Source organism: Tasmannia lanceolata, unplaced genomic scaffold (genome assembly GCF_043159265.1).
Source record: "Tasmannia lanceolata isolate RefF3 unplaced genomic scaffold, GAP_Taslan_0.1 ptg000036l, whole genome shotgun sequence".
NCBI lineage: Eukaryota > Viridiplantae > Streptophyta > Magnoliopsida > Canellales > Winteraceae > Tasmannia > Tasmannia lanceolata.
The window spans coordinates 6,460,774-6,532,862 of NW_027518713.1; positions in this window are offsets into that span (position 1 = coordinate 6,460,774).

The following is a 72,089-nucleotide window of genomic DNA, read 5'->3' on the forward strand; positions in this document are numbered from 1 at the left end:
AAATGGACTACAACTCTCTCATCCCAACAAATTTTGAAATGAGATTTCTTTCCCAAGAAAAAGAATCTTAGGACCTCCGATTGGTAGAAATTTCCCCACTTTTGGGCTTAAAGTGAGAGAGTTATAGAGGTTTTAATTTTGGGTGATGTTTCGCATACTCTTTGAAAAACGGACAACTACTCTCTCACCCCAATGATTTTTAAAACAAGATTTCTTTTCCCGGAAAGAGAATTTGAAGATTGGTAGAAATTTCTCCACTTTTGAACTTAAAGTCAGAGAGTTACACAGGTTTTAATTTTGGATGACGTCTCGCACACTCTTTATAAAACGGACTACAACTCTCTCAATCTAACAATATTTGAAATGAGATTTCTTTCCGAAGAAAAAGAATCTTAGGACATCTGATTGGTAGAAATTTCACAACTTTTTGACTTCAAATGAGAGAGTTATGGAAGTTTTAATTTTGGGTGACGTTTCACACACTCTTTATAAAATGGACCAAAACTCTCTCATCCCACCAAATTTTTAAATGAGATTTTTTTTCCTGAAAGAGAATTTGAAGACATCTAATTGATAGAAATTTCTCCAGTTTTCGACTTAAAATAAGTGAGTTATGAAAGTTTTAATTTTGGGTGACGTTTCGCATACTCTTTATAAGACTGACAACAACTCTCTCACCCCAACGATTTTTAAAACAAGATTTCTTTCCCCGGAAAGAGAATTTGAAGACTGGTAGAAATTTCACCCCTTTTGAACTTAAAGTCAGAGAGTTGCAGAGGTTTTAATTTTGGATGACGTTTTGCACACTCTTTATAAAACGGACTACAACTCTCTCATCCCAACAAATTTTGAAATGAGATTTCTTTCCCAAGAAAAAGAATCTTAGGACCTCCGATTGGTAGAAATTTCCCCACTTTTGGGCTTAAAGTGAGAGAGTTATAGAGGTTTTAATTTTGGGTGACGTTTCGCACACTGTTTCTAAAACGGACAACAACTCTCTCACCCCAACGATTTTTAAAAGAAGATTTCTTTTTCCGGAAAGAGAATTTGAAGATTGGTAGAAATTTCACCCCTTTTGAACTTAAAGTCAGAGAGTTACAGAGGTTTTAATTTTGGATGACGTTTCGCACACTCTTTATAAAATGGACTACAACTCTCTCATCCCAACAAATTTTTAAAAGAAGATTTCTTTTTCCGGAAAGAGAATTTGAAGATTGGTAGAAATTTCACCCCTTTTGAACTTAAAGTCAGAGAGTTACAGAGGTTTTAATTTTGGATGACGTTTCGCACACTCTTTATAAAATGGACTACAACTCTCTCATCCCAACAAATTTTGAAATGAGATTTCTTTCACAAGAAAAAGAATCTTAGGACCTCCGATTGGTAGAAATTTCCCCACTTTTGGGCTTAAAGTGAGAGAGTTATAGAGGTTTTAATTTTGGGTGATGTTTCGCATACTCTTTGAAAAACGGACAACTACTCTCTCACCCCAATGATTTTTAAAACAAGATTTCTTTTCCCGGAAAGAGAATTTGAAGATTGGTAGAAATTTCTCCACTTTTGAACTTAAAGTCAGAGAGTTACACAGGTTTTAATTTTGGATGACGTCTCGCACACTCTTTATAAAACGGACTACAACTCTCTCAATCTAACAATATTTGAAATGAGATTTCTTTCCGAAGAAAAAGAATCTTAGGACATCTGATTGGTAGAAATTTCACAACTTTTTGACTTCAAATGAGAGAGTTATGGAAGTTTTAATTTTGGGTGACGTTTCACACACTCTTTATAAAATGGACCAAAACTCTCTCATCCCACCAAATTTTTAAATGAGATTTTTTTTCCTGAAAGAGAATTTGAAGACATCTAATTGATAGAAATTTCTCCAGTTTTCGACTTAAAATAAGTGAGTTATGAAAGTTTTAATTTTGGGTGACGTTTCGCATACTCTTTATAAGACTGACAACAACTCTCTCACCCCAACGATTTTTAAAACAAGATTTCTTTCCCCGGAAAGAGAATTTGAAGACTGGTAGAAATTTCACCCCTTTTGAACTTAAAGTCAGAGAGTTGCAGAGGTTTTAATTTTGGATGACGTTTTGCACACTCTTTATAAAACGGACTACAACTCTCTCATCCCAACAAATTTTGAAATGAGATTTCTTTCCCAAGAAAAAGAATCTTAGGACCTCCGATTGGTAGAAATTTCCCCACTTTTGGGCTTAAAGTGAGAGAGTTATAGAGGTTTTAATTTTGGGTGACGTTTCGCACACTGTTTCTAAAACGGACAACAACTCTCTCACCCCAACGATTTTTAAAAGAAGATTTCTTTTTCCGGAAAGAGAATTTGAAGATTGGTAGAAATTTCACCCCTTTTGAACTTAAAGTCAGAGAGTTACAGAGGTTTTAATTTTGGATGACGTTTCGCACACTCTTTATAAAATGGACTACAACTCTCTCATCCCAACAAATTTTTAAAAGAAGATTTCTTTTTCCGGAAAGAGAATTTGAAGATTGGTAGAAATTTCACCCCTTTTGAACTTAAAGTCAGAGAGTTACAGAGGTTTTAATTTTGGATGACGTTTCGCACACTCTTTATAAAATGGACTACAACTCTCTCATCCCAACAAATTTTGAAATGAGATTTCTTTCCCAAGAAAAAGAATCTTAGGACCTCCGATTGGTAGAAATTTCCCCACTTTTGGGCTTAAAGTGAGAGAGTTATAGAGGTTTTAATTTTGGGTGATGTTTCGCATACTCTTTGAAAAACGGACAACTACTCTCTCACCCCAATGATTTTTAAAACAAGATTTCTTTTCCCGGAAAGAGAATTTGAAGATTGGTAGAAATTTCTCCACTTTTGAACTTAAAGTCAGAGAGTTACACAGGTTTTAATTTTGGATGACGTCTCGCACACTCTTTAAAAAACGGACTACAACTCTCTCAATCTAACAATATTTGAAATGAGATTTCTTTCCGAAGAAAAAGAATCTTAGGACATCTGATTGGTAGAAATTTCACAACTTTTTGACTTCAAATGAGAGAGTTATGGAAGTTTTAATTTTGGGTGACGTTTCACACACTCTTTATAAAATGGACCAAAACTCTCTCATCCCACCAAATTTTTAAATGAGATTTTTTTTCCTGAAAGAGAATTTGAAGACATCTAATTGATAGAAATTTCTCCAGTTTTCGACTTAAAATAAGTGAGTTATGAAAGTTTTAATTTTGGGTGACGTTTCGCATACTCTTTATAAGACGGACAACAACTCTCTCACCCCAACGATTTTTAAAACAAGATTTCTTTCCCCGGAAAGAGAATTTGAAGACTGGTAGAAATTTCACCCCTTTTGAACTTAAAGTCAGAGAGTTGCAGAGGTTTTAATTTTGGATGACGTTTTGCACACTCTTTATAAAACGGACTACAACTCTCTCATTCCAACAAATTTTGAAATGAGATTTCTTTCCCAAGAAAAAGAATCTTAGGACCTCCGATTGGTAGAAATTTCCCCACTTTTGGGCTTAAAGTGTGAGAGTTATAGAGGTTTTAATTTTGGGTGACGTTTCGCACACTGTTTCTAAAACGGACAACAACTCTCTCACCCCAACGATTTTTAAAAGAAGATTTCTTTTTCCGGAAAGAGAATTTGAAGATTAGTAGAAATTTCACCCCTTTTGAACTTAAAGTCAGAGAGTTACAGAGGTTTTAATTTTGGATGACGTTTCGCACACTCTTTATAAAACGGACTACAACTCTCTCATCCCAACAAATTTTGAAATGAGATTTCTTTCCCAAGAAAAAGAATCTTAGGACCTCCGATTGGTAGAAATTTCCTCACTTTTTGACTTAAAATGAGAGAGTTATGGAGGTTTTACTTTGGGTGACGTTTAACACACTCTTTATGAAACGGACTATAACTCTGTCACCCCAACGAATTTTGAAACGAGATTTCTTTCCCATGAAAGAGAATTAGAAGACCTCCGATTGGTAGAAATTTCACCACTTTTGGACTTAAAGTGAGAGAGTTATAGAGGTTTTAATTTTGGGTGACGTTTCGCATACTCTTTGAAAAACGGACAACAACTCTCTCACCCCAATGATTTTTAAAACAAGATTTCTTTTCCCGGAAAGAGAATTTGAAGATTGGTAGAAATTTCTCCACTTTTGAACTTAAAGTCAGAGAGTTACACAGGTTTTAATTTTGGATGACGTCTCGCACACTCTTTTTAAAACGGACTACAACTCTCTCATCCCAACAATATTTGAAATGAGATTTCTTTCCGAAGAAAAAGAATCTTAGGACATCTGATTGGTAGAAATTTCACAACTTTTTGACTTCAAATGAGAGAGTTATGGAAGTTTTAATTTTGGGTGACGTTTCACACACTCTTTATAAAATGGACCAAAACTCTCTCATCCCACCGAATTTTTAAATGAGATTTTTTTTCCTGAAAGAGAATTTGAAGACATCTAATTGATAGAAATTTCTCCAGTTTTCGACTTAAAATAAGTGAGTTATGAAAGTTTTAATTTTGGGTGACGTTTCGCACACTCTTTATAAGACGGACAACAACTCTCTCACCCCAACGATTTTTAAAACAAGATTTCTTTCCCCGGAAAGGAAATTTGAAGACTGGTAGAAATTTCACCCCTTTTGAACTTAAAGTCAGAGAGTTGCAGAGGTTTTAATTTTGGATGACGTTTTGCATACTCTTTATAAAACGGACTACAACTCTCTCATTCCAACAAATTTTGAAATGAGATTTCTTTCACAAGAAAAAGAATCTTAGGACCTCCGATTGGTAGAAATTTCCCCACTTTTGGGCTTAAAGTGAGAGAGTTATAGAGGTTTTAATTTTGGGTGATGTTTCGCATACTCTTTGAAAAACGGACAACTACTCTCTCACCCCAATGATTTTTAAAACAAGATTTCTTTTCCCGGAAAGAGAATTTGAAGATTGGTAGAAATTTCTCCACTTTTGAACTTAAAGTCAGAGAGTTACACAGGTTTTAATTTTGGATGACGTCTCGCACACTCTTTATAAAACGGACTACAACTCTCTCAATCTAACAATATTTGAAATGAGATTTCTTTCCGAAGAAAAAGAATCTTAGGACATCTGATTGGTAGAAATTTCACAACTTTTTGACTTCAAATGAGAGAGTTATGGAAGTTTTAATTTTGGGTGACGTTTCACACACTCTTTATAAAATGGACCAAAACTCTCTCATCCCACCAAATTTTTAAATGAGATTTTTTTTCCTGAAAGAGAATTTGAAGACATCTAATTGATAGAAATTTCTCCAGTTTTCGACTTAAAATAAGTGAGTTATGAAAGTTTTAATTTTGGGTGACGTTTCGCATACTCTTTATAAGACTGACAACAACTCTCTCACCCCAACGATTTTTAAAACAAGATTTCTTTCCCCGGAAAGAGAATTTGAAGACTGGTAGAAATTTCACCCCTTTTGAACTTAAAGTCAGAGAGTTGCAGAGGTTTTAATTTTGGATGACGTTTTGCACACTCTTTATAAAACGGACTACAACTCTCTCATCCCAACAAATTTTGAAATGAGATTTCTTTCCCAAGAAAAAGAATCTTAGGACCTCCGATTGGTAGAAATTTCCCCACTTTTGGGCTTAAAGTGAGAGAGTTATAGAGGTTTTAATTTTGGGTGACGTTTCGCACACTGTTTCTAAAACGGACAACAACTCTCTCACCCCAACGATTTTTAAAAGAAGATTTCTTTTTCCGGAAAGAGAATTTGAAGATTGGTAGAAATTTCACCCCTTTTGAACTTAAAGTCAGAGAGTTACAGAGGTTTTAATTTTGGATGACGTTTCGCACACTCTTTATAAAATGGACTACAACTCTCTCATCCCAACAAATTTTTAAAAGAAGATTTCTTTTTCCGGAAAGAGAATTTGAAGATTGGTAGAAATTTCACCCCTTTTGAACTTAAAGTCAGAGAGTTACAGAGGTTTTAATTTTGGATGACGTTTCGCACACTCTTTATAAAATGGACTACAACTCTCTCATCCCAACAAATTTTGAAATGAGATTTCTTTCCCAAGAAAAAGAATCTTAGGACCTCCGATTGGTAGAAATTTCCCCACTTTTGGGCTTAAAGTGAGAGAGTTATAGAGGTTTTAATTTTGGGTGATGTTTCGCATACTCTTTGAAAAACGGACAACTACTCTCTCACCCCAATGATTTTTAAAACAAGATTTCTTTTCCCGGAAAGAGAATTTGAAGATTGGTAGAAATTTCTCCACTTTTGAACTTAAAGTCAGAGAGTTACACAGGTTTTAATTTTGGATGACGTCTCGCACACTCTTTAAAAAACGGACTACAACTCTCTCAATCTAACAATATTTGAAATGAGATTTCTTTCCGAAGAAAAAGAATCTTAGGACATCTGATTGGTAGAAATTTCACAACTTTTTGACTTCAAATGAGAGAGTTATGGAAGTTTTAATTTTGGGTGACGTTTCACACACTCTTTATAAAATGGACCAAAACTCTCTCATCCCACCAAATTTTTAAATGAGATTTTTTTTCCTGAAAGAGAATTTGAAGACATCTAATTGATAGAAATTTCTCCAGTTTTCGACTTAAAATAAGTGAGTTATGAAAGTTTTAATTTTGGGTGACGTTTCGCATACTCTTTATAAGACGGACAACAACTCTCTCACCCCAACGATTTTTAAAACAAGATTTCTTTCCCCGGAAAGAGAATTTGAAGACTGGTAGAAATTTCACCCCTTTTGAACTTAAAGTCAGAGAGTTGCAGAGGTTTTAATTTTGGATGACGTTTTGCACACTCTTTATAAAACGGACTACAACTCTCTCATTCCAACAAATTTTGAAATGAGATTTCTTTCCCAAGAAAAAGAATCTTAGGACCTCCGATTGGTAGAAATTTCCCCACTTTTGGGCTTAAAGTGTGAGAGTTATAGAGGTTTTAATTTTGGGTGACGTTTCGCACACTGTTTCTAAAACGGACAACAACTCTCTCACCCCAACGATTTTTAAAAGAAGATTTCTTTTTCCGGAAAGAGAATTTGAAGATTAGTAGAAATTTCACCCCTTTTGAACTTAAAGTCAGAGAGTTACAGAGGTTTTAATTTTGGATGACGTTTCGCACACTCTTTATAAAACGGACTACAACTCTCTCATCCCAACAAATTTTGAAATGAGATTTCTTTCCCAAGAAAAAGAATCTTAGGACCTCCGATTGGTAGAAATTTCCTCACTTTTTGACTTAAAATGAGAGAGTTATGGAGGTTTTACTTTGGGTGACGTTTAACACACTCTTTATGAAACGGACTATAACTCTGTCACCCCAACGAATTTTGAAACGAGATTTCTTTCCCATGAAAGAGAATTAGAAGACCTCCGATTGGTAGAAATTTCACCACTTTTGGACTTAAAGTGAGAGAGTTATAGAGGTTTTAATTTTGGGTGACGTTTCGCATACTCTTTGAAAAACGGACAACAACTCTCTCACCCCAATGATTTTTAAAACAAGATTTCTTTTCCCGGAAAGAGAATTTGAAGATTGGTAGAAATTTCTCCACTTTTGAACTTAAAGTCAGAGAGTTACACAGGTTTTAATTTTGGATGACGTCTCGCACACTCTTTTTAAAACGGACTACAACTCTCTCATCCCAACAATATTTGAAATGAGATTTCTTTCCGAAGAAAAAGAATCTTAGGACATCTGATTGGTAGAAATTTCACAACTTTTTGACTTCAAATGAGAGAGTTATGGAAGTTTTAATTTTGGGTGACGTTTCACACACTCTTTATAAAATGGACCAAAACTCTCTCATCCCACCGAATTTTTAAATGAGATTTTTTTTCCTGAAAGAGAATTTGAAGACATCTAATTGATAGAAATTTCTCCAGTTTTCGACTTAAAATAAGTGAGTTATGAAAGTTTTAATTTTGGGTGACGTTTCGCACACTCTTTATAAGACGGACAACAACTCTCTCACCCCAACGATTTTTAAAACAAGATTTCTTTCCCCGGAAAGGAAATTTGAAGACTGGTAGAAATTTCACCCCTTTTGAACTTAAAGTCAGAGAGTTGCAGAGGTTTTAATTTTGGATGACGTTTTGCATACTCTTTATAAAACGGACTACAACTCTCTCATTCCAACAAATTTTGAAATGAGATTTCTTTCACAAGAAAAAGAATCTTAGGACCTCCGATTGGTAGAAATTTCCCCACTTTTGGGCTTAAAGTGAGAGAGTTATCGAGGTTTTAATTTTGGGTGACGTTTCGCACACTGTTTCTAAAACGGACAACAACTCTCTCACCCCAACGATTTTTAAAAGAAGATTTCTTTTTCCGGAAAGAGAATTTGAAGATTGGTAGAAATTTCACCCCTTTTGAACTTAAAGTCAGAGAGTTACAGAGGTTTTAATTCTGGATGACGTTTCGCACACTCTTTATAAAACGGACTACAACTCTCTCATCCCAACAAATTTTGAAATGAGATTTCTTTCCCAAGAAAAAGAATCTTAGGACCTCCGATTGGTAGAAATTTCCTCACTTTTTGACTTAAAATGAGAGAGTTATGGAGGTTTTACTTTGGGTGACGTTTAACACAGTCTTTATGAAACGGACTATAACTCTGTCACCCCAACGAATTTTGAAACGAGATTTCTTTCCCATGAAAGAGAATTAGAAGACCTCCGATTGGTAGAAATTTCACCACTTTTGGACTTAAAGTGAGAGAGTTATAGAGGTTTTAATTTTGGGTGACGTTTCGCATACTCTTTGAAAAACGGACAACAACTCTCTCACCCCAATGATTTTTAAAACAAGATTTCTTTTCCCGGAAAGAGAATTTGAAGATTGGTAAAAATTTCTCCACTTTTGAACTTAAAGTCAGAGAGTTACACAGGTTTTAATTTTGGATGACGTCTCGCACACTCTTTTTAAAACGGACTACAACTCTCTCATCCCAACAATATTTGAAATGAGATTTCTTTCCGAAGAAAAAGAATCTTAGGACATCTGATTGGTAGAAATTTCACAACTTTTTGACTTCAAATGAGAGAGTTATGGAAGTTTTAATTTTGGGTGACGTTTCACACACTCTTTATAAAATGGACCAAAACTCTCTCATCCCACCGAATTTTTAAATGAGATTTTTTTTCCTGAAAGAGAATTTGAAGACATCTAATTGATAGAAATTTCTCCAGTTTTCGACTTAAAATAAGTGAGTTATGAAAGTTTTAATTTTGGGTGACGTTTCGCACACTCTTTATAAGACGGACAACAACTCTCTCACCCCAACGATTTTTAAAACAAGATTTCTTTCCCCGGAAAGGAAATTTGAAGACTGGTAGAATTTCACCCCTTTTGAACTTAAAGTCAGAGAGTTGCAGAGGTTTTAATTTTGGATGACGTTTTGCATACTCTTTATAAAACGGACTACAACTCTCTCATTCCAACAAATTTTGAAATGAGATTTCTTTCACAAGAAAAAGAATCTTAGGACCTCCGATTGGTAGAAATTTCCCCACTTTTGGGCTTAAAGTGAGAGAGTTATCGAGGTTTTAATTTTGGGTGACGTTTCGCACACTGTTTCTAAAACGGACAACAACTCTCTCACCCCAACGATTTTTAAAAGAAGATTTCTTTTTCCGGAAAGAGAATTTGAAGATTGGTAGAAATTTCACCCCTTTTGAACTTAAAGTCAGAGAGTTACAGAGGTTTTAATTCTGGATGACGTTTCGCACACTCTTTATAAAACGGACTACAACTCTCTCATCCCAACAAATTTTGAAATGAGATTTCTTTCCCAAGAAAAAGAATCTTAGGACCTCCGATTGGTAGAAATTTCCTCACTTTTTGACTTAAAATGAGAGAGTTATGGAGGTTTTACTTTGGGTGACGTTTAACACACTCTTTATGAAACGGACTATAACTCTGTCACCCCAACGAATTTTGAATCGAGATTTCTTTCCCATGAAAGAGAATTAGAAGACCTCCGATTGGTAGAAATTTCACCACTTTTGGACTTAAAGTGAGAGAGTTATAGAGGTTTTAATTTTGGGTGACGTTTCGCACACTCATTGAAAAACGGACAACAACTCTCTCACCCCAATGATTTTTAAAACAAGATTTCTTTTCCCGGAAAGAGAATTTGAAGATTGGTAGAAATTTCTCCACTCTTGAACTTAAAGTCAGAGAGTTACACAGGTTTAAATTTTGGATAACGTCTCGCACACTCTTTATAAAACGGACTACAACTCTCTCATCCCAACAATATTTGAAATGAGATTTCTTTCCGAAGAAAAAGAATCTTAGGACATCTGATTGGTAGAAATTTCACAACTTTTTGACTTCAAATGAGAGAGTTATGGAAGTTTTAATTTTGGGTGACGTTTCACACACTCTTTATAAAATGGACCAAAACTCTCTCATCCCACCGAATTTTTAAATGAGATTTTTTTTCCTGAAAGAGAATTTGAAGACATCTAATTGATAGAAATTTCTCTAGTTTTCGACTTAAAATAAGTGAGTTATGAAAGTTTTAATTTTGGGTGACGTTTCGCACACTCTTTATAAGACGGACAACAACTCTCTCACCCCAACGATTTTTAAAACAAGATTTCTTTCCCCGGAAAGAGAATTTGAAGACTGGTAGAAATTTCACCCCTTTTGAACTTAAAGTCAGAGAGTTGCAGAGGTTTTAATTTTGGATGACGTTTTGCACACTCTTTATAAAACGGACTACAACTCTCTCATTCCAACAAATTTTGAAATGAGATTTCTTTCCCAAGAAAAAGAATCTTAGGACCTCCGATTGGTAGAAATTTCCCCACTTTTGGGCTTAAAGTGAGAGAGTTATCGAGGTTTTAATTTTGGGTGACGTTTCGCACACTGTTTCTAAAACGGACAACAACTCTCTCACCCCAACGATTTTTAAAAGAAGATTTCTTTTTCCGGAAAGAGAATTTGAAGATTGGTAGAAATTTCACCCCTTTTGAACTTAAAGTCAGAGAGTTACAGAGGTTTTAATTCTGGATGACGTTTCGCACACTCTTTATAAAACGGACTACAACTCTCTCATCCCAACAAATTTTGAAATGAGATTTCTTTCCCAAGAAAAAGAATCTTAGGACCTCCGATTGGTAGAAATTTCCTCACTTTTTGACTTAAAATGAGAGAGTTATGGAGGTTTTACTTTGGGTGACGTTTAACACACTCTTTATGAAACGGACTATAACTCTGTCACCCCAACGAATTTTGAAACGAGATTTCTTTCCCATGAAAGAGAATTAGAAGACCTCCGATTGGTAGAAATTTCACCACTTTTGGACTTAAAGTGAGAGAGTTATAGAGGTTTTAATTTTGGGTGACGTTTCGCATACTCATTGAAAAACGGACAACAACTCTCTCACCCCAATGATTTTTAAAACAAGATTTCTTTTCCCGGAAAGAGAATTTGAAGATTGGTAGAAATTTCTCCACTCTTGAACTTAAAGTCAGAGAGTTACACAGGTTTTAATTTTGGATGACGTCTCGCACACTCTTTATAAAACGGACTACAACTCTCTCATCCCAACAATATTTGAAATGAGATTTCTTTCCGAAGAAAAAGAATCTTAGGACATCTGATTGGTAGAAATTTCACAACTTTTTGACTTCAAATGAGAGAGTTATGGAAGTTTTAATTTTGGGTGACGTTTCACACACTCTTTATAAAATGGACCAAAACTCTCTCATCCCACCGAATTTTTAAATGAGATTTTTTTTCCTGAAAGAGAATTTGAAGACATCTAATTGATAGAAATTTCTCCAGTTTTCGACTTAAAATAAGTGAGTTATGAAAGTTTTAATTTTGGGTGACGTTTCGCACACTCTTTATAAGACGGACAACAACTCTCTCACCCCAACGATTTTTAAAACAAGATTTCTTTCCCCGGAAAGGAAATTTGAAGACTGGTAGAAATTTCACCCCTTTTGAACTTAAAGTCAGAGAGTTGCAGAGGTTTTAATTTTGGATGACGTTTTGCATACTCTTTATAAAACGGACTACAACTCTCTCATTCCAACAAATTTTGAAATGAGATTTCTTTCACAAGAAAAAGAATCTTAGGACCTCCGATTGGTAGAAATTTCCCCACTTTTGGGCTTAAAGTGAGAGAGTTATCGAGGTTTTAATTTTGGGTGACGTTTCGCACACTGTTTCTAAAACGGACAACAACTCTCTCACCCCAACGATTTTTAAAAGAAGATTTCTTTTTCCGGAAAGAGAATTTGAAGATTGGTAGAAATTTCACCCCTTTTGAACTTAAAGTCAGAGAGTTACAGAGGTTTTAATTCTGGATGACGTTTCGCACACTCTTTATAAAACGGACTACAACTCTCTCATCCCAACAAATTTTGAAATGAGATTTCTTTCCCAAGAAAAAGAATCTTAGGACCTCCGATTGGTAGAAATTTCCTCACTTTTTGACTTAAAATGAGAGAGTTATGGAGGTTTTACTTTGGGTGACGTTTAACACAGTCTTTATGAAACGGACTATAACTCTGTCACCCCAACGAATTTTGAAACGAGATTTCTTTCCCATGAAAGAGAATTAGAAGACCTCCGATTGGTAGAAATTTCACCACTTTTGGACTTAAAGTGAGAGAGTTATAGAGGTTTTAATTTTGGGTGACGTTTCGCATACTCTTTGAAAAACGGACAACAACTCTCTCACCCCAATGATTTTTAAAACAAGATTTCTTTTCCCGGAAAGAGAATTTGAAGATTGGTAAAAATTTCTCCACTTTTGAACTTAAAGTCAGAGAGTTACACAGGTTTTAATTTTGGATGACGTCTCGCACACTCTTTTTAAAACGGACTACAACTCTCTCATCCCAACAATATTTGAAATGAGATTTCTTTCCGAAGAAAAAGAATCTTAGGACATCTGATTGGTAGAAATTTCACAACTTTTTGACTTCAAATGAGAGAGTTATGGAAGTTTTAATTTTGGGTGACGTTTCACACACTCTTTATAAAATGGACCAAAACTCTCTCATCCCACCGAATTTTTAAATGAGATTTTTTTTCCTGAAAGAGAATTTGAAGACATCTAATTGATAGAAATTTCTCCAGTTTTCGACTTAAAATAAGTGAGTTATGAAAGTTTTAATTTTGGGTGACGTTTCGCACACTCTTTATAAGACGGACAACAACTCTCTCACCCCAACGATTTTTAAAACAAGATTTCTTTCCCCGGAAAGGAAATTTGAAGACTGGTAGAATTTCACCCCTTTTGAACTTAAAGTCAGAGAGTTGCAGAGGTTTTAATTTTGGATGACGTTTTGCATACTCTTTATAAAACGGACTACAACTCTCTCATTCCAACAAATTTTGAAATGAGATTTCTTTCACAAGAAAAAGAATCTTAGGACCTCCGATTGGTAGAAATTTCCCCACTTTTGGGCTTAAAGTGAGAGAGTTATCGAGGTTTTAATTTTGGGTGACGTTTCGCACACTGTTTCTAAAACGGACAACAACTCTCTCACCCCAACGATTTTTAAAAGAAGATTTCTTTTTCCGGAAAGAGAATTTGAAGATTGGTAGAAATTTCACCCCTTTTGAACTTAAAGTCAGAGAGTTACAGAGGTTTTAATTCTGGATGACGTTTCGCACACTCTTTATAAAACGGACTACAACTCTCTCATCCCAACAAATTTTGAAATGAGATTTCTTTCCCAAGAAAAAGAATCTTAGGACCTCCGATTGGTAGAAATTTCCTCACTTTTTGACTTAAAATGAGAGAGTTATGGAGGTTTTACTTTGGGTGACGTTTAACACACTCTTTATGAAACGGACTATAACTCTGTCACCCCAACGAATTTTGAATCGAGATTTCTTTCCCATGAAAGAGAATTAGAAGACCTCCGATTGGTAGAAATTTCACCACTTTTGGACTTAAAGTGAGAGAGTTATAGAGGTTTTAATTTTGGGTGACGTTTCGCACACTCATTGAAAAACGGACAACAACTCTCTCACCCCAATGATTTTTAAAACAAGATTTCTTTTCCCGGAAAGAGAATTTGAAGATTGGTAGAAATTTCTCCACTCTTGAACTTAAAGTCAGAGAGTTACACAGGTTTAAATTTTGGATAACGTCTCGCACACTCTTTATAAAACGGACTACAACTCTCTCATCCCAACAATATTTGAAATGAGATTTCTTTCCGAAGAAAAAGAATCTTAGGACATCTGATTGGTAGAAATTTCACAACTTTTTGACTTCAAATGAGAGAGTTATGGAAGTTTTAATTTTGGGTGACGTTTCACACACTCTTTATAAAATGGACCAAAACTCTCTCATCCCACCGAATTTTTAAATGAGATTTTTTTTCCTGAAAGAGAATTTGAAGACATCTAATTGATAGAAATTTCTCTAGTTTTCGACTTAAAATAAGTGAGTTATGAAAGTTTTAATTTTGGGTGACGTTTCGCACACTCTTTATAAGACGGACAACAACTCTCTCACCCCAACGATTTTTAAAACAAGATTTCTTTCCCCGGAAAGAGAATTTGAAGACTGGTAGAAATTTCACCCCTTTTGAACTTAAAGTCAGAGAGTTGCAGAGGTTTTAATTTTGGATGACGTTTTGCACACTCTTTATAAAACGGACTACAACTCTCTCATTCCAACAAATTTTGAAATGAGATTTCTTTCCCAAGAAAAAGAATCTTAGGACCTCCGATTGGTAGAAATTTCCCCACTTTTGGGCTTAAAGTGAGAGAGTTATCGAGGTTTTAATTTTGGGTGACGTTTCGCACACTGTTTCTAAAACGGACAACAACTCTCTCACCCCAACGATTTTTAAAAGAAGATTTCTTTTTCCGGAAAGAGAATTTGAAGATTGGTAGAAATTTCACCCCTTTTGAACTTAAAGTCAGAGAGTTACAGAGGTTTTAATTCTGGATGACGTTTCGCACACTCTTTATAAAACGGACTACAACTCTCTCATCCCAACAAATTTTGAAATGAGATTTCTTTCCCAAGAAAAAGAATCTTAGGACCTCCGATTGGTAGAAATTTCCTCACTTTTTGACTTAAAATGAGAGAGTTATGGAGGTTTTACTTTGGGTGACGTTTAACACACTCTTTATGAAACGGACTATAACTCTGTCACCCCAACGAATTTTGAAACGAGATTTCTTTCCCATGAAAGAGAATTAGAAGACCTCCGATTGGTAGAAATTTCACCACTTTTGGACTTAAAGTGAGAGAGTTATAGAGGTTTTAATTTTGGGTGACATTTCGCATACTCATTGAAAAACGGACAACAACTCTCTCACCCCAATGATTTTTAAAACAAGATTTCTTTTCCCGGAAAGAGAATTTGAAGATTGGTAGAAATTTCTCCACTCTTGAACTTAAAGTCAGAGAGTTACACAGGTTTTAATTTTGGATGACGTCTCGCACACTCTTTATAAAACGGACTACAACTCTCTCATCCCAACAATATTTGAAATGAGATTTCTTTCCGAAGAAAAAGAATCTTAGGACATCTGATTGGTAGAAATTTCACAACTTTTTGACTTCAAATGAGAGAGTTATGGAAGTTTTAATTTTGGGTGACGTTTCACACACTCTTTATAAAATGGACCAAAACTCTCTCATCCCACCGAATTTTTAAATGAGATTTTTTTTCCTGAAAGAGAATTTGAAGACATCTAATTGATAGAAATTTCTCCAGTTTTCGACTTAAAATAAGTGAGTTATGAAAGTTTTAATTTTGGGTGACGTTTCGCACACTCTTTATAAGACGGACAACAACTCTCTCACCCCAACGATTTTTAAAACAAGATTTCTTTCCCCGGAAAGGAAATTTGAAGACTGGTAGAAATTTCACCCCTTTTGAACTTAAAGTCAGAGAGTTGCAGAGGTTTTAATTTTGGATGACGTTTTGCATACTCTTTATAAAACGGACTACAACTCTCTCATTCCAACAAATTTTGAAATGAGATTTCTTTCACAAGAAAAAGAATCTTAGGACCTCCGATTGGTAGAAATTTCCCCACTTTTGGGATTAAAGTGAGAGAGTTATCGAGGTTTTAATTTTGGGTGACGTTTCGCACACTGTTTCTAAAACGGACAACAACTCTCTCACCCCAACGATTTTTAAAAGAAGATTTCTTTTTCCGGAAAGAGAATTTGAAGATTGGTAGAAATTTCACCCCTTTTGAACTTAAAGTCAGAGAGTTACAGAGGTTTTAATTCTGGATGACGTTTCGCACACTCTTTATAAAACGGACTACAACTCTCTCATCCCAACAAATTTTGAAATGAGATTTCTTTCCCAAGAAAAAGAATCTTAGGACCTCCGATTGGTAGAAATTTCCTCACTTTTTGACTTAAAATGAGAGAGTTATGGAGGTTTTACTTTGGGTGACGTTTAACACACTCTTTATGAAACGGACTATAACTCTGTCACCCCAACGAATTTTGAAACGAGATTTCTTTCCCATGAAAGAGAATTAGAAGACCTCCGATTGGTAGAAATTTCACCACTTTTGGACTTAAAGTGAGAGAGTTATAGAGGTTTTAATTTTGGGTGACATTTCGCATACTCATTGAAAAACGGACAACAACTCTCTCACCCCAATGATTTTTAAAACAAGATTTCTTTTCCCGGAAAGAGAATTTGAAGATTGGTAGAAATTTCTCCACTCTTGAACTTAAAGTCAGAGAGTTACACAGGTTTTAATTTTGGATGACGTCTCGCACACTCTTTATAAAACGGACTACAACTCTCTCATCCCAACAATATTTGAAATGAGATTTCTTTCCGAAGAAAAAGAATCTTAGGACATCTGATTGGTAGAAATTTCACAACTTTTTGACTTCAAATGAGAGAGTTATGGAAGTTTTAATTTTGGGTGACGTTTCACACACTCTTTATAAAATGGACCAAAACTCTCTCATCCCACCGAATTTTTAAATGAGATTTTTTTTCCTGAAAGAGAATTTGAAGACATCTAATTGATAGAAATTTCTCCAGTTTTCGACTTAAAATAAGTGAGTTATGAAAGTTTTAATTTTGGGTGACGTTTCGCACACTCTTTATAAGACGGACAACAACTCTCTCACCCCAACGATTTTTAAAACAAGATTTCTTTCCCCGGAAAGGAAATTTGAAGACTGGTAGAAATTTCACCCCTTTTGAACTTAAAGTCAGAGAGTTGCAGAGGTTTTAATTTTGGATGACGTTTTGCATACTCTTTATAAAACGGACTACAACTCTCTCATTCCAACAAATTTTGAAATGAGATTTCTTTCACAAGAAAAAGAATCTTAGGACCTCCGATTGGTAGAAATTTCCCCACTTTTGGGATTAAAGTGAGAGAGTTATCGAGGTTTTAATTTTGGGTGACGTTTCGCACACTGTTTCTAAAACGGACAACAACTCTCTCACCCCAACGATTTTTAAAAGAAGATTTCTTTTTCCGGAAAGAGAATTTGAAGATTGGTAGAAATTTCACCCCTTTTGAACTTAAAGTCAGAGAGTTACAGAGGTTTTAATTCTGGATGACGTTTCGCACACTCTTTATAAAACGGACTACAACTCTCTCATCCCAACAAATTTTGAAATGAGATTTCTTTCCCAAGAAAAAGAATCTTAGGACCTCCGATTGGTAGAAATTTCCTCACTTTTTGACTTAAAATGAGAGAGTTATGGAGGTTTTACTTTGGGTGACGTTTAACACACTCTTTATGAAACGGACTATAACTCTGTCACCCCAACGAATTTTGAATCGAGATTTCTTTCCCATGAAAGAGAATTAGAAGACCTCCGATTGGTAGAAATTTCACCACTTTTGGACTTAAAGTGAGAGAGTTATAGAGGTTTTAATTTTGGGTGACGTTTCGCATACTCATTGAAAAACGGACAACAACTCTCTCACCCCAATGATTTTTAAAACAAGATTTCTTTTCCCGGAAAGAGAATTTGAAGATTGGTAGAAATTTCTCCACTCTTGAACTTAAAGTCAGAGAGTTACACAGGTTTTAATTTTGGATGACGTCTCGCACACTCTTTATAAAACGGACTACAACTCTCTCATCCCAACAATATTTGAAATGAGATTTCTTTCCGAAGAAAAAGAATCTTAGGACATCTGATTGGTAGAAATTTCACAACTTTTTGACTTCAAATGAGAGAGTTATGGAAGTTTTAATTTTGGGTGACGTTTCACACACTCTTTATAAAATGGACCAAAACTCTCTCATCCCACCGAATTTTTAAATGAGATTTTTTTTCCTGAAAGAGAATTTGAAGACATCTAATTGATAGAAATTTCTCTAGTTTTCGACTTAAAATAAGTGAGTTATGAAAGTTTTAATTTTGGGTGACGTTTCGCACACTCTTTATAAGACGGACAACAACTCTCTCACCCCAACGATTTTTAAAACAAGATTTCTTTCCCCGGAAAGAGAATTTGAAGACTGGTAGAAATTTCACCCCTTTTGAACTTAAAGTCAGAGAGTTGCAGAGGTTTTAATTTTGGATGACGTTTTGCACACTCTTTATAAAACGGACTACAACTCTCTCATTCCAACAAATTTTGAAATGAGATTTCTTTCCCAAGAAAAAGAATCTTAGGACCTCCGATTGGTAGAAATTTCCCCACTTTTGGGCTTAAAGTGAGAGAGTTATCGAGGTTTTAATTTTGGGTGACGTTTCGCACACTGTTTCTAAAACGGACAACAACTCTCTCACCCCAACGATTTTTAAAAGAAGATTTCTTTTTCCGGAAAGAGAATTTGAAGATTGGTAGAAATTTCACCCCTTTTGAACTTAAAGTCAGAGAGTTACAGAGGTTTTAATTCTGGATGACGTTTCGCACACTCTTTATAAAACGGACTACAACTCTCTCATCCCAACAAATTTTGAAATGAGATTTCTTTCCCAAGAAAAAGAATCTTAGGACCTCCGATTGGTAGAAATTTCCTCACTTTTTGACTTAAAATGAGAGAGTTATGGAGGTTTTACTTTGGGTGACGTTTAACACACTCTTTATGAAACGGACTATAACTCTGTCACCCCAACGAATTTTGAAACGAGATTTCTTTCCCATGAAAGAGAATTAGAAGACCTCCGATTGGTAGAAATTTCACCACTTTTGGACTTAAAGTGAGAGAGTTATAGAGGTTTTAATTTTGGGTGACATTTCGCATACTCATTGAAAAACGGACAACAACTCTCTCACCCCAATGATTTTTAAAACAAGATTTCTTTTCCCGGAAAGAGAATTTGAAGATTGGTAGAAATTTCTCCACTCTTGAACTTAAAGTCAGAGAGTTACACAGGTTTTAATTTTGGATGACGTCTCGCACACTCTTTATAAAACGGACTACAACTCTCTCATCCCAACAATATTTGAAATGAGATTTCTTTCCGAAGAAAAAGAATCTTAGGACATCTGATTGGTAGAAATTTCACAACTTTTTGACTTCAAATGAGAGAGTTATGGAAGTTTTAATTTTGGGTGACGTTTCACACACTCTTTATAAAATGGACCAAAACTCTCTCATCCCACCGAATTTTTAAATGAGATTTTTTTTCCTGAAAGAGAATTTGAAGACATCTAATTGATAGAAATTTCTCCAGTTTTCGACTTAAAATAAGTGAGTTATGAAAGTTTTAATTTTGGGTGACGTTTCGCACACTCTTTATAAGACGGACAACAACTCTCTCACCCCAACGATTTTTAAAACAAGATTTCTTTCCCCGGAAAGGAAATTTGAAGACTGGTAGAAATTTCACCCCTTTTGAACTTAAAGTCAGAGAGTTGCAGAGGTTTTAATTTTGGATGACGTTTTGCATACTCTTTATAAAACGGACTACAACTCTCTCATTCCAACAAATTTTGAAATGAGATTTCTTTCACAAGAAAAAGAATCTTAGGACCTCCGATTGGTAGAAATTTCCCCACTTTTGGGATTAAAGTGAGAGAGTTATCGAGGTTTTAATTTTGGGTGACGTTTCGCACACTGTTTCTAAAACGGACAACAACTCTCTCACCCCAACGATTTTTAAAAGAAGATTTCTTTTTCCGGAAAGAGAATTTGAAGATTGGTAGAAATTTCACCCCTTTTGAACTTAAAGTCAGAGAGTTACAGAGGTTTTAATTCTGGATGACGTTTCGCACACTCTTTATAAAACGGACTACAACTCTCTCATCCCAACAAATTTTGAAATGAGATTTCTTTCCCAAGAAAAAGAATCTTAGGACCTCCGATTGGTAGAAATTTCCTCACTTTTTGACTTAAAATGAGAGAGTTATGGAGGTTTTACTTTGGGTGACGTTTAACACACTCTTTATGAAACGGACTATAACTCTGTCACCCCAACGAATTTTGAATCGAGATTTCTTTCCCATGAAAGAGAATTAGAAGACCTCCGATTGGTAGAAATTTCACCACTTTTGGACTTAAAGTGAGAGAGTTATAGAGGTTTTAATTTTGGGTGACGTTTCGCATACTCATTGAAAAACGGACAACAACTCTCTCACCCCAATGATTTTTAAAACAAGATTTCTTTTCCCGGAAAGAGAATTTGAAGATTGGTAGAAATTTCTCCACTCTTGAACTTAAAGTCAGAGAGTTACACAGGTTTTAATTTTGGATGACGTCTCGCACACTCTTTATAAAACGGACTACAACTCTCTCATCCCAACAATATTTGAAATGAGATTTCTTTCCGAAGAAAAAGAATCTTAGGACATCTGATTGGTAGAAATTTCACAACTTTTTGACTTCAAATGAGAGAGTTATGGAAGTTTTAATTTTGGGTGACGTTTCACACACTCTTTATAAAATGGACCAAAACTCTCTCATCCCACCGAATTTTTAAATGAGATTTTTTTTCCTGAAAGAGAATTTGAAGACATCTAATTGATAGAAATTTCTCCAGTTTTCGACTTAAAATAAGTGAGTTATGAAAGTTTTAATTTTGGGTGACGTTTCGCACACTCTTTATAAGACGGACAACAACTCTCTCACCCCAACGATTTTTAAAACAAGATTTCTTTCCCCGGAAAGGAAATTTGAAGACTGGTAGAAATTTCACCCCTTTTGAACTTAAAGTCAGAGAGTTGCAGAGGTTTTAATTTTGGATGACGTTTTGCATACTCTTTATAAAACGGACTACAACTCTCTCATTCCAACAAATTTTGAAATGAGATTTCTTTCACAAGAAAAAGAATCTTAGGACCTCCGATTGGTAGAAATTTCCCCACTTTTGGGCTTAAAGTGAGAGAGTTATCGAGGTTTTAATTTTGGGTGACGTTTCGCACACTGTTTCTAAAACGGACAACAACTCTCTCACCCCAACGATTTTTAAAAGAAGATTTCTTTTTCCGGAAAGAGAATTTGAAGATTGGTAGAAATTTCACCCCTTTTGAACTTAAAGTCAGAGAGTTACAGAGGTTTTAATTCTGGATGACGTTTCGCACACTCTTTATAAAACGGACTACAACTCTCTCATCCCAACAAATTTTGAAATGAGATTTCTTTCCCAAGAAAAAGAATCTTAGGACCTCCGATTGGTAGAAATTTCCTCACTTTTTGACTTAAAATGAGAGAGTTATGGAGGTTTTACTTTGGGTGACGTTTAACACACTCTTTATGAAACGGACTATAACTCTGTCACCCCAACGAATTTTGAAACGAGATTTCTTTCCCATGAAAGAGAATTAGAAGACCTCCGATTGGTAGAAATTTCACCACTTTTGGACTTAAAGTGAGAGAGTTATAGAGGTTTTAATTTTGGGTGACGTTTCGCATACTCTTTGAAAAACGGACAACAACTCTCTCACCCCAATGATTTTTAAAACAAGATTTCTTTTCCCGGAAAGAGAATTTGAAGATTGGTAAAAATTTCTCCACTTTTGAACTTAAAGTCAGAGAGTTACACAGGTTTTAATTTTGGATGACGTCTCGCACACTCTTTTTAAAACGGACTACAACTCTCTCATCCCAACAATATTTGAAATGAGATTTCTTTCCGAAGAAAAAGAATCTTAGGACATCTGATTGGTAGAAATTTCACAACTTTTTGACTTCAAATGAGAGAGTTATGGAAGTTTTAATTTTGGGTGACGTTTCACACACTCTTTATAAAATGGACCAAAACTCTCTCATCCCACCGAATTTTTAAATGAGATTTTTTTTCCTGAAAGAGAATTTGAAGACATCTAATTGATAGAAATTTCTCCAGTTTTCGACTTAAAATAAGTGAGTTATGAAAGTTTTAATTTTGGGTGACGTTTCGCACACTCTTTATAAGACGGACAACAACTCTCTCACCCCAACGATTTTTAAAACAAGATTTCTTTCCCCGGAAAGGAAATTTGAAGACTGGTAGAATTTCACCCCTTTTGAACTTAAAGTCAGAGAGTTGCAGAGGTTTTAATTTTGGATGACGTTTTGCATACTCTTTATAAAACGGACTACAACTCTCTCATTCCAACAAATTTTGAAATGAGATTTCTTTCACAAGAAAAAGAATCTTAGGACCTCCGATTGGTAGAAATTTCCCCACTTTTGGGCTTAAAGTGAGAGAGTTATCGAGGTTTTAATTTTGGGTGACGTTTCGCACACTGTTTCTAAAACGGACAACAACTCTCTCACCCCAACGATTTTTAAAAGAAGATTTCTTTTTCCGGAAAGAGAATTTGAAGATTGGTAGAAATTTCACCCCTTTTGAACTTAAAGTCAGAGAGTTACAGAGGTTTTAATTCTGGATGACGTTTCGCACACTCTTTATAAAACGGACTACAACTCTCTCATCCCAACAAATTTTGAAATGAGATTTCTTTCCCAAGAAAAAGAATCTTAGGACCTCCGATTGGTAGAAATTTCCTCACTTTTTGACTTAAAATGAGAGAGTTATGGAGGTTTTACTTTGGGTGACGTTTAACACACTCTTTATGAAACGGACTATAACTCTGTCACCCCAACGAATTTTGAATCGAGATTTCTTTCCCATGAAAGAGAATTAGAAGACCTCCGATTGGTAGAAATTTCACCACTTTTGGACTTAAAGTGAGAGAGTTATAGAGGTTTTAATTTTGGGTGACGTTTCGCACACTCATTGAAAAACGGACAACAACTCTCTCACCCCAATGATTTTTAAAACAAGATTTCTTTTCCCGGAAAGAGAATTTGAAGATTGGTAGAAATTTCTCCACTCTTGAACTTAAAGTCAGAGAGTTACACAGGTTTAAATTTTGGATGACGTCTCGCACACTCTTTATAAAACGGACTACAACTCTCTCATCCCAACAATATTTGAAATGAGATTTCTTTCCGAAGAAAAAGAATCTTAGGACATCTGATTGGTAGAAATTTCACAACTTTTTTTGACTTCAAATGAGAGAGTTATGGAAGTTTTAATTTTGGGTGACGTTTCACACACTCTTTATAAAATGGACCAAAACTCTCTCATCCCACCGAATTTTTAAATGAGATTTTTTTTCCTGAAAGAGAATTTGAAGACATCTAATTGATAGAAATTTCTCTAGTTTTCGACTTAAAATAAGTGAGTTATGAAAGTTTTAATTTTGGGTGACGTTTCGCACACTCTTTATAAGACGGACAACAACTCTCTCACCCCAACGATTTTTAAAACAAGATTTCTTTCCCCGGAAAGAGAATTTGAAGACTGGTAGAAATTTCACCCCTTTTGAACTTAAAGTCAGAGAGTTGCAGAGGTTTTAATTTTGGATGACGTTTTGCACACTCTTTATAAAACGGACTACAACTCTCTCATTCCAACAAATTTTGAAATGAGATTTCTTTCCCAAGAAAAAGAATCTTAGGACCTCCGATTGGTAGAAATTTCCCCACTTTTGGGCTTAAAGTGAGAGAGTTATCGAGGTTTTAATTTTGGGTGACGTTTCGCACACTGTTTCTAAAACGGACAACAACTCTCTCACCCCAACGATTTTTAAAAGAAGATTTCTTTTTCCGGAAAGAGAATTTGAAGATTGGTAGAAATTTCACCCCTTTTGAACTTAAAGTCAGAGAGTTACAGAGGTTTTAATTCTGGATGACGTTTCGCACACTCTTTATAAAACGGACTACAACTCTCTCATCCCAACAAATTTTGAAATGAGATTTCTTTCCCAAGAAAAAGAATCTTAGGACCTCCGATTGGTAGAAATTTCCTCACTTTTTGACTTAAAATGAGAGAGTTATGGAGGTTTTACTTTGGGTGACGTTTAACACACTCTTTATGAAACGGACTATAACTCTGTCACCCCAACGAATTTTGAAACGAGATTTCTTTCCCATGAAAGAGAATTAGAAGACCTCCGATTGGTAGAAATTTCACCACTTTTGGACTTAAAGTGAGAGAGTTATAGAGGTTTTAATTTTGGGTGACGTTTCGCATACTCATTGAAAAACGGACAACAACTCTCTCACCCCAATGATTTTTAAAACAAGATTTCTTTTCCCGGAAAGAGAATTTGAAGATTGGTAGAAATTTCTCCACTCTTGAACTTAAAGTCAGAGAGTTACACAGGTTTTAATTTTGGATGACGTCTCGCACACTCTTTATAAAACGGACTACAACTCTCTCATCCCAACAATATTTGAAATGAGATTTCTTTCCGAAGAAAAAGAATCTTAGGACATCTGATTGGTAGAAATTTCACAACTTTTTGACTTCAAATGAGAGAGTTATGGAAGTTTTAATTTTGGGTGACGTTTCACACACTCTTTATAAAATGGACCAAAACTCTCTCATCCCACCGAATTTTTAAATGAGATTTTTTTTCCTGAAAGAGAATTTGAAGACATCTAATTGATAGAAATTTCTCCAGTTTTCGACTTAAAATAAGTGAGTTATGAAAGTTTTAATTTTGGGTGACGTTTCGCACACTCTTTATAAGACGGACAACAACTCTCTCACCCCAACGATTTTTAAAACAAGATTTCTTTCCCCGGAAAGGAAATTTGAAGACTGGTAGAAATTTCACCCCTTTTGAACTTAAAGTCAGAGAGTTGCAGAGGTTTTAATTTTGGATGACGTTTTGCATACTCTTTATAAAACGGACTACAACTCTCTCATTCCAACAAATTTTGAAATGAGATTTCTTTCACAAGAAAAAGAATCTTAGGACCTCCGATTGGTAGAAATTTCCCCACTTTTGGGATTAAAGTGAGAGAGTTATCGAGGTTTTAATTTTGGGTGACGTTTCGCACACTGTTTCTAAAACGGACAACAACTCTCTCACCCCAACGATTTTTAAAAGAAGATTTCTTTTTCCGGAAAGAGAATTTGAAGATTGGTAGAAATTTCACCCCTTTTGAACTTAAAGTCAGAGAGTTACAGAGGTTTTAATTCTGGATGACGTTTCGCACACTCTTTATAAAACGGACTACAACTCTCTCATCCCAACAAATTTTGAAATGAGATTTCTTTCCCAAGAAAAAGAATCTTAGGACCTCCGATTGGTAGAAATTTCCTCACTTTTTGACTTAAAATGAGAGAGTTATGGAGGTTTTACTTTGGGTGACGTTTAACACACTCTTTATGAAACGGACTATAACTCTGTCACCCCAACGAATTTTGAATCGAGATTTCTTTCCCATGAAAGAGAATTAGAAGACCTCCGATTGGTAGAAATTTCACCACTTTTGGACTTAAAGTGAGAGAGTTATAGAGGTTTTAATTTTGGGTGACGTTTCGCATACTCATTGAAAAACGGACAACAACTCTCTCACCCCAATGATTTTTAAAACAAGATTTCTTTTCCCGGAAAGAGAATTTGAAGATTGGTAGAAATTTCTCCACTCTTGAACTTAAAGTCAGAGAGTTACACAGGTTTAAATTTTGGATGACGTCTCGCACACTCTTTATAAAACGGACTACAACTCTCTCATCCCAACAATATTTGAAATGAGATTTCTTTCCGAAGAAAAAGAATCTTAGGACATCTGATTGGTAGAAATTTCACAACTTTTTGACTTCAAATGAGAGAGTTATGGAAGTTTTAATTTTGGGTGACGTTTCACACACTCTTTATAAAATGGACCAAAACTCTCTCATCCCACCAAATTTTTAAATGAGATTTTTTTTCCTGAAAGAGAATTTGAAGACATCTAATTGATAGAAATTTCTCCAGTTTTCGACTTAAAATAAGTGAGTTATGAAAGTTTTAATTTTGGGTGACGTTTCGCACACTCTTTATAAGACGGACAACAACTCTCTCACCCCAACGATTTTTAAAACAAGATTTCTTTCCCCGGAAAGAGAATTTGAAGACTGGTAGAAATTTCACCCCTTTTGAACTTAAAGTCAGAGAGTTGCAGAGGTTTTAATTTTGGATGACGTTTTGCACACTCTTTATAAAACGGACTACAACTCTTTCATTCCAACAAATTTTGAAATGAGATTTCTTTCCCAAGAAAAAGAATCTTAGGACCTCCGATTGGTAGAAATTTCCCCACTTTTGGGCTTAAAGTGAGAGAGTTATCGAGGTTTTAATTTTGGGTGACGTTTCGCACACTGTTTCTAAAACGGACAACAACTCTCTCACCCCAACGATTTTTAAAAGAAGATTTCTTTTTCCGGAAAGAGAATTTGAAGATTGGTAGAAATTTCACCCCTTTTGAACTTAAAGTCAGAGAGTTACAGAGGTTTTAATTCTGGATGACGTTTCGCACACTCTTTATAAAACGGACTACAACTCTCTCATCCCAATAAATTTTGAAATGAGATTTCTTTCCCAAGAAAAAGAATCTTAGGACCTCCGATTGGTAGAAATTTCCTCACTTTTTGACTTAAAATGAGAGAGTTATGGAGGTTTTACTTTGGGTGACGTTTAACACACTCTTTATGAAACGGACTATAACTCTGTCACCCCAACGAATTTTGAATCGAGATTTCTTTCCCATGAAAGAGAATTAGAAGACCTCCGATTGGTAGAAATTTCACCACTTTTGGACTTAAAGTGAGAGAGTTATAGAGGTTTTAATTTTGGGTGACGTTTCGCATACTCATTGAAAAACGGACAACAACTCTCTCACCCCAATGATTTTTAAAACAAGATTTCTTTTCCCGGAAAGAGAATTTGAAGATTGGTAGAAATTTCTCCACTCTTGAACTTAAAGTCAGAGAGTTACACAGGTTTAAATTTTGGATGACGTCTCGCACACTCTTTATAAAACGGACTACAACTCTCTCATCCCAACAATATTTGAAATGAGATTTCTTTCCGAAGAAAAAGAATCTTAGGACATCTGATTGGTAGAAATTTCACAACTTTTTGACTTCAAATGAGAGAGTTATGGAAGTTTTAATTTTGGGTGACGTTTCACACACTCTTTATAAAATGGACCAAAACTCTCTCATCCCACCAAATTTTTAAATGAGATTTTTTTTCCTGAAAGAGAATTTGAAGACATCTAATTGATAGAAATTTCTCCAGTTTTCGACTTAAAATAAGTGAGTTATGAAAGTTTTAATTTTGGGTGACGTTTCGCACACTCTTTATAAGACGGACAACAACTCTCTCACCCCAACGATTTTTAAAACAAGATTTCTTTCCCCGGAAAGAGAATTTGAAGACTGGTAGAAATTTCACCCCTTTTGAACTTAAAGTCAGAGAGTTGCAGAGGTTTTAATTTTGGATGACGTTTTGCACACTCTTTATAAAACGGACTACAACTCTTTCATTCCAACAAATTTTGAAATGAGATTTCTTTCCCAAGAAAAAGAATCTTAGGACCTCCGATTGGTAGAAATTTCCCCACTTTTGGGCTTAAAGTGAGAGAGTTATCGAGGTTTTAATTTTGGGTGACGTTTCGCACACTGTTTCTAAAACGGACAACAACTCTCTCACCCCAACGATTTTTAAAAGAAGATTTCTTTTTCCGGAAAGAGAATTTGAAGATTGGTAGAAATTTCACCCCTTTTGAACTTAAAGTCAGAGAGTTACAGAGGTTTTAATTCTGGATGACGTTTCGCACACTCTTTATAAAACGGACTACAACTCTCTCATCCCAATAAATTTTGAAATGAGATTTCTTTCCCAAGAAAAAGAATCTTAGGACCTCCGATTGGTAGAAATTTCCTCACTTTTTGACTTAAAATGAGAGAGTTATGGAGGTTTTACTTTGGGTGACGTTTAACACACTCTTTATGAAACGGACTATAACTCTGTCACCCCAACGAATTTTGAAACGAGATTTCTTTCCCATGAAAGAGAATTAGAAGACCTCCGATTGGTAGAAATTTCACCACTTTTGGACTTAAAGTGAGAGAGTTATAGAGGTTTTAATTTTGGGTGACGTTTCGCATACTCTTTGAAAAACGGACAACAACTCTCTCACCCCAATGATTTTTAAAACAAGATTTCTTTTCCCGGAAAGAGAATTTGAAGATTGGTAGAAATTTCTCCACTCTTGAACTTAAAGTCAGAGAGTTACACAGGTTTAAATTTTGGATGACGTCTCGCACACTCTTTTTAAAACGGACTACAACTCTCTCATCCCAACAATATTTGAAATGAGATTTCTTTCCGAAGAAAAAGAATCTTAGGACATCTGATTGGTAGAAATTTCACAACTTTTTGACTTCAAATGAGAGAGTTATGGAAGTTTTAATTTTGGGTGACGTTTCACACACTCTTTATAAAATGGACCAAAACTCTCTCATCCCACCGAATTTTTAAATGAGATTTTTTTTCCTGAAAGAGAATTTGAAGACATCTAATTGATAGAAATTTCTCCAGTTTTCGACTTAAAATAAGTGAGTTATGAAAGTTTTAATTTTGGGTGACGTTTCGCACACTCTTTATAAGACGGACAACAACTCTCTCACCCCAACGATTTTTAAAACAAGATTTCTTTCCCCGGAAAGGAAATTTGAAGACTGGTAGAATTTCACCCCTTTTGAACTTAAAGTCAGAGAGTTGCAGAGGTTTTAATTTTGGATGACGTTTTGCATACTCTTTATAAAACGGACTACAACTCTCTCATTCCAACAAATTTTGAAATGAGATTTCTTTCACAAGAAAAAGAATCTTAGGACCTCCGATTGGTAGAAATTTTCCCACTTTTGGGCTTAAAGTGAGAGAGTTATCGAGGTTTTAATTTTGGGTGACGTTTCGCACACTGTTTCTAAAACGGACAACAACTCTCTCACCCCAACGATTTTTAAAAGAAGATTTCTTTTTCCGGAAAGAGAATTTGAAGATTGGTAGAAATTTCACCCCTTTTGAACTTAAAGTCAGAGAGTTACAGAGGTTTTAATTCTGGATGACGTTTCGCACACTCTTTATAAAACGGACTACAACTCTCTCATCCCAACAAATTTTGAAATGAGATTTCTTTCCCAAGAAAAAGAATCTTAGGACCTCCGATTGGTAGAAATTTCCTCACTTTTTGACTTAAAATGAGAGAGTTATGGAGGTTTTACTTTGGGTGACGTTTAACACACTCTTTATGAAACGGACTATAACTCTGTCACCCCAACGAATTTTGAATCGAGATTTCTTTCCCATGAAAGAGAATTAGAAGACCTCCGATTGGTAGAAATTTCACCACTTTTGGACTTAAAGTGAGAGAGTTATAGAGGTTTTAATTTTGGGTGACGTTTCGCACACTCATTGAAAAACGGACAACAACTCTCTCACCCCAATGATTTTTAAAACAAGATTTCTTTTCCCGGAAAGAGAATTTGAGGATTGGTAGAAATTTCTCCACTCTTGAACTTAAAGTCAGAGAGTTACACAGGTTTAAATTTTGGATGACGTCTCGCACACTCTTTATAAAACGGACTACAACTCTCTCATCCCAACAATATTTGAAATGAGATTTCTTTCCGAAGAAAAAGAATCTTAGGACATCTGATTGGTAGAAATTTCACAACTTTTTGACTTCAAATGAGAGAGTTATGGAAGTTTTAATTTTGGGTGACGTTTCACACACTCTTTATAAAATGGACCAAAACTCTCTCATCCCACCGAATTTTTAAATGAGATTTTTTTTCCTGAAAGAGAATTTGAAGACATCTAATTGATAGAAATTTCTCTAGTTTTCGACTTAAAATAAGTGAGTTATGAAAGTTTTAATTTTGGGTGACGTTTCGCACACTCTTTATAAGACGGACAACAACTCTCTCACCCCAACGATTTTTAAAACAAGATTTCTTTCCCCGGAAAGAGAATTTGAAGACTGGTAGAAATTTCACCCCTTTTGAACTTAAAGTCAGAGAGTTGCAGAGGTTTTAATTTTGGATGACGTTTTGCACACTCTTTATAAAACGGACTACAACTCTCTCATTCCAACAAATTTTGAAATGAGATTTCTTTCCCAAGAAAAAGAATCTTAGGACCTCCGATTGGTAGAAATTTCCCCACTTTTGGGCTTAAAGTGAGAGAGTTATCGAGGTTTTAATTTTGGGTGACGTTTCGCACACTGTTTCTAAAACGGACAACAACTCTCTCACCCCAACGATTTTTAAAAGAAGATTTCTTTTTCCGGAAAGAGAATTTGAAGATTGGTAGAAATTTCACCCCTTTTGAACTTAAAGTCAGAGAGTTACAGAGGTTTTAATTCTGGATGACGTTTCGCACACTCTTTATAAAACGGACTACAACTCTCTCATCCCAACAAATTTTGAAATGAGATTTCTTTCCCAAGAAAAAGAATCTTAGGACCTCCGATTGGTAGAAATTTCCTCACTTTTTGACTTAAAATGAGAGAGTTATGGAGGTTTTACTTTGGGTGACGTTTAACACACTCTTTATGAAACGGACTATAACTCTGTCACCCCAACGAATTTTGAAACGAGATTTCTTTCCCATGAAAGAGAATTAGAAGACCTCCGATTGGTAGAAATTTCACCACTTTTGGACTTAAAGTGAGAGAGTTATAGAGGTTTTAATTTTGGGTGACGTTTCGCATACTCATTGAAAAACGGACAACAACTCTCTCACCCCAATGATTTTTAAAACAAGATTTCTTTTCCCGGAAAGAGAATTTGAAGATTGGTAGAAATTTCTCCACTCTTGAACTTAAAGTCAGAGAGTTACACAGGTTTTAATTTTGGATGACGTCTCGCACACTCTTTATAAAACGGACTACAACTCTCTCATCCCAACAATATTTGAAATGAGATTTCTTTCCGAAGAAAAAGAATCTTAGGACATCTGATTGGTAGAAATTTCACAACTTTTTGACTTCAAATGAGAGAGTTATGGAAGTTTTAATTTTGGGTGACGTTTCACACACTCTTTATAAAATGGACCAAAACTCTCTCATCCCACCGAATTTTTAAATGAGATTTTTTTTCCTGAAAGAGAATTTGAAGACATCTAATTGATAGAAATTTCTCCAGTTTTCGACTTAAAATAAGTGAGTTATGAAAGTTTTAATTTTGGGTGACGTTTCGCACACTCTTTATAAGACGGACAACAACTCTCTCACCCCAACGATTTTTAAAACAAGATTTCTTTCCCCGGAAAGGAAATTTGAAGACTGGTAGAAATTTCACCCCTTTTGAACTTAAAGTCAGAGAGTTGCAGAGGTTTTAATTTTGGATGACGTTTTGCATACTCTTTATAAAACGGACTACAACTCTCTCATTCCAACAAATTTTGAAATGAGATTTCTTTCACAAGAAAAAGAATCTTAGGACCTCCGATTGGTAGAAATTTCCCCACTTTTGGGATTAAAGTGAGAGAGTTATCGAGGTTTTAATTTTGGGTGACGTTTCGCACACTGTTTCTAAAACGGACAACAACTCTCTCACCCCAACGATTTTTAAAAGAAGATTTCTTTTTCCGGAAAGGGAATTTGAAGATTGGTAGAAATTTCACCCCTTTTGAACTTAAAGTCAGAGAGTTACAGAGGTTTTAATTCTGGATGACGTTTCGCACACTCTTTATAAAACGGACTACAACTCTCTCATCCCAACAAATTTTGAAATGAGATTTCTTTCCCAAGAAAAAGAATCTTAGGACCTCCGATTGGTAGAAATTTCCTCACTTTTTGACTTAAAATGAGAGAGTTATGGAGGTTTTACTTTGGGTGACGTTTAACACACTCTTTATGAAACGGACTATAACTCTGTCACCCCAACGAATTTTGAATCGAGATTTCTTTCCCATGAAAGAGAATTAGAAGACCTCCGATTGGTAGAAATTTCACCACTTTTGGACTTAAAGTGAGAGAGTTATAGAGGTTTTAATTTTGGGTGACGTTTCGCATACTCATTGAAAAACGGACAACAACTCTCTCACCCCAATGATTTTTAAAACAAGATTTCTTTTCCCGGAAAGAGAATTTGAAGATTGGTAGAAATTTCTCCACTCTTGAACTTAAAGTCAGAGAGTTACACAGGTTTAAATTTTGGATGACGTCTCGCACACTCTTTATAAAACGGACTACAACTCTCTCATCCCAACAATATTTGAAATGAGATTTCTTTCCGAAGAAAAAGAATCTTAGGACATCTGATTGGTAGAAATTTCACAACTTTTTGACTTCAAATGAGAGAGTTATGGAAGTTTTAATTTTGGGTGACGTTTCACACACTCTTTATAAAATGGACCAAAACTCTCTCATCCCACCAAATTTTTAAATGAGATTTTTTTTCCTGAAAGAGAATTTGAAGACATCTAATTGATAGAAATTTCTCCAGTTTTCGACTTAAAATAAGTGAGTTATGAAAGTTTTAATTTTGGGTGACGTTTCGCACACTCTTTATAAGACGGACAACAACTCTCTCACCCCAACGATTTTTAAAACAAGATTTCTTTCCCCGGAAAGAGAATTTGAAGACTGGTAGAAATTTCACCCCTTTTGAACTTAAAGTCAGAGAGTTGCAGAGGTTTTAATTTTTGATGACGTTTTGCACACTCTTTATAAAACGGACTACAACTCTTTCATTCCAACAAATTTTGAAATGAGATTTCTTTCCCAAGAAAAAGAATCTTAGGACCTCCGATTGGTAGAAATTTCCCCACTTTTGGGCTTAAAGTGAGAGAGTTATCGAGGTTTTAATTTTGGGTGATGTTTCGCACACTGTTTCTAAAACGGACAACAACTCTCTCACCCCAACGATTTTTAAAAGAAGATTTCTTTTTCCGGAAAGAGAATTTGAAGATTGGTAGAAATTTCACCCCTTTTGAACTTAAAGTCAGAGAGTTACAGAGGTTTTAATTCTGGATGACGTTTCGCACACTCTTTATAAAACGGACTACAACTCTCTCATCCCAACAAATTTTGAAATGAGATTTCTTTCCCAAGAAAAAGAATCTTAGGACCTCCGATTGGTAGAAATTTCCTCACTTTTTGACTTAAAATGAGAGAGTTATGGAGGTTTTACTTTGGGTGACGTTTAACACACTCTTTATGAAACGGACTATAACTCTGTCACCCCAACGAATTTTGAAACGAGATTTCTTTCCCATGAAAGAGAATTAGAAGACCTCCGATTGGTAGAAATTTCACCACTTTTGGACTTAAAGTGAGAGAGTTATAGAGGTTTTAATTTTGGGTGACGTTTCGCATACTCATTGAAAAACGGACAACAACTCTCTCACCCCAATGATTTTTAAAACAAGATTTCTTTTCCCGGAAAGAGAATTTGAAGATTGGTAGAAATTTCTCCACTCTTGAACTTAAAGTCAGAGAGTTACACAGGTTTTAATTTTGGATGACGTCTCGCACACTCTTTATAAAACGGACTACAACTCTCTCATCCCAACAATATTTGAAATGAGATTTCTTTCCGAAGAAAAAGAATCTTAGGACATCTGATTGGTAGAAATTTCACAACTTTTTGACTTCAAATGAGAGAGTTATGGAAGTTTTAATTTTGGGTGACGTTTCACACACTCTTTATAAAATGGACCAAAACTCTCTCATCCCACCGAATTTTTAAATGAGATTTTTTTTCCTGAAAGAGAATTTGAAGACATCTAATTGATAGAAATTTCTCCAGTTTTCGACTTAAAATAAGTGAGTTATGAAAGTTTTAATTTTGGGTGACGTTTCGCACACTCTTTATAAGACGGACAACAACTCTCTCACCCCAACGATTTTTAAAACAAGATTTCTTTCCCCGGAAAGGAAATTTGAAGACTGGTAGAAATTTCACCCCTTTTGAACTTAAAGTCAGAGAGTTGCAGAGGTTTTAATTTTGGATGACGTTTTGCATACTCTTTATAAAACGGACTACAACTCTCTCATTCCAACAAATTTTGAAATGAGATTTCTTTCACAAGAAAAAGAATCTTAGGACCTCCGATTGGTAGAAATTTCCCCACTTTTGGGCTTAAAGTGAGAGAGTTATCGAGGTTTTAATTTTGGGTGACGTTTCGCACACTGTTTCTAAAACGGACAACAACTCTCTCACCCCAACGATTTTTAAAAGAAGATTTCTTTTTCCGGAAAGAGAATTTGAAGATTGGTAGAAATTTCACCCCTTTTGAACTTAAAGTCAGAGAGTTACAGAGGTTTTAATTCTGGATGACGTTTCGCACACTCTTTATAAAACGGACTACAACTCTCTCATCCCAACAAATTTTGAAATGAGATTTCTTTCCCAAGAAAAAGAATCTTAGGACCTCCGATTGGTAGAAATTTCCTCACTTTTTGACTTAAAATGAGAGAGTTATGGAGGTTTTACTTTGGGTGACGTTTAACACACTCTTTATGAAACGGACTATAACTCTGTCACCCCAACGAATTTTGAAACGAGATTTCTTTCCCATGAAAGAGAATTAGAAGACCTCCGATTGGTAGAAATTTCACCACTTTTGGACTTAAAGTGAGAGAGTTATAGAGGTTTTAATTTTGGGTGACGTTTCGCATACTCTTTGAAAAACGGACAACAACTCTCTCACCCCAATGATTTTTAAAACAAGATTTCTTTTCCCGGAAAGAGAATTTGAAGATTGGTAAAAATTTCTCCACTTTTGAACTTAAAGTCAGAGAGTTACACAGGTTTTAATTTTGGATGACGTCTCGCACACTCTTTTTAAAACGGACTACAACTCTCTCATCCCAACAATATTTGAAATGAGATTTCTTTCCGAAGAAAAAGAATCTTAGGACATCTGATTGGTAGAAATTTCACAACTTTTTGACTTCAAATGAGAGAGTTATGGAAGTTTTAATTTTGGGTGACGTTTCACACACTCTTTATAAAATGGACCAAAACTCTCTCATCCCACCGAATTTTTAAATGAGATTTTTTTTCCTGAAAGAGAATTTGAAGACATCTAATTGATAGAAATTTCTCCAGTTTTCGACTTAAAATAAGTGAGTTATGAAAGTTTTAATTTTGGGTGACGTTTCGCACACTCTTTATAAGACGGACAACAACTCTCTCACCCCAACGATTTTTAAAACAAGATTTCTTTCCCCGGAAAGGAAATTTGAAGACTGGTAGAAATTTCACCCCTTTTGAACTTAAAGTCAGAGAGTTGCAGAGGTTTTAATTTTGGATGACGTTTTGCATACTCTTTATAAAACGGACTACAACTCTCTCATTCCAACAAATTTTGAAATGAGATTTCTTTCACAAGAAAAAGAATCTTAGGACCTCCGATTGGTAGAAATTTCCCCACTTTTGGGCTTAAAGTGAGAGAGTTATCGAGGTTTTAATTTTGGGTGACGTTTCGCACACTGTTTCTAAAACGGACAACAACTCTCTCACCCCAACGATTTTTAAAAGAAGATTTCTTTTTCCGGAAAGAGAATTTGAAGATTGGTAGAAATTTCACCCCTTTTGAACTTAAAGTCAGAGAGTTACAGAGGTTTTAATTCTGGATGACGTTTCGCACACTCTTTATAAAACGGACTACAACTCTCTCATCCCAACAAATTTTGAAATGAGATTTCTTTCCCAAGAAAAAGAATCTTAGGACCTCCGATTGGTAGAAATTTCCTCACTTTTTGACTTAAAATGAGAGAGTTATGGAGGTTTTACTTTGGGTGACGTTTAACACACTCTTTATGAAACGGACTATAACTCTGTCACCCCAACGAATTTTGAATCGAGATTTCTTTCCCATGAAAGAGAATTAGAAGACCTCCGATTGGTAGAAATTTCACCACTTTTGGACTTAAAGTGAGAGAGTTATAGAGGTTTTAATTTTGGGTGACGTTTCGCATACTCATTGAAAAACGGACAACAACTCTCTCACCCCAATGATTTTTAAAACAAGATTTCTTTTCCCGGAAAGAGAATTTGAAGATTGGTAGAAATTTCTCCACTCTTGAACTTAAAGTCAGAGAGTTACACAGGTTTTAATTTTGGATGACGTCTCGCACACTCTTTATAAAACGGACTACAACTCTCTCATCCCAACAATATTTGAAATGAGATTTCTTTCCGAAGAAAAAGAATCTTAGGACATCTGATTGGTAGAAATTTCACAACTTTTTGACTTCAAATGAGAGAGTTATGGAAGTTTTAATTTTGGGTGACGTTTCACACACTCTTTATAAAATGGACCAAAACTCTCTCATCCCACCGAATTTTTAAATGAGATTTTTTTTCCTGAAAGAGAATTTGAAGACATCTAATTGATAGAAATTTCTCCAGTTTTCGACTTAAAATAAGTGAGTTATGAAAGTTTTAATTTTGGGTGACGTTTCGCACACTCTTTATAAGACGGACAACAACTCTCTCACCCCAACGATTTTTAAAACAAGATTTCTTTCCCCGGAAAGAGAATTTGAAGACTGGTAGAAATTTCACCCCTTTTGAACTTAAAGTCAGAGAGTTGCAGAGGTTTTAATTTTGGATGACGTTTTGCACACTCTTTATAAAACGGACTACAACTCTCTCATTCCAACAAATTTTGAAATGAGATTTCTTTCCCAAGAAAAAGAATCTTAGGACCTCCGATTGGTAGAAATTTCCCCACTTTTGGGCTTAAAGTGAGAGAGTTATCGAGGTTTTAATTTTGGGTGACGTTTCGCACACTGTTTCTAAAACGGACAACAACTCTCTCACCCCAACGATTTTTAAAAGAAGATTTCTTTTTCCGGAAAGAGAATTTGAAGATTGGTAGAAATTTCACCCCTTTTGAACTTAAAGTCAGAGAGTTACAGAGGTTTTAATTCTGGATGACGTTTCGCACACTCTTTATAAAACGGACTACAACTCTCTCATCCCAACAAATTTTGAAATGAGATTTCTTTCCCAAGAAAAAGAATCTTAGGACCTCCGATTGGTAGAAATTTCCTCACTTTTTGACTTAAAATGAGAGAGTTATGGAGGTTTTACTTTGGGTGACGTTTAACACACTCTTTATGAAACGGACTATAACTCTGTCACCCCAACGAATTTTGAAACGAGATTTCTTTCCCATGAAAGAGAATTAGAAGACCTCCGATTGGTAGAAATTTCACCACTTTTGGACTTAAAGTGAGAGAGTTATAGAGGTTTTAATTTTGGGTGACGTTTCGCATACTCATTGAAAAACGGACAACAACTCTCTCACCCCAATGATTTTTAAAACAAGATTTCTTTTCCCGGAAAGAGAATTTGAAGATTGGTAGAAATTTCTCCACTCTTGAACTTAAAGTCAGAGAGTTACACAGGTTTTAATTTTGGATGACGTCTCGCACACTCTTTATAAAACGGACTACAACTCTCTCATCCCAACAATATTTGAAATGAGATTTCTTTCCGAAGAAAAAGAATCTTAGGACATCTGATTGGTAGAAATTTCACAACTTTTTGACTTCAAATGAGAGAGTTATGGAAGTTTTAATTTTGGGTGACGTTTCACACACTCTTTATAAAATGGACCAAAACTCTCTCATCCCACCGAATTTTTAAATGAGATTTTTTTTCCTGAAAGAGAATTTGAAGACATCTAATTGATAGAAATTTCTCCAGTTTTCGACTTAAAATAAGTGAGTTATGAAAGTTTTAATTTTGGGTGACGTTTCGCACACTCTTTATAAGACGGACAACAACTCTCTCACCCCAACGATTTTTAAAACAAGATTTCTTTCCCCGGAAAGGAAATTTGAAGACTGGTAGAAATTTCACCCCTTTTGAACTTAAAGTCAGAGAGTTGCAGAGGTTTTAATTTTGGATGACGTTTTGCATACTCTTTATAAAACGGACTACAACTCTCTCATTCCAACAAATTTTGAAATGAGATTTCTTTCACAAGAAAAAGAATCTTAGGACCTCCGATTGGTAGAAATTTCCCCACTTTTGGGCTTAAAGTGAGAGAGTTATCGAGGTTTTAATTTTGGGTGACGTTTCGCACACTGTTTCTAAAACGGACAACAACTCTCTCACCCCAACGATTTTTAAAAGAAGATTTCTTTTTCCGGAAAGAGAATTTGAAGATTGGTAGAAATTTCACCCCTTTTGAACTTAAAGTCAGAGAGTTACAGAGGTTTTAATTCTGGATGACGTTTCGCACACTCTTTATAAAACGGACTACAACTCTCTCATCCCAACAAATTTTGAAATGAGATTTCTTTCCCAAGAAAAAGAATCTTAGGACCTCCGATTGGTAGAAATTTCCTCACTTTTTGACTTAAAATGAGAGAGTTATGGAGGTTTTACTTTGGGTGACGTTTAACACACTCTTTATGAAACGGACTATAACTCTGTCACCCCAACGAATTTTGAAACGAGATTTCTTTCCCATGAAAGAGAATTAGAAGACCTCCGATTGGTAGAAATTTCACCACTTTTGGACTTAAAGTGAGAGAGTTATAGAGGTTTTAATTTTGTTTGACGTTTCGCATACTCTTTGAAAAACGGACAACAACTCTCTCACCCCAATGATTTTTAAAACAAGATTTCTTTTCCCGGAAAGAGAATTTGAAGATTGGTAAAAATTTCTCCACTTTTGAACTTAAAGTCAGAGAGTTACACAGGTTTTAATTTTGGATGACGTCTCGCACACTCTTTATAAAACGGACTACAACTCTCTCATCCCAACAATATTTGAAATGAGATTTCTTTCCGAAGAAAAAGAATCTTAGGACATCTGATTGGTAGAAATTTCACAACTTTTTGACTTCAAATGAGAGAGTTATGGAAGTTTTAATTTTGGGTGACGTTTCACACACTCTTTATAAAATGGACCAAAACTCTCTCATCCCACCGAATTTTTAAATGAGATTTTTTTTCCTGAAAGAGAATTTGAAGACATCTAATTGATAGAAATTTCTCCAGTTTTCGACTTAAAATAAGTGAGTTATGAAAGTTTTAATTTTGGGTGACGTTTCGCACACTCTTTATAAGACGGACAACAACTCTCTCACCCCAACGATTTTTAAAACAAGATTTCTTTCCCCGGAAAGGAAATTTGAAGACTGGTAGAAATTTCACCCCTTTTGAACTTAAAGTCAGAGAGTTGCAGAGGTTTTAATTTTGGATGACGTTTTGCATACTCTTTATAAAACGGACTACAACTCTCTCATTCCAACAAATTTTGAAATGAGATTTCTTTCACAAGAAAAAGAATCTTAGGACCTCCGATTGGTAGAAATTTCCCCACTTTTGGGCTTAAAGTGAGAGAGTTATCGAGGTTTTAATTTTGGGTGACGTTTCGCACACTGTTTCTAAAACGGACAACAACTCTCTCACCCCAACGATTTTTAAAAGAAGATTTCTTTTTCCGGAAAGAGAATTTGAAGATTGGTAGAAATTTCACCCCTTTTGAACTTAAAGTCAGAGAGTTACAGAGGTTTTAATTCTGGATGACGTTTCGCACACTCTTTATAAAACGGACTACAACTCTCTCATCCCAACAAATTTTGAAATGAGATTTCTTTCCCAAGAAAAAGAATCTTAGGACCTCCGATTGGTAGAAATTTCCTCACTTTTTGACTTAAAATGAGAGAGTTATGGAGGTTTTACTTTGGGTGACGTTTAACACACTCTTTATGAAACGGACTATAACTCTGTCACCCCAACGAATTTTGAATCGAGATTTCTTTCCCATGAAAGAGAATTAGAAGACCTCCGATTGGTAGAAATTTCACCACTTTTGGACTTAAAGTGAGAGAGTTATAGAGGTTTTAATTTTGGGTGACGTTTCGCATACTCATTGAAAAACAGACAACAACTCTCTCACCCCAATGATTTTTAAAACAAGATTTCTTTTCCCGGAAAGAGAATTTGAAGATTGGTAGAAATTTCTCCACTCTTGAACTTAAAGTCAGAGAGTTACACAGGTTTTAATTTTGGATGACGTCTCGCACACTCTTTATAAAACGGACTACAACTCTCTCATCCCAACAATATTTGAAATGAGATTTCTTTCCGAAGAAAAAGAATCTTAGGACATCTGATTGGTAGAAATTTCACAACTTTTTGACTTCAAATGAGAGAGTTATGGAAGTTTTAATTTTGGGTGACGTTTCACACACTCTTTATAAAATGGACCAAAACTCTCTCATCCCACCGAATTTTTAAATGAGATTTTTTTTCCTGAAAGAGAATTTGAAGACATCTAATTGATAGAAATTTCTCCAGTTTTCGACTTAAAATAAGTGAGTTATGAAAGTTTTAATTTTGGGTGACGTTTCGCACACTCTTTATAAGACGGACAACAACTCTCTCACCCCAACGATTTTTAAAACAAGATTTCTTTCCCCGGAAAGAGAATTTGAAGACTGGTAGAAATTTCACCCCTTTTGAACTTAAAGTCAGAGAGTTGCAGAGGTTTTAATTTTGGATGACGTTTTGCACACTCTTTATAAAACGGACTACAACTCTCTCATTCCAACAAATTTTGAAATGAGATTTCTTTCCCAAGAAAAAGAATCTTAGGACCTCCGATTGGTAGAAATTTCCCCACTTTTGGGCTTAAAGTGAGAGAGTTATCGAGGTTTTAATTTTGGGTGACGTTTCGCACACTGTTTCTAAAACGGACAACAACTCTCTCACCTCAACGATTTTTAAAAGAAGATTTCTTTTTCCGGAAAGAGAATTTGAAGATTGGTAGAAATTTCACCCCTTTTGAACTTAAAGTCAGAGAGTTACAGAGGTTTTAATTCTGGATGACGTTTCGCACACTCTTTATAAAACGGACTACAACTCTCTCATCCCAACAAATTTTGAAATGAGATTTCTTTCCCAAGAAAAAGAATCTTAGGACCTCCGATTGGTAGAAATTTCCTCACTTTTTGACTTAAAATGAGAGAGTTATGGAGGTTTTACTTTGGGTGACGTTTAACACACTCTTTATGAAACGGACTATAACTCTGTCACCCCAACGAATTTTGAAACGAGATTTCTTTCCCATGAAAGAGAATTAGAAGACCTCCGATTGGTAGAAATTTCACCACTTTTGGACTTAAAGTGAGAGAGTTATAGAGGTTTTAATTTTGGGTGACGTTTCGCATACTCATTGAAAAACGGACAACAACTCTCTCACCCCAATGATTTTTAAAACAAGATTTCTTTTCCCGGAAAGAGAATTTGAAGATTGGTAGAAATTTCTCCACTCTTGAACTTAAAGTCAGAGAGTTACACAGGTTTTAATTTTGGATGACGTCTCGCACACTCTTTATAAAACGGACTACAACTCTCTCATCCCAACAATATTTGAAATGAGATTTCTTTCCGAAGAAAAAGAATCTTAGGACATCTGATTGGTAGAAATTTCACAACTTTTTGACTTCAAATGAGAGAGTTATGGAAGTTTTAATTTTGGGTGACGTTTCACACACTCTTTATAAAATGGACCAAAACACTCTCATCCCACCGAATTTTTAAATGAGATTTTTTTTCCTGAAAGAGAATTTGAAGACATCTAATTGATAGAAATTTCTCCAGTTTTCGACTTAAAATAAGTGAGTTATGAAAGTTTTAATTTTGGGTGACGTTTCGCACACTCTTTATAAGACGGACAACAACTCTCTCACCCCAACGATTTTTAAAACAAGATTTCTTTCCCCGGAAAGGAAATTTGAAGACTGGTAGAAATTTCACCCCTTTTGAACTTAAAGTCAGAGAGTTGCAGAGGTTTTAATTTTGGATGACGTTTTGCATACTCTTTATAAAACGGACTACAACTCTCTCATTCCAACAAATTTTGAAATGAGATTTCTTTCACAAGAAAAAGAATCTTAGGACCTCCGATTGGTAGAAATTTCCCCACTTTTGGGCTTAAAGTGAGAGAGTTATCGAGGTTTTAATTTTGGGTGACGTTTCGCACACTGTTTCTAAAACGGACAACAACTCTCTCACCCCAACGATTTTTAAAAGAAGATTTCTTTTTCCGGAAAGAGAATTTGAAGATTGGTAGAAATTTCACCCCTTTTGAACTTAAAGTCAGAGAGTTACAGAGGTTTTAATTCTGGATGACGTTTCGCACACTCTTTATAAAACGGACTACAACTCTCTCATCCCAACAAATTTTGAAATGAGATTTCTTTCCCAAGAAAAAGAATCTTAGGACCTCCGATTGGTAGAAATTTCCTCACTTTTTGACTTAAAATGAGAGAGTTATGGAGGTTTTACTTTGGGTGACGTTTAACACACTCTTTATGAAACGGACTATAACTCTGTCACCCCAACGAATTTTGAAACGAGATTTCTTTCCCATGAAAGAGAATTAGAAGACCTCCGATTGGTAGAAATTTCACCACTTTTGGACTTAAAGTGAGAGAGTTATAGAGGTTTTAATTTTGGGTGACGTTTCGCATACTCTTTGAAAAACGGACAACAACTCTCTCACCCCAATGATTTTTAAAACAAGATTTCTTTTCCCGGAAAGAGAATTTGAAGATTGGTAAAAATTTCTCCACTTTTGAACTTAAAGTCAGAGAGTTACACAGGTTTTAATTTTGGATGACGTCTCGCACACTCTTTTTAAAACGGACTACAACTCTCTCATCCCAACAATATTTGAAATGAGATTTCTTTCCGAAGAAAAAGAATCTTAGGACATCTGATTGGTAGAAATTTCACAACTTTTTGACTTCAAATGAGAGAGTTATGGAAGTTTTAATTTTGGGTGACGTTTCACACACTCTTTATAAAATGGACCAAAACTCTCTCATCCCACCGAATTTTTAAATGAGATTTTTTTTCCTGAAAGAGAATTTGAAGACATCTAATTGATAGAAATTTCTCCAGTTTTCGACTTAAAATAAGTGAGTTATGAAAGTTTTAATTTTGGGTGACGTTTCGCACACTCTTTATAAGACGGACAACAACTCTCTCACCCCAACGATTTTTAAAACAAGATTTCTTTCCCCGGAAAGGAAATTTGAAGACTGGTAGAAATTTCACCCCTTTTGAACTTAAAGTCAGAGAGTTGCAGAGGTTTTAATTTTGGATGACGTTTTGCATACTCTTTATAAAACGGACTACAACTCTCTCATTCCAACAAATTTTGAAATGAGATTTCTTTCACAAGAAAAAGAATCTTAGGACCTCCGATTGGTAGAAATTTCCCCACTTTTGGGCTTAAAGTGAGAGAGTTATCGAGGTTTTAATTTTGGGTGACGTTTCGCACACTGTTTCTAAAACGGACAACAACTCTCTCACCCCAACGATTTTTAAAAGAAGATTTCTTTTTCCGGAAAGAGAATTTGAAGATTGGTAGAAATTTCACCCCTTTTGAACTTAAAGTCAGAGAGTTACAGAGGTTTTAATTCTGGATGACGTTTCGCACACTCTTTATAAAACGGACTACAACTCTCTCATCCCAACAAATTTTGAAATGAGATTTCTTTCCCAAGAAAAAGAATCTTAGGACCTCCGATTGGTAGAAATTTCCTCACTTTTTGACTTAAAATGAGAGAGTTATGGAGGTTTTACTTTGGGTGACGTTTAACACACTCTTTATGAAACGGACTATAACTCTGTCACCCCAACGAATTTTGAATCGAGATTTCTTTCCCATGAAAGAGAATTAGAAGACCTCCGATTGGTAGAAATTTCACCACTTTTGGACTTAAAGTGAGAGAGTTATAGAGGTTTTAATTTTGGGTGACGTTTCGCATACTCATTGAAAAACGGACAACAACTCTCTCACCCCAATGATTTTTAAAACAAGATTTCTTTTCCCGGAAAGAGAATTTGAAGATTGGTAGAAATTTCTCCACTCTTGAACTTAAAGTCAGAGAGTTACACAGGTTTTAATTTTGGATGACGTCTCGCACACTCTTTATAAAACGGACTACAACTCTCTCATCCCAACAATATTTGAAATGAGATTTCTTTCCGAAGAAAAAGAATCTTAGGACATCTGATTGGTAGAAATTTCACAACTTTTTGACTTCAAATGAGAGAGTTATGGAAGTTTTAATTTTGGGTGACGTTTCACACACTCTTTATAAAATGGACCAAAACTCTCTCATCCCACCGAATTTTTAAATGAGATTTTTTTTCCTGAAAGAGAATTTGAAGACATCTAATTGATAGAAATTTCTCCAGTTTTCGACTTAAAATAAGTGAGTTATGAAAGTTTTAATTTTGGGTGACGTTTCGCACACTCTTTATAAGACGGACAACAACTCTCTCACCCCAACGATTTTTAAAACAAGATTTCTTTCCCCGGAAAGAGAATTTGAAGACTGGTAGAAATTTCACCCCTTTTGAACTTAAAGTCAGAGAGTTGCAGAGGTTTTAATTTTGGATGACGTTTTGCACACTCTTTATAAAACGGACTACAACTCTCTCATTCCAACAAATTTTGAAATGAGATTTCTTTCCCAAGAAAAAGAATCTTAGGACCTCCGATTGGTAGAAATTTCCCCACTTTTGGGCTTAAAGTGAGAGAGTTATCGAGGTTTTAATTTTGGGTGACGTTTCGCACACTGTTTCTAAAACGGACAACAACTCTCTCACCCCAACGATTTTTAAAAGAAGATTTCTTTTTCCGGAAAGAGAATTTGAAGATTGGTAGAAATTTCACCCCTTTTGAACTTAAAGTCAGAGAGTTACAGAGGTTTTAATTCTGGATGACGTTTCGCACACTCTTTATAAAACGGACTACAACTCTCTCATCCCAACAAATTTTGAAATGAGATTTCTTTCCCAAGAAAAAGAATCTTAGGACCTCCGATTGGTAGAAATTTCCTCACTTTTTGACTTAAAATGAGAGAGTTATGGAGGTTTTACTTTGGGTGACGTTTAACACACTCTTTATGAAACGGACTATAACTCTGTCACCCCAACGAATTTTGAAACGAGATTTCTTTCCCATGAAAGAGAATTTGAAGACCTCCGATTGGTAGAAATTTCACCACTTTTGGACTTAAAGTGAGAGAGTTATAGAGGTTTTAATTTTGGGTGACGTTTCGCATACTCATTGAAAAACGGACAACAACTCTCTCACCCCAATGATTTTTAAAACAAGATTTCTTTTCCCGGAAAGAGAATTTGAAGATTGGTAGAAATTTCTCCACTCTTGAACTTAAAGTCAGAGAGTTACACAGGTTTTAATTTTGGATGACGTCTCGCACACTCTTTATAAAACGGACTACAACTCTCTCATCCCAACAATATTTGAAATGAGATTTCTTTCCGAAGAAAAAGAATCTTAGGACATCTGATTGGTAGAAATTTCACAACTTTTTGACTTCAAATGAGAGAGTTATGGAAGTTTTAATTTTGGGTGACGTTTCACACACTCTTTATAAAATGGACCAAAACTCTCTCATCCCACCGAATTTTTAAATGAGATTTTTTTTCCTGAAAGAGAATTTGAAGACATCTAATTGATAGAAATTTCTCCAGTTTTCGACTTAAAATAAGTGAGTTATGAAAGTTTTAATTTTGGGTGACGTTTCGCACACTCTTTATAAGACGGACAACAACTCTCTCACCCCAACGATTTTTAAAACAAGATTTCTTTCCCCGGAAAGGAAATTTGAAGACTGGTAGAAATTTCACCCCTTTTGAACTTAAAGTCAGAGAGTTGCAGAGGTTTTAATTTTGGATGACGTTTTGCATACTCTTTATAAAACGGACTACAACTCTCTCATTCCAACAAATTTTGAAATGAGATTTCTTTCACAAGAAAAAGAATCTTAGGACCTCCGATTGGTAGAAATTTCCCCACTTTTGGGCTTAAAGTGAGAGAGTTATCGAGGTTTTAATTTTGGGTGACGTTTCGCACACTGTTTCTAAAACGGACAACAACTCTCTCACCCCAACGATTTTTAAAAGAAGATTTCTTTTTCCGGAAAGAGAATTTGAAGATTGGTAGAAATTTCACCCCTTTTGAACTTAAAGTCAGAGAGTTACAGAGGTTTTAATTCTGGATGACGTTTCGCACACTCTTTATAAAACGGACTACAACTCTCTCATCCCAACAAATTTTGAAATGAGATTTCTTTCCCAAGAAAAAGAATCTTAGGACCTCCGATTGGTAGAAATTTCCTCACTTTTTGACTTAAAATGAGAGAGTTATGGAGGTTTTACTTTGGGTGACGTTTAACACACTCTTTATGAAACGGACTATAACTCTGTCACCCCAACGAATTTTGAAACGAGATTTCTTTCCCATGAAAGAGAATTAGAAGACCTCCGATTGGTAGAAATTTCACCACTTTTGGACTTAAAGTGAGAGAGTTATAGAGGTTTTAATTTTGTTTGACGTTTCGCATACTCTTTGAAAAACGGACAACAACTCTCTCACCCCAATGATTTTTAAAACAAGATTTCTTTTCCCGGAAAGAGAATTTGAAGATTGGTAAAAATTTCTCCACTTTTGAACTTAAAGTCAGAGAGTTACACAGGTTTTAATTTTGGATGACGTCTCGCACACTCTTTATAAAACGGACTACAACTCTCTCATCCCAACAATATTTGAAATGAGATTTCTTTCCGAAGAAAAAGAATCTTAGGACATCTGATTGGTAGAAATTTCACAACTTTTTGACTTCAAATGAGAGAGTTATGGAAGTTTTAATTTTGGGTGACGTTTCACACACTCTTTATAAAATGGACCAAAACTCTCTCATCCCACCGAATTTTTAAATGAGATTTTTTTTCCTGAAAGAGAATTTGAAGACATCTAATTGATAGAAATTTCTCCAGTTTTCGACTTAAAATAAGTGAGTTATGAAAGTTTTAATTTTGGGTGACGTTTCGCACACTCTTTATAAGACGGACAACAACTCTCTCACCCCAACGATTTTTAAAACAAGATTTCTTTCCCCGGAAAGGAAATTTGAAGACTGGTAGAAATTTCACCCCTTTTGAACTTAAAGTCAGAGAGTTGCAGAGGTTTTAATTTTGGATGACGTTTTGCATACTCTTTATAAAACGGACTACAACTCTCTCATTCCAACAAATTTTGAAATGAGATTTCTTTCACAAGAAAAAGAATCTTAGGACCTCCGATTGGTAGAAATTTCCCCACTTTTGGGCTTAAAGTGAGAGAGTTATCGAGGTTTTAATTTTGGGTGACGTTTCGCACACTGTTTCTAAAACGGACAACAACTCTCTCACCCCAACGATTTTTAAAAGAAGATTTCTTTTTCCGGAAAGAGAATTTGAAGATTGGTAGAAATTTCACCCCTTTTGAACTTAAAGTCAGAGAGTTACAGAGGTTTTAATTCTGGATGACGTTTCGCACACTCTTTATAAAACGGACTACAACTCTCTCATCCCAACAAATTTTGAAATGAGATTTCTTTCCCAAGAAAAAGAATCTTAGGACCTCCGATTGGTAGAAATTTCCTCACTTTTTGACTTAAAATGAGAGAGTTATGGAGGTTTTACTTTGGGTGACGTTTAACACACTCTTTATGAAACGGACTATAACTCTGTCACCCCAACGAATTTTGAATCGAGATTTCTTTCCCATGAAAGAGAATTAGAAGACCTCCGATTGGTAGAAATTTCACCACTTTTGGACTTAAAGTGAGAGAGTTATAGAGGTTTTAATTTTGGGTGACGTTTCGCATACTCATTGAAAAACAGACAACAACTCTCTCACCCCAATGATTTTTAAAACAAGATTTCTTTTCCCGGAAAGAGAATTTGAAGATTGGTAGAAATTTCTCCACTCTTGAACTTAAAGTCAGAGAGTTACACAGGTTTTAATTTTGGATGACGTCTCGCACACTCTTTATAAAACGGACTACAACTCTCTCATCCCAACAATATTTGAAATGAGATTTCTTTCCGAAGAAAAAGAATCTTAGGACATCTGATTGGTAGAAATTTCACAACTTTTTGACTTCAAATGAGAGAGTTATGGAAGTTTTAATTTTGGGTGACGTTTCACACACTCTTTATAAAATGGACCAAAACTCTCTCATCCCACCGAATTTTTAAATGAGATTTTTTTTCCTGAAAGAGAATTTGAAGACATCTAATTGATAGAAATTTCTCCAGTTTTCGACTTAAAATAAGTGAGTTATGAAAGTTTTAATTTTGGGTGACGTTTCGCACACTCTTTATAAGACGGACAACAACTCTCTCACCCCAACGATTTTTAAAACAAGATTTCTTTCCCCGGAAAGAGAATTTGAAGACTGGTAGAAATTTCACCCCTTTTGAACTTAAAGTCAGAGAGTTGCAGAGGTTTTAATTTTGGATGACGTTTTGCACACTCTTTATAAAACGGACTACAACTCTCTCATTCCAACAAATTTTGAAATGAGATTTCTTTCCCAAGAAAAAGAATCTTAGGACCTCCGATTGGTAGAAATTTCCCCACTTTTGGGCTTAAAGTGAGAGAGTTATCGAGGTTTTAATTTTGGGTGACGTTTCGCACACTGTTTCTAAAACGGACAACAACTCTCTCACCTCAACGATTTTTAAAAGAAGATTTCTTTTTCCGGAAAGAGAATTTGAAGATTGGTAGAAATTTCACCCCTTTTGAACTTAAAGTCAGAGAGTTACAGAGGTTTTAATTCTGGATGACGTTTCGCACACTCTTTATAAAACGGACTACAACTCTCTCATCCCAACAAATTTTGAAATGAGATTTCTTTCCCAAGAAAAAGAATCTTAGGACCTCCGATTGGTAGAAATTTCCTCACTTTTTGACTTAAAATGAGAGAGTTATGGAGGTTTTACTTTGGGTGACGTTTAACACACTCTTTATGAAACGGACTATAACTCTGTCACCCCAACGAATTTTGAAACGAGATTTCTTTCCCATGAAAGAGAATTAGAAGACCTCCGATTGGTAGAAATTTCACCACTTTTGGACTTAAAGTGAGAGAGTTATAGAGGTTTTAATTTTGGGTGACGTTTCGCATACTCATTGAAAAACGGACAACAACTCTCTCACCCCAATGATTTTTAAAACAAGATTTCTTTTCCCGGAAAGAGAATTTGAAGATTGGTAGAAATTTCTCCACTCTTGAACTTAAAGTCAGAGAGTTACACAGGTTTTAATTTTGGATGACGTCTCGCACACTCTTTATAAAACGGACTACAACTCTCTCATCCCAACAATATTTGAAATGAGATTTCTTTCCGAAGAAAAAGAATCTTAGGACATCTGATTGGTAGAAATTTCACAACTTTTTGACTTCAAATGAGAGAGTTATGGAAGTTTTAATTTTGGGTGACGTTTCACACACTCTTTATAAAATGGACCAAAACACTCTCATCCCACCGAATTTTTAAATGAGATTTTTTTTCCTGAAAGAGAATTTGAAGACATCTAATTGATAGAAATTTCTCCAGTTTTCGACTTAAAATAAGTGAGTTATGAAAGTTTTAATTTTGGGTGACGTTTCGCACACTCTTTATAAGACGGACAACAACTCTCTCACCCCAACGATTTTTAAAACAAGATTTCTTTCCCCGGAAAGGAAATTTGAAGACTGGTAGAAATTTCACCCCTTTTGAACTTAAAGTCAGAGAGTTGCAGAGGTTTTAATTTTGGATGACGTTTTGCATACTCTTTATAAAACGGACTACAACTCTCTCATTCCAACAAATTTTGAAATGAGATTTCTTTCACAAGAAAAAGAATCTTAGGACCTCCGATTGGTAGAAATTTCCCCACTTTTGGGCTTAAAGTGAGAGAGTTATCGAGGTTTTAATTTTGGGTGACGTTTCGCACACTGTTTCTAAAACGGACAACAACTCTCTCACCCCAACGATTTTTAAAAGAAGATTTCTTTTTCCGGAAAGAGAATTTGAAGATTGGTAGAAATTTCACCCCTTTTGAACTTAAAGTCAGAGAGTTACAGAGGTTTTAATTCTGGATGACGTTTCGCACACTCTTTATAAAACGGACTACAACTCTCTCATCCCAACAAATTTTGAAATGAGATTTCTTTCCCAAGAAAAAGAATCTTAGGACCTCCGATTGGTAGAAATTTCCTCACTTTTTGACTTAAAATGAGAGAGTTATGGAGGTTTTACTTTGGGTGACGTTTAACACACTCTTTATGAAACGGACTATAACTCTGTCACCCCAACGAATTTTGAAACGAGATTTCTTTCCCATGAAAGAGAATTAGAAGACCTCCGATTGGTAGAAATTTCACCACTTTTGGACTTAAAGTGAGAGAGTTATAGAGGTTTTAATTTTGGGTGACGTTTCGCATACTCTTTGAAAAACGGACAACAACTCTCTCACCCCAATGATTTTTAAAACAAGATTTCTTTTCCCGGAAAGAGAATTTGAAGATTGGTAAAAATTTCTCCACTTTTGAACTTAAAGTCAGAGAGTTACACAGGTTTTAATTTTGGATGACGTCTCGCACACTCTTTTTAAAACGGACTACAACTCTCTCATCCCAACAATATTTGAAATGAGATTTCTTTCCGAAGAAAAAGAATCTTAGGACATCTGATTGGTAGAAATTTCACAACTTTTTGACTTCAAATGAGAGAGTTATGGAAGTTTTAATTTTGGGTGACGTTTCACACACTCTTTATAAAATGGACCAAAACTCTCTCATCCCACCGAATTTTTAAATGAGATTTTTTTTCCTGAAAGAGAATTTGAAGACATCTAATTGATAGAAATTTCTCCAGTTTTCGACTTAAAATAAGTGAGTTATGAAAGTTTTAATTTTGGGTGACGTTTCGCACACTCTTTATAAGACGGACAACAACTCTCTCACCCCAACGATTTTTAAAACAAGATTTCTTTCCCCGGAAAGGAAATTTGAAGACTGGTAGAAATTTCACCCCTTTTGAACTTAAAGTCAGAGAGTTGCAGAGGTTTTAATTTTGGATGACGTTTTGCATACTCTTTATAAAACGGACTACAACTCTCTCATTCCAACAAATTTTGAAATGAGATTTCTTTCACAAGAAAAAGAATCTTAGGACCTCCGATTGGTAGAAATTTCCCCACTTTTGGGCTTAAAGTGAGAGAGTTATCGAGGTTTTAATTTTGGGTGACGTTTCGCACACTGTTTCTAAAACGGACAACAACTCTCTCACCCCAACGATTTTTAAAAGAAGATTTCTTTTTCCGGAAAGAGAATTTGAAGATTGGTAGAAATTTCACCCCTTTTGAACTTAAAGTCAGAGAGTTACAGAGGTTTTAATTCTGGATGACGTTTCGCACACTCTTTATAAAACGGACTACAACTCTCTCATCCCAACAAATTTTGAAATGAGATTTCTTTCCCAAGAAAAAGAATCTTAGGACCTCCGATTGGTAGAAATTTCCTCACTTTTTGACTTAAAATGAGAGAGTTATGGAGGTTTTACTTTGGGTGACGTTTAACACACTCTTTATGAAACGGACTATAACTCTGTCACCCCAACGAATTTTGAATCGAGATTTCTTTCCCATGAAAGAGAATTAGAAGACCTCCGATTGGTAGAAATTTCACCACTTTTGGACTTAAAGTGAGAGAGTTATAGAGGTTTTAATTTTGGGTGACGTTTCGCATACTCATTGAAAAACGGACAACAACTCTCTCACCCCAATGATTTTTAAAACAAGATTTCTTTTCCCGGAAAGAGAATTTGAAGATTGGTAGAAATTTCTCCACTCTTGAACTTAAAGTCAGAGAGTTACACAGGTTTTAATTTTGGATGACGTCTCGCACACTCTTTATAAAACGGACTACAACTCTCTCATCCCAACAATATTTGAAATGAGATTTCTTTCCGAAGAAAAAGAATCTTAGGACATCTGATTGGTAGAAATTTCACAACTTTTTGACTTCAAATGAGAGAGTTATGGAAGTTTTAATTTTGGGTGACGTTTCACACACTCTTTATAAAATGGACCAAAACTCTCTCATCCCACCGAATTTTTAAATGAGATTTTTTTTCCTGAAAGAGAATTTGAAGACATCTAATTGATAGAAATTTCTCCAGTTTTCGACTTAAAATAAGTGAGTTATGAAAGTTTTAATTTTGGGTGACGTTTCGCACACTCTTTATAAGACGGACAACAACTCTCTCACCCCAACGATTTTTAAAACAAGATTTCTTTCCCCGGAAAGAGAATTTGAAGACTGGTAGAAATTTCACCCCTTTTGAACTTAAAGTCAGAGAGTTGCAGAGGTTTTAATTTTGGATGACGTTTTGCACACTCTTTATAAAACGGACTACAACTCTCTCATTCCAACAAATTTTGAAATGAGATTTCTTTCCCAAGAAAAAGAATCTTAGGACCTCCGATTGGTAGAAATTTCCCCACTTTTGGGCTTAAAGTGAGAGAGTTATCGAGGTTTTAATTTTGGGTGACGTTTCGCACACTGTTTCTAAAACGGACAACAACTCTCTCACCCCAACGATTTTTAAAAGAAGATTTCTTTTTCCGGAAAGAGAATTTGAAGATTGGTAGAAATTTCACCCCTTTTGAACTTAAAGTCAGAGAGTTACAGAGGTTTTAATTCTGGATGACGTTTCGCACACTCTTTATAAAACGGACTACAACTCTCTCATCCCAACAAATTTTGAAATGAGATTTCTTTCCCAAGAAAAAGAATCTTAGGACCTCCGATTGGTAGAAATTTCCTCACTTTTTGACTTAAAATGAGAGAGTTATGGAGGTTTTACTTTGGGTGACGTTTAACACACTCTTTATGAAACGGACTATAACTCTGTCACCCCAACGAATTTTGAAACGAGATTTCTTTCCCATGAAAGAGAATTTGAAGACCTCCGATTGGTAGAAATTTCACCACTTTTGGACTTAAAGTGAGAGAGTTATAGAGGTTTTAATTTTGGGTGACGTTTCGCATACTCATTGAAAAACGGACAACAACTCTCTCACCCCAATGATTTTTAAAACAAGATTTCTTTTCCCGGAAAGAGAATTTGAAGATTGGTAGAAATTTCTCCACTCTTGAACTTAAAGTCAGAGAGTTACACAGGTTTTAATTTTGGATGACGTCTCGCACACTCTTTATAAAACGGACTACAACTCTCTCATCCCAACAATATTTGAAATGAGATTTCTTTCCGAAGAAAAAGAATCTTAGGACATCTGATTGGTAGAAATTTCACAACTTTTTGACTTCAAATGAGAGAGTTATGGAAGTTTTAATTTTGGGTGACGTTTCACACACTCTTTATAAAATGGACCAAAACTCTCTCATCCCACCGAATTTTTAAATGAGATTTTTTTTCCTGAAAGAGAATTTGAAGACATCTAATTGATAGAAATTTCTCCAGTTTTCGACTTAAAATAAGTGAGTTATGAAAGTTTTAATTTTGGGTGACGTTTCGCACACTCTTTATAAGACGGACAACAACTCTCTCACCCCAACGATTTTTAAAACAAGATTTCTTTCCCCGGAAAGGAAATTTGAAGACTGGTAGAAATTTCACCCCTTTTGAACTTAAAGTCAGAGAGTTGCAGAGGTTTTAATTTTGGATGACGTTTTGCATACTCTTTATAAAACGGACTACAACTCTCTCATTCCAACAAATTTTGAAATGAGATTTCTTTCACAAGAAAAAGAATCTTAGGACCTCCGATTGGTAGAAATTTCCCCACTTTTGGGCTTAAAGTGAGAGAGTTATCGAGGTTTTAATTTTGGGTGACGTTTCGCACACTGTTTCTAAAACGGACAACAACTCTCTCACCCCAACGATTTTTAAAAGAAGATTTCTTTTTCCGGAAAGAGAATTTGAAGATTGGTAGAAATTTCACCCCTTTTGAACTTAAAGTCAGAGAGTTACAGAGGTTTTAATTCTGGATGACGTTTCGCACACTCTTTATAAAACGGACTACAACTCTCTCATCCCAACAAATTTTGAAATGAGATTTCTTTCCCAAGAAAAAGAATCTTAGGACCTCCGATTGGTAGAAATTTCCTCACTTTTTGACTTAAAATGAGAGAGTTATGGAGGTTTTACTTTGGGTGACGTTTAACACACTCTTTATGAAACGGACTATAACTCTGTCACCCCAACGAATTTTGAAACGAGATTTCTTTCCCATGAAAGAGAATTAGAAGACCTCCGATTGGTAGAAATTTCACCACTTTTGGACTTAAAGTGAGAGAGTTATAGAGGTTTTAATTTTGTTTGACGTTTCGCATACTCTTTGAAAAACGGACAACAACTCTCTCACCCCAATGATTTTTAAAACAAGATTTCTTTTCCCGGAAAGAGAATTTGAAGATTGGTAAAAATTTCTCCACTTTTGAACTTAAAGTCAGAGAGTTACACAGGTTTTAATTTTGGATGACGTCTCGCACACTCTTTATAAAACGGACTACAACTCTCTCATCCCAACAATATTTGAAATGAGATTTCTTTCCGAAGAAAAAGAATCTTAGGACATCTGATTGGTAGAAATTTCACAACTTTTTGACTTCAAATGAGAGAGTTATGGAAGTTTTAATTTTGGGTGACGTTTCACACACTCTTTATAAAATGGACCAAAACTCTCTCATCCCACCGAATTTTTAAATGAGATTTTTTTTCCTGAAAGAGAATTTGAAGACATCTAATTGATAGAAATTTCTCCAGTTTTCGACTTAAAATAAGTGAGTTATGAAAGTTTTAATTTTGGGTGACGTTTCGCACACTCTTTATAAGACGGACAACAACTCTCTCACCCCAACGATTTTTAAAACAAGATTTCTTTCCCCGGAAAGGAAATTTGAAGACTGGTAGAAATTTCACCCCTTTTGAACTTAAAGTCAGAGAGTTGCAGAGGTTTTAATTTTGGATGACGTTTTGCATACTCTTTATAAAACGGACTACAACTCTCTCATTCCAACAAATTTTGAAATGAGATTTCTTTCACAAGAAAAAGAATCTTAGGACCTCCGATTGGTAGAAATTTCCCCACTTTTGGGCTTAAAGTGAGAGAGTTATCGAGGTTTTAATTTTGGGTGACGTTTCGCACACTGTTTCTAAAACGGACAACAACTCTCTCACCCCAACGATTTTTAAAAGAAGATTTCTTTTTCCGGAAAGAGAATTTGAAGATTGGTAGAAATTTCACCCCTTTTGAACTTAAAGTCAGAGAGTTACAGAGGTTTTAATTCTGGATGACGTTTCGCACACTCTTTATAAAACGGACTACAACTCTCTCATCCCAACAAATTTTGAAATGAGATTTCTTTCCCAAGAAAAAGAATCTTAGGACCTCCGATTGGTAGAAATTTCCTCACTTTTTGACTTAAAATGAGAGAGTTATGGAGGTTTTACTTTGGGTGACGTTTAACACACTCTTTATGAAACGGACTATAACTCTGTCACCCCAACGAATTTTGAATCGAGATTTCTTTCCCATGAAAGAGAATTAGAAGACCTCCGATTGGTAGAAATTTCACCACTTTTGGACTTAAAGTGAGAGAGTTATAGAGGTTTTAATTTTGGGTGACGTTTCGCATACTCATTGAAAAACAGACAACAACTCTCTCACCCCAATGATTTTTAAAACAAGATTTCTTTTCCCGGAAAGAGAATTTGAAGATTGGTAGAAATTTCTCCACTCTTGAACTTAAAGTCAGAGAGTTACACAGGTTTTAATTTTGGATGACGTCTCGCACACTCTTTATAAAACGGACTACAACTCTCTCATCCCAACAATATTTGAAATGAGATTTCTTTCCGAAGAAAAAGAATCTTAGGACATCTGATTGGTAGAAATTTCACAACTTTTTGACTTCAAATGAGAGAGTTATGGAAGTTTTAATTTTGGGTGACGTTTCACACACTCTTTATAAAATGGACCAAAACTCTCTCATCCCACCGAATTTTTAAATGAGATTTTTTTTCCTGAAAGAGAATTTGAAGACATCTAATTGATAGAAATTTCTCCAGTTTTCGACTTAAAATAAGTGAGTTATGAAAGTTTTAATTTTGGGTGACGTTTCGCACACTCTTTATAAGACGGACAACAACTCTCTCACCCCAACGATTTTTAAAACAAGATTTCTTTCCCCGGAAAGAGAATTTGAAGACTGGTAGAAATTTCACCCCTTTTGAACTTAAAGTCAGAGAGTTGCAGAGGTTTTAATTTTGGATGACGTTTTGCACACTCTTTATAAAACGGACTACAACTCTCTCATTCCAACAAATTTTGAAATGAGATTTCTTTCCCAAGAAAAAGAATCTTAGGACCTCCGATTGGTAGAAATTTCCCCACTTTTGGGCTTAAAGTGAGAGAGTTATCGAGGTTTTAATTTTGGGTGACGTTTCGCACACTGTTTCTAAAACGGACAACAACTCTCTCACCTCAACGATTTTTAAAAGAAGATTTCTTTTTCCGGAAAGAGAATTTGAAGATTGGTAGAAATTTCACCCCTTTTGAACTTAAAGTCAGAGAGTTACAGAGGTTTTAATTCTGGATGACGTTTCGCACACTCTTTATAAAACGGACTACAACTCTCTCATCCCAACAAATTTTGAAATGAGATTTCTTTCCCAAGAAAAAGAATCTTAGGACCTCCGATTGGTAGAAATTTCCTCACTTTTTGACTTAAAATGAGAGAGTTATGGAGGTTTTACTTTGGGTGACGTTTAACACACTCTTTATGAAACGGACTATAACTCTGTCACCCCAACGAATTTTGAAACGAGATTTCTTTCCCATGAAAGAGAATTAGAAGACCTCCGATTGGTAGAAATTTCACCACTTTTGGACTTAAAGTGAGAGAGTTATAGAGGTTTTAATTTTGGGTGACGTTTCGCATACTCATTGAAAAACGGACAACAACTCTCTCACCCCAATGATTTTTAAAACAAGATTTCTTTTCCCGGAAAGAGAATTTGAAGATTGGTAGAAATTTCTCCACTCTTGAACTTAAAGTCAGAGAGTTACACAGGTTTTAATTTTGGATGACGTCTCGCACACTCTTTATAAAACGGACTACAACTCTCTCATCCCAACAATATTTGAAATGAGATTTCTTTCCGAAGAAAAAGAATCTTAGGACATCTGATTGGTAGAAATTTCACAACTTTTTGACTTCAAATGAGAGAGTTATGGAAGTTTTAATTTTGGGTGACGTTTCACACACTCTTTATAAAATGGACCAAAACACTCTCATCCCACCGAATTTTTAAATGAGATTTTTTTTCCTGAAAGAGAATTTGAAGACATCTAATTGATAGAAATTTCTCCAGTTTTCGACTTAAAATAAGTGAGTTATGAAAGTTTTAATTTTGGGTGACGTTTCGCACACTCTTTATAAGACGGACAACAACTCTCTCACCCCAACGATTTTTAAAACAAGATTTCTTTCCCCGGAAAGGAAATTTGAAGACTGGTAGAAATTTCACCCCTTTTGAACTTAAAGTCAGAGAGTTGCAGAGGTTTTAATTTTGGATGACGTTTTGCATACTCTTTATAAAACGGACTACAACTCTCTCATTCCAACAAATTTTGAAATGAGATTTCTTTCACAAGAAAAAGAATCTTAGGACCTCCGATTGGTAGAAATTTCCCCACTTTTGGGCTTAAAGTGAGAGAGTTATCGAGGTTTTAATTTTGGGTGACGTTTCGCACACTGTTTCTAAAACGGACAACAACTCTCTCACCCCAACGATTTTTAAAAGAAGATTTCTTTTTCCGGAAAGAGAATTTGAAGATTGGTAGAAATTTCACCCCTTTTGAACTTAAAGTCAGAGAGTTACAGAGGTTTTAATTCTGGATGACGTTTCGCACACTCTTTATAAAACGGACTACAACTCTCTCATCCCAACAAATTTTGAAATGAGATTTCTTTCCCAAGAAAAAGAATCTTAGGACCTCCGATTGGTAGAAATTTCCTCACTTTTTGACTTAAAATGAGAGAGTTATGGAGGTTTTACTTTGGGTGACGTTTAACACACTCTTTATGAAACGGACTATAACTCTGTCACCCCAACGAATTTTGAATCGAGATTTCTTTCCCATGAAAGAGAATTAGAAGACCTCCGATTGGTAGAAATTTCACCACTTTTGGACTTAAAGTGAGAGAGTTATAGAGGTTTTAATTTTGGGTGACGTTTCGCATACTCATTGAAAAACGGACAACAACTCTCTCACCCCAATGATTTTTAAAACAAGATTTCTTTTCCCGGAAAGAGAATTTGAAGATTGGTAGAAATTTCTCCACTCTTGAACTTAAAGTCAGAGAGTTACACAGGTTTTAATTTTGGATGACGTCTCGCACACTCTTTATAAAACGGACTACAACTCTCTCATCCCAACAATATTTGAAATGAGATTTCTTTCCGAAGAAAAAGAATCTTAGGACATCTGATTGGTAGAAATTTCACAACTTTTTGACTTCAAATGAGAGAGTTATGGAAGTTTTAATTTTGGGTGACGTTTCACACACTCTTTATAAAATGGACCAAAACTCTCTCATCCCACCGAATTTTTAAATGAGATTTTTTTTCCTGAAAGAGAATTTGAAGACATCTAATTGATAGAAATTTCTCTAGTTTTCGACTTAAAATAAGTGAGTTATGAAAGTTTTAATTTTGGGTGACGTTTCGCACACTCTTTATAAGACGGACAACAACTCTCTCACCCCAACGATTTTTAAAACAAGATTTCTTTCCCCGGAAAGGAAATTTGAAGACTGGTAGAAATTTCACCCCTTTTGAACTTAAAGTCAGAGAGTTGCAGAGGTTTTAATTTTGGATGACGTTTTGCATACTCTTTATAAAACGGACTACAACTCTCTCATTCCAACAAATTTTGAAATGAGATTTCTTTCACAAGAAAAAGAATCTTAGGACCTCCGATTGGTAGAAATTTCCCCACTTTTGGGCTTAAAGTGAGAGAGTTATCGAGGTTTTAATTTTGGGTGACGTTTCGCACACTGTTTCTAAAACGGACAACAACTCTCTCACCCCAACGATTTTTAAAAGAAGATTTCTTTTTCCGGAAAGAGAATTTGAAGATTGGTAGAAATTTCACCCCTTTTGAACTTAAAGTCAGAGAGTTACAGAGGTTTTAATTCTGGATGACGTTTCGCACACTCTTTATAAAACGGACTACAACTCTCTCATCCCAACAAATTTTGAAATGAGATTTCTTTCCCAAGAAAAAGAATCTTAGGACCTCCGATTGGTAGAAATTTCCTCACTTTTTGACTTAAAATGAGAGAGTTATGGAGGTTTTACTTTGGGTGACGTTTAACACACACTTTATGAAACGGACTATAACTCTGTCACCCCAACGAATTTTGAAACGAGATTTCTTTCCCATGAAAGAGAATTAGAAGACCTCCGATTGGTAGAAATTTCACCACTTTTGGACTTAAAGTGAGAGAGTTATAGAGGTTTTAATTTTGTTTGACGTTTCGCATACTCTTTGAAAAACGGACAACAACTCTCTCACCCCAATGATTTTTAAAACAAGATTTCTTTTCCCGGAAAGAGAATTTGAAGATTGGTAAAAATTTCTCCACTTTTGAACTTAAAGTCAGAGAGTTACACAGGTTTTAATTTTGGATGACGTCTCGCACACTCTTTTTAAAACGGACTACAACTCTCTCATCCCAACAATATTTGAAATGAGATTTCTTTCCGAAGAAAAAGAATCTTAGGACATCTGATTGGTAGAAATTTCACAACTTTTTGACTTCAAATGAGAGAGTTATGGAAGTTTTAATTTTGGGTGACGTTTCACACACTCTTTATAAAATGGACCAAAACTCTCTCATCCCACCGAATTTTTAAATGAGATTTTTTTTCCTGAAAGAGAATTTGAAGACATCTAATTGATAGAAATTTCTCCAGTTTTCGACTTAAAATAAGTGAGTTATGAAAGTTTTAATTTTGGGTGACGTTTCGCACACTCTTTATAAGACGGACAACAACTCTCTCACCCCAACGATTTTTAAAACAAGATTTCTTTCCCCGGAAAGGAAATTTGAAGACTGGTAGAAATTTCACCCCTTTTGAACTTAAAGTCAGAGAGTTGCAGAGGTTTTAATTTTGGATGACGTTTTGCATACTCTTTATAAAACGGACTACAACTCTCTCATTCCAACAAATTTTGAAATGAGATTTCTTTCACAAGAAAAAGAATCTTAGGACCTCCGATTGGTAGAAATTTCCCCACTTTTGGGCTTAAAGTGAGAGAGTTATCGAGGTTTTAATTTTGGGTGACGTTTCGCACACTGTTTCTAAAACGGACAACAACTCTCTCACCCCAACGATTTTTAAAAGAAGATTTCTTTTTCCGGAAAGAGAATTTGAAGATTGGTAGAAATTTCACCCCTTTTGAACTTAAAGTCAGAGAGTTACAGAGGTTTTAATTCTGGATGACGTTTCGCACACTCTTTATAAAACGGACTACAACTCTCTCATCCCAACAAATTTTGAAATGAGATTTCTTTCCCAAGAAAAAGAATCTTAGGACCTCCGATTGGTAGAAATTTCCTCACTTTTTGACTTAAAATGAGAGAGTTATGGAGGTTTTACTTTGGGTGACGTTTAACACACTCTTTATGAAACGGACTATAACTCTGTCACCCCAACGAATTTTGAATCGAGATTTCTTTCCCATGAAAGAGAATTAGAAGACCTCCGATTGGTAGAAATTTCACCACTTTTGGACTTAAAGTGAGAGAGTTATAGAGGTTTTAATTTTGGGTGACGTTTCGCATACTCATTGAAAAACGGACAACAACTCTCTCACCCCAATGATTTTTAAAACAAGATTTCTTTTCCCGGAAAGAGAATTTGAAGATTGGTAGAAATTTCTCCACTCTTGAACTTAAAGTCAGAGAGTTACACAGGTTTTAATTTTGGATGACGTCTCGCACACTCTTTATAAAACGGACTACAACTCTCTCATCCCAACAATATTTGAAATGAGATTTCTTTCCGAAGAAAAAGAATCTTAGGACATCTGATTGGTAGAAATTTCACAACTTTTTGACTTCAAATGAGAGAGTTATGGAAGTTTTAATTTTGGGTGACGTTTCACACACTCTTTATAAAATGGACCAAAACTCTCTCATCCCACCGAATTTTTAAATGAGATTTTTTTTCCTGAAAGAGAATTTGAAGACATCTAATTGATAGAAATTTCTCCAGTTTTCGACTTAAAATAAGTGAGTTATGAAAGTTTTAATTTTGGGTGACGTTTCGCACACTCTTTATAAGACGGACAACAACTCTCTCACCCCAACGATTTTTAAAACAAGATTTCTTTCCCCGGAAAGAGAATTTGAAGACTGGTAGAAATTTCACCCCTTTTGAACTTAAAGTCAGAGAGTTGCAGAGGTTTTAATTTTGGATGACGTTTTGCACACTCTTTATAAAACGGACTACAACTCTCTCATTCCAACAAATTTTGAAATGAGATTTCTTTCCCAAGAAAAAGAATCTTAGGACCTCCGATTGGTAGAAATTTCCCCACTTTTGGGCTTAAAGTGAGAGAGTTATCGAGGTTTTAATTTTGGGTGACGTTTCGCACACTGTTTCTAAAACGGACAACAACTCTCTCACCTCAACGATTTTTAAAAGAAGATTTCTTTTTCCGGAAAGAGAATTTGAAGATTGGTAGAAATTTCACCCCTTTTGAACTTAAAGTCAGAGAGTTACAGAGGTTTTAATTCTGGATGACGTTTCGCACACTCTTTATAAAACGGACTACAACTCTCTCATCCCAACAAATTTTGAAATGAGATTTCTTTCCCAAGAAAAAGAATCTTAGGACCTCCGATTGGTAGAAATTTCCTCACTTTTTGACTTAAAATGAGAGAGTTATGGAGGTTTTACTTTGGGTGACGTTTAACACACTCTTTATGAAACGGACTATAACTCTGTCACCCCAACGAATTTTGAAACGAGATTTCTTTCCCATGAAAGAGAATTAGAAGACCTCCGATTGGTAGAAATTTCACCACTTTTGGACTTAAAGTGAGAGAGTTATAGAGGTTTTAATTTTGGGTGACGTTTCGCATACTCATTGAAAAACGGACAACAACTCTCTCACCCCAATGATTTTTAAAACAAGATTTCTTTTCCCGGAAAGAGAATTTGAAGATTGGTAGAAATTTCTCCACTCTTGAACTTAAAGTCAGAGAGTTACACAGGTTTTAATTTTGGATGACGTCTCGCACACTCTTTATAAAACGGACTACAACTCTCTCATCCCAACAATATTTGAAATGAGATTTCTTTCCGAAGAAAAAGAATCTTAGGACATCTGATTGGTAGAAATTTCACAACTTTTTGACTTCAAATGAGAGAGTTATGGAAGTTTTAATTTTGGGTGACGTTTCACACACTCTTTATAAAATGGACCAAAACACTCTCATCCCACCGAATTTTTAAATGAGATTTTTTTTCCTGAAAGAGAATTTGAAGACATCTAATTGATAGAAATTTCTCCAGTTTTCGACTTAAAATAAGTGAGTTATGAAAGTTTTAATTTTGGGTGACGTTTCGCACACTCTTTATAAGACGGACAACAACTCTCTCACCCCAACGATTTTTAAAACAAGATTTCTTTCCCCGGAAAGGAAATTTGAAGACTGGTAGAAATTTCACCCCTTTTGAACTTAAAGTCAGAGAGTTGCAGAGGTTTTAATTTTGGATGACGTTTTGCATACTCTTTATAAAACGGACTACAACTCTCTCATTCCAACAAATTTTGAAATGAGATTTCTTTCACAAGAAAAAGAATCTTAGGACCTCCGATTGGTAGAAATTTCCCCACTTTTGGGCTTAAAGTGAGAGAGTTATCGAGGTTTTAATTTTGGGTGACGTTTCGCACACTGTTTCTAAAACGGACAACAACTCTCTCACCCCAACGATTTTTAAAAGAAGATTTCTTTTTCCGGAAAGAGAATTTGAAGATTGGTAGAAATTTCACCCCTTTTGAACTTAAAGTCAGAGAGTTACAGAGGTTTTAATTCTGGATGACGTTTCGCACACTCTTTATAAAACGGACTACAACTCTCTCATCCCAACAAATTTTGAAATGAGATTTCTTTCCCAAGAAAAAGAATCTTAGGACCTCCGATTGGTAGAAATTTCCTCACTTTTTGACTTAAAATGAGAGAGTTATGGAGGTTTTACTTTGGGTGACGTTTAACACACTCTTTATGAAACGGACTATAACTCTGTCACCCCAACGAATTTTGAAACGAGATTTCTTTCCCATGAAAGAGAATTAGAAGACCTCCGATTGGTAGAAATTTCACCACTTTTGGACTTAAAGTGAGAGAGTTATAGAGGTTTTAATTTTGGGTGACGTTTCGCATACTCTTTGAAAAACGGACAACAACTCTCTCACCCCAATGATTTTTAAAACAAGATTTCTTTTCCCGGAAAGAGAATTTGAAGATTGGTAAAAATTTCTCCACTTTTGAACTTAAAGTCAGAGAGTTACACAGGTTTTAATTTTGGATGACGTCTCGCACACTCTTTTTAAAACGGACTACAACTCTCTCATCCCAACAATATTTGAAATGAGATTTCTTTCCGAAGAAAAAGAATCTTAGGACATCTGATTGGTAGAAATTTCACAACTTTTTGACTTCAAATGAGAGAGTTATGGAAGTTTTAATTTTGGGTGACGTTTCACACACTCTTTATAAAATGGACCAAAACTCTCTCATCCCACCGAATTTTTAAATGAGATTTTTTTTCCTGAAAGAGAATTTGAAGACATCTAATTGATAGAAATTTCTCCAGTTTTCGACTTAAAATAAGTGAGTTATGAAAGTTTTAATTTTGGGTGACGTTTCGCACACTCTTTATAAGACGGACAACAACTCTCTCACCCCAACGATTTTTAAAACAAGATTTCTTTCCCCGGAAAGGAAATTTGAAGACTGGTAGAAATTTCACCCCTTTTGAACTTAAAGTCAGAGAGTTGCAGAGGTTTTAATTTTGGATGACGTTTTGCATACTCTTTATAAAACGGACTACAACTCTCTCATTCCAATAAATTTTGAAATGAGATTTCTTTCACAAGAAAAAGAATCTTAGGACCTCCGATTGGTAGAAATTTCCCCACTTTTGGGCTTAAAGTGTGAGAGTTATAGAGGTTTTAATTTTGGGTGACGTTTCGCACACTTCTAAAACGGACAACAACTCTCTCACCCCAACGATTTTTAAAAGAAGATTTCTTTTTCCGGAAAGAGAATTTGAAGATTGGTAGAAATTTCACCCCTTTTGAACTTAAAGTCAGAGAGTTACAGAGGTTTTAATTTTGGATGACGTTTCGCACACTCTTTATAAAACGGACTACAACTCTCTCATCCCAACAAATTTTGAAATGAGATTTCTTTCCCAAGAAAAAGAATCTTAGGACCTCCGATTGGTAGAAATTTCCTCACTTTTTGACTTAAAATGAGAGAGTTATGGAGGTTTTACTTTGGGTAAAGTTTAACACACTCTTTATGAAACGGACTATAACTCTGTCACCCCAACGAATTTTGAAACGAGATTTCTTTCCCATGAAAGAGAATTAGAAGACCTCCGATTGGTAGAAATTTCACCACTTTTGGACTTAAAGTGAGAGAGTTATAGAGGTTTTAATTTTGGGTGACGTTTCGCATACTCTTTGAAAAACGGACAACAACTCTCTCACCCCAATGATTTTTAAAACAAGATTTCTTTTCCCGGAAAGATAATTTGAAGACTGGTAGAAATTTCACCCCTTTTGAACTTAAAGTCAGAGAGTTGCAGAGGTTTTAATTTTGGATGACGTTTTGCACACTCTTTATAAAACGGACTAAAACTCTCTCATTCCAACAAATTTTGAAATGAGATTTCTTTCCCAAGAAAAAGAATCTTAGGACCTCCGATTGGTAGAAATTTCCCTACTTTTGGGCTTAAAGTGAGAGAGTTATAGAGGTTTTAATTTTGGGTGACGTTTCGCACACTGTTTCTAAAACGGACAACAACTCTCTCACCCCAACGATTTTTAAAAGAAGATTTCTTTTTCCGGAAAGAGAATTTGAAGATTGGTAGAAATTTCACCCCTTTTGAACTTAAAGTCAGAGAGTTACAGAGGTTTTAATTTTGGATGACGTTTCGCACACTCTTTATAAAATGGACTACAACTCTCTCATCCCAACAAATTTTGAAATGAGATTTCTTTCCCAAGAAAAAGAATCTTAGGACCTCCGATTGGTAGAAATTTCCCCACTTTTGGGCTTAAAGTGAGAGAGTTATAGAGGTTTTAATTTTGGGTGACGTTTCGCACACTGTTTCTAAAACGGACAACAACTCTCTCACCCCAACGATTTTTAAAAGAAGATTTCTTTTTCCGGAAAGAGAATTTGAAGATTGGTAGAAATTTCACCCCTTTTGAACTTAAAGTCAGAGAGTTACAGAGGTTTTAATTTTGGATGACGTTTCGCACACTCTTTATAAAATGGACTACAACTCTCTCATCCCAACAAATTTTGAAATGAGATTTCTTTCCCAAGAAAAAGAATCTTAGGACCTCCGATTGGTAGAAATTTCCCCACTTTTGGGCTTAAAGTGAGAGAGTTATAGAGGTTTTAATTTTGGGTGATGTTTCGCATACTCTTTGAAAAACGGACAACTACTCTCTCACCCCAATGATTTTTAAAACAAGATTTCTTTTCCCGGAAAGAGAATTTGAAGATTGGTAGAAATTTCTCCACTTTTGAACTTAAAGTCAGAGAGTTACACAGGTTTTAATTTTGGATGACGTCTCGCACACTCTTTATAAAACGGACTACAACTCTCTCAATCTAACAATATTTGAAATGAGATTTCTTTCCGAAGAAAAAGAATCTTAGGACATCTGATTGGTAGAAATTTCACAACTTTTTGACTTCAAATGAGAGAGTTATGGAAGTTTTAATTTTGGGTGACGTTTCACACACTCTTTATAAAATGGACCAAAACTCTCTCATCCCACCAAATTTTTAAATGAGATTTTTTTTCCTGAAAGAGAATTTGAAGACATCTAATTGATAGAAATTTCTCCAGTTTTCGACTTAAAATAAGTGAGTTATGAAAGTTTTAATTTTGGGTGACGTTTCGCATACTCTTTATAAGACGGACAACAACTCTCTCACCCCAACGATTTTTAAAACAAGATTTCTTTCCCCGGAAAGAGAATTTGAAGACTGGTAGAAATTTCACCCCTTTTGAACTTAAAGTCAGAGAGTTGCAGAGGTTTTAATTTTGGATGACGTTTTGCACACTCTTTATAAAACGGACTACAACTCTCTCATCCCAACAAATTTTGAAATGAGATTTCTTTCCCAAGAAAAAGAATCTTAGGACCTCCGATTGGTAGAAATTTCCCTACTTTTGGGCTTAAAGTGAGAGAGTTATAGAGGTTTTAATTTTGGGTGACGTTTCGCACACTGTTTCTAAAACGGACAACAACTCTCTCACCCCAACGATTTTTAAAAGAAGATTTCTTTTTCCGGAAAGAGAATTTGAAGATTGGTAGAAATTTCACCCCTTTTGAATTTAAAGTCAGAGAGTTACAGAGGTTTTAATTTTGGATGACGTTTCGCACACTCTTTATAAAATGGACTACAACTCTCTCATCCCAACAAATTTTGAAATGAGATTTCTTTCCCAAGAAAAAGAATCTTAGGACCTCCGATTGGTAGAAATTTCCCCACTTTTGGGCTTAAAGTGAGAGAGTTATAGAGGTTTTAATTTTGGGTGACGTTTCGCACACTGTTTCTAAAACGGACAACAACTCTCTCACCCCAACGATTTTTAAAAGAAGATTTCTTTTTCCGGAAAGAGAATTTGAAGATTGGTAGAAATTTCACCCCTTTTGAACTTAAAGTCAGAGAGTTACAGAGGTTTTAATTTTGGATGACGTTTCGCACACTCTTTATAAAATGGACTACAACTCTCTCATCCCAACAAATTTTGAAATGAGATTTCTTTCCCAAGAAAAAGAATCTTAGGACCTCCGATTGGTAGAAATTTCCCCACTTTTGGGCTTAAAGTGAGAGAGTTATAGAGGTTTTAATTTTGGGTGATGTTTCGCATACTCTTTGAAAAACGGACAACTACTCTCTCACCCCAATGATTTTTAAAACAAGATTTCTTTTCCCGGAAAGGGAATTTGAAGATTGGTAGAAATTTCTCCACTTTTGAACTTAAAGTCAGAGAGTTACACAGGTTTTAATTTTGGATGACGTCTCGCACACTCTTTATAAAACGGACTACAACTCTCTCAATCTAACAATATTTGAAATGAGATTTCTTTCCGAAGAAAAAGAATCTTAGGACATCTGATTGGTAGAAATTTCACAACTTTTTGACTTCAAATGAGAGAGTTATGGAAGTTTTAATTTTGGGTGACGTTTCACACACTCTTTATAAAATGGACCAAAACTCTCTCATCCCACCAAATTTTTAAATGAGATTTTTTTTCCTGAAAGAGAATTTGAAGACATCTAATTGATAGAAATTTCTCCAGTTTTCGACTTAAAATAAGTGAGTTATGAAAGTTTTAATTTTGGGTGACGTTTCGCATACTCTTTATAAGACGGACAACAACTCTCTCACCCCAACGATTTTTAAAACAAGATTTCTTTCCCCGGAAAGAGAATTTGAAGACTGGTAGAAATTTCACCCCTTTTGAACTTAAAGTCAGAGAGTTGCAGAGGTTTTAATTTTGGATGACGTTTTGCACACTCTTTATAAAACGGACTACAACTCTCTCATTCCAACAAATTTTGAAATGAGATTTCTTTCCCAAGAAAAAGAATCTTAGGACCTCCGATTGGTAGAAATTTCCCCACTTTTGGGCTTAAAGTGTGAGAGTTATAGAGGTTTTAATTTTGGGTGACGTTTCGCACACTTCTAAAACGGACAACAACTCTCTCACCCCAACGATTTTTAAAAGAAGATTTCTTTTTCCGGAAAGAGAATTTGAAGATTGGTAGAAATTTCACCCCTTTTGAACTTAAAGTCAGAGAGTTACAGAGGTTTTAATTTTGGATGACGTTTCGCACACTCTTTATAAAACGGACTACAACTCTCTCATCCCAACAAATTTTGAAATGAGATTTCTTTCCCAAGAAAAAGAATCTTAGGACCTCCGATTGGTAGAAATTTCCTCACTTTTTGACTTAAAATGAGAGAGTTATGGAGGTTTTACTTTGGGTAAAGTTTAACACACTCTTTATGAAACGGATTATAACTCTGTCACCCCAACGAATTTTGAAACGAGATTTCTTTCCCATGAAAGAGAATTAGAAGACCTCCGATTGGTAGAAATTTCACCACTTTTGGACTTAAAGTGAGAGAGTTATAGAGGTTTTAATTTTGGGTGACGTTTCGCATACTCTTTGAAAAACGGACAACAACTCTCTCACCCCAATGATTTTTAAAACAAGATTTCTTTTCCCGGAAAGAGAATTTGAAGATTGGTAGAAATTTCTCCACTTTTGAACTTAAAGTCAGAGAGTTACACAGGTTTTAATTTTGGATGACGTCTAGCACACTCTTTTTAAAACGGACTACAACTCTCTCATCCCAACAATATTTGAAATGAGATTTCTTTCCGAAGAAAAAGAATCTTAGGACATCTGATTGGTAGAAATTTCACAACTTTTTGACTTCAAATGAGAGAGTTATGGAAGTTTTAATTTTGGGTGACGTTTCACACACTCTTTATAAAATGGACCAAAACTCTCTCATCCCACCGAATTTTTAAATGAGATTTTTTTTCCTGAAAGAGAATTTGAAGACATCTAATTGATAGAAATTTCTCCAGTTTTCGACTTAAAATAAGTGAGTTATGAAAGTTTTAATTTTGGGTGACGTTTCGCACACTCTTTATAAGACGGACAACAACTCTCTCACCCCAACGATTTTTAAAACAAGATTTCTTTCCCCGGAAAGAGAATTTGAAGACTGGTAGAAATTTCACCCCTTTTGAACTTAAAGTCAGAGAGTTGCAGAGGTTTTAATTTTGGATGACGTTTTGCACACTCTTTATAAAACGGACTACAACTCTCTCATTCCAACAAATTTTGAAATGAGATTTCTTTCCCAAGAAAAAGAATCTTAGGACCTCCGATTGGTAGAAATTTCGCCACTTTTAGGCTTAAAGTGTGAGAGTTATAGAGGTTTTAATTTTGGGTGACGTTTCGCACACTGTTTCTAAAACGGACAACAACTCTCTCACCCCAACGATTTTTAAAAGAAGATTTCTTTTTCCGGAAAGAGAATTTGAAGATTAGTAGAAATTTCACCCCTTTTGAACTTAAAGTCAGAGAGTTACAGAGGTTTTAATTTTGGATGACGTTTCGCACACTCTTTATAAAACGGACTACAACTCTCTCATCCCAACAAATTTTGAAATGAGATTTCTTTCCCAAGAAAAAGAATCTTAGGACCTCCGATTGATAGAAATTTCCTCACTTTTTGACTTAAAATGAGAGAGTTATGGAGGTTTTACTTTGGGTGACGTTTAACACACTCTTTAAGAAACGGACTATAACTCTGTCACCCCAACGAATTTTGAAACGAGATTTCTTTCCCATGAAAGAGAATTAGAAGACCTCCGATTGGTAGAAATTTCACCACTTTTGGACTTAAAGTGAGAGAGTTATAGAGGTTTTAATTTTGGGTGACGTTTCGCATACTCTTTGAAAAACGGACAACAACTCTCTCACCCCAATGATTTTTAAAACAAGATTTCTTTTCCCGGAAAGAGAATTTGAAGATTGGTAGAAATTTCTCCACTTTTGAACTTAAAGTCAGAGAGTTACACAGGTTTTAATTTTGGATGACGTCTCGCACACTCTTTTTAAAACGGACTACAACTCTCTCATCCCAACAATATTTGAAATGAGATTTCTTTCCGAAGAAAAAGAATCTTAGGACATCTGATTGGTAGAAATTTCACAACTTTTTGACTTCAAATGAGAGAGTTATGGAAGTTTTAATTTTGGGTGACGTTTCACACACTCTTTATAAAATGGACCAAAACTCTCTCATCCCACCGAATTTTTAAATGAGATTTTTTTTCCTGAAAGAGAATTTGAAGACATCTAATTGATAGAAATTTCTCCAGTTTTCGACTTAAAATAAGTGAGTTATGAAAGTTTTAATTTTGGGTGACGTTTCGCACACTCTTTATAAGACGGACAACAACTCTCTCACCCCAACGATTTTTAAAACAAGATTTCTTTCCCCGGAAAGGAAATTTGAAGACTGGTAGAAATTTCACCCCTTTTGAACTTAAAGTCAGAGAGTTGCAGAGGTTTTAATTTTGGATGACGTTTTGCATACTCTTTATAAAACGGACTACAACTCTCTCATTCCAACAAATTTTGAAATGAGATTTCTTTCACAAGAAAAAGAATCTTAGGACCTCCGATTGGTAGAAATTTCCCCACTTTTGGGCTTAAAGTGAGAGAGTTATCGAGGTTTTAATTTTGGGTGACGTTTCGCACACTGTTTCTAAAACGGACAACAACTCTCTCACCCCAACGATTTTTAAAAGAAGATTTCTTTTTCCGGAAAGAGAATTTGAAGATTGGTAGAAATTTCACCCCTTTTGAACTTAAAGTCAGAGAGTTACAGAGGTTTTAATTCTGGATGACGTTTCGCACACTCTTTATAAAACGGACTACAACTCTCTCATCCCAACAAATTTTGAAATGAGATTTCTTTCCCAAGAAAAAGAATCTTAGGACCTCCGATTGGTAGAAATTTCCTCACTTTTTGACTTAAAATGAGAGAGTTATGGAGGTTTTACTTTGGGTGACGTTTAAAACACTCTTTATGAAACGGACTATAACTCTGTCACCCCAACGAATTTTGAAACGAGATTTCTTTCCCATGAAAGAGAATTAGAAGACCTCCGATTGGTAGAAATTTCACCACTTTTGGACTTAAAGTGAGAGAGTTATAGAGGTTTTAATTTTGGGTGACGTTTCGCATACTCATTGAAAAACGGACAACAACTCTCTCACCCCAATGATTTTTAAAACAAGATTTCTTTTCCCGGAAAGAGAATTTGAAGATTGGTAGAAATTTCTCCACTCTTGAACTTAAAGTCAGAGAGTTACACAGGTTTTAATTTTGGATGACGTCTCGCACACTCTTTATAAAACGGACTACAACTCTCTCATCCCAACAATATTTGAAATGAGATTTCTTTCCGAAGAAAAAGAATCTTAGGACATCTGATTGGTAGAAATTTCACAACTTTTTGACTTCAAATGAGAGAGTTATGGAAGTTTTAATTTTGGGTGACGTTTCACACACTCTTTATAAAATGGACCAAAACTCTCTCATCCCACCGAATTTTTAAATGAGATTTTTTTTCCTGAAAGAGAATTTGAAGACATCTAATTGATAGAAATTTCTCCAGTTTTCGACTTAAAATAAGTGAGTTATGAAAGTTTTAATTTTGGGTGACGTTTCGCACACTTTTTATAAGACGGACAACAACTCTCTCACCCCAACGATTTTTAAAACAAGATTTCTTTCCCCGGAAAGAGAATTTGAAGACTGGTAGAAATTTCACCCCTTTTGAACTTAAAGTCAGAGAGTTGCAGAGGTTTTAATTTTGGATGACGTTTGGCACACTCTTTATAAAACGGACTACAACTCTCTCATTCCAACAAATTTTGAAATGAGATTTCTTTCCCAAGAAAAAGAATCTTAGGACCTCCGATTGGTAGAAATTTCGCCACTTTTAGGCTTAAAGTGTGAGAGTTATAGAGGTTTTAATTTTGGGTGACGTTTCGCACACTGTTTCTAAAACGGACAACAACTC